Source organism: Salvelinus namaycush, chromosome 11 (assembly GCF_016432855.1).
Source record: "Salvelinus namaycush isolate Seneca chromosome 11, SaNama_1.0, whole genome shotgun sequence".
Taxonomy (NCBI): Eukaryota; Metazoa; Chordata; class Actinopteri; order Salmoniformes; family Salmonidae; genus Salvelinus; species Salvelinus namaycush.
Genome location: NC_052317.1, coordinates 37,423,274 through 37,495,362, shown reverse-complemented (window position 1 = coordinate 37,495,362; position 72,089 = coordinate 37,423,274). Strand labels below are relative to the sequence as shown.

Below are 72,089 nucleotides of genomic sequence, written 5' to 3'. Positions count from 1 at the left end.
GAGAAGAAAGACAGCTACATGTGGTTAGAGTATTTAACTCATCTAACTCCTGTGTCTGTCTGAGTGTTACAGCATATAAAGCTGTCTGCCACCTACTCTCTCAAAAGGTGTGAGGAGAGAAAATACAAATGGACCCTGCAGGTGTCAAATCAAGTTTAGTAGATCTCCCTGTTGGTGGTCTGGCCTGTGGTGAGCTGATTGCTGATGGACTTTCAATTCAATTCCAGGGGCTTTATTGGCATGGGAAACATATGTTAACATTGCCAATGCAAGTGAAGTAGATAATAGATGGCCTTTTCTCTGTGTTGCTAATGTCTCAACAGGAAATAGATCTGGGCAGATGTTCGGGAGGCTGCACCACAGGAAACCGCTGTCTTCTCAGGTAAACTAGAACACAGCTGCTCTCTCCCACCCTCCTTCCTTACAGCACCCCAGCTCTCCTCTCCTCCTCTTCCTCCTTACAGTACCCCAGCTCTCCTTCTCCTCTTCCTCTTTACAGCACCCCAGCTCTCCTCTCCTCCTCTTCCTCCTTACAGTGCCCCAGCTCTCCTCTCCTCCTCTTCCTCCCTGCAGCACCCCAGTTCTCCTCTCCTCCTTTTCCTCCCTGCAGCACCCCAGCTCTCCTCTCCTTCTCTTCCTCCCTACAGCACCCCAGCTCTCCTCTCCTCCTCCTCTTCCTCCCTGCAGTACCCCAGCTCTCCTCTCCTCCTCCTTTTCCTCCATGCAGCACCCCAGCTCTCCTCTCCTCCTCCTCTTCCTCCATCCAGTACCCCAGCTCTCCTCTCCTCCTCTTCCTCCCTACAGCACCCCAGTTCTCCTCTCCTCCTCCTCTTCCTCCCTGCAGCACCCCAGCTCTCCTCTCCTCCTCCTCTTCCTCCCTGCAGTACCCCAGCTCTCCTCTCCTCCTCCTCTTCCTCCTTCCAGCACCCCAGCTCTCCTCTCCTCCTCTTCGGCAGCACCCCAGCTCTCCTCTCCTCCTCCTCTTCCTCCCTGCAGTACCCCAGCTCTCCTCTCCTCCTCCTCTTCCTCCCTGCATGACCCCAGCTCTCCTCTCCTCCTCCTCTTCCTCTTCCTCCCTGCAGTACCCCAGCTCTCCTCTCCTCCTCCTCTGCCTCCCTGCAGCACCCAAGCTCTCCTCACCTCCTCCTCTTCCTCCCTGCAGTACCCCAGCTCTCCTCCTCCTCTTCCTCCATCCAGTACCCCAGCTCTCCTTCTCCTCTTTCTCCCTCCCGCACCACAGCTCTCCTCCTCCTCTTCCTCCCTGCAGCACCCCCGTTCTCCTCTCCTCCTCCTCTTCCTCCCTACAGCACCCCAGCTCTCCTCTCCTTCTCTTCCTCCCTACAGCACCCCAGCTCTCCTCTCCTCCTCCTCTTCCTCCCTGCAGTACCCCAGCTCTCCTCTCCTCCTCCTTTTCCTCCATGCAGCACCCCAGCTCTCCTCTCCTCCTCCTCTTCCTCCATCCAGTACCCCAGCTCTCCTCTCCTCCTCTTCCTCCCTACAGCACCCCAGTTCTCCTCTCCTCCTCCTCTTCCTCCCTGCAGCACCCCAGCTCTCCTCTCCTCCTCCTCTTCCTCCCTGCAGTACCCCAGCTCTCCTCTCCTCCTCCTCTTCCTCCTTCCAGCACCCCAGCTCTCCTCTCCTCCTCTTCGGCAGCACCCCAGCTCTCCTCTCCTCCTCCTCTTCCTCCCTGCAGTACCCCAGCTCTCCTCTCCTCCTCCTCTTCCTCCCTGCATGACCCCAGCTCTCCTCTCCTCCTCCTCTTCCTCTTCCTCCCTGCAGTACCCCAGCTCTCCTCTCCTCCTCCTCTGCCTCCCTGCAGCACCCAAGCTCTTCTCACCTCCTCCTCTTCCTCCCTGCAGTACCCCAGCTCTCCTCCTCCTCTTCCTCACATCCAGTACCCCAGCTCTCCTTCTCCTCTTCCTCCCTCCCGCACCACAGCTCTCCTCCTCCTCTTCCTCCCTGCAGCACCCCAGCTCTCCTTCTCCTCTTCCTCCCTCCAGCACCCCAGCTCTCCTCTCCTCCTCTTCCTCCCTACAGCACCCCAGCTCTCCTCCTCCTCTTCCTCCCTCCTGCACCCCAGCTCTACTTTCCTCCTCTTCCTCCCTACAGCACCCCAGTTCTCCTCTCCTCCTCCTCTTCCTCCCTACAGCACCCCAGTTCTCCTCTCCTCCTCCTCTTCCTCCCTGCAGTACCCCAGCTCTCCTCTCCTCTCCTCTTCCTCTTCCTCCCTGCAGCACCCCAGCTATCCTCTCCTCCTCTTCATCCCTGCAGCACCCCAGCTCTCCTCTCCTCTTCTTCCTCCCTGCAGTACCCCAGCTCTCCTCTCCTCCTCCTCTTCCTCCCTGCAGCACCCCAGCTATCCTCTCCTCCTCTTCCTCCCTTCAGCACCCCAGTTCTCCTCTCCTCCTCCTCTCCCTCCCTGCTGCACCCCAGCTCTCCTCCCCCTCTTCCTCCCTGCAGCACCCCAGTTCTCCTCCTCCTCTTCCTCCCTACCTCCCTGCAGCACCCCAGCTCTCCTCTCCTCTCCTCAGTCCTCTACCAGCTCTCCTCTCCTCCTCCTCTTCCTCCCTGCAGCACCCCAGCTCTCCTCTCCTCCTCCTCCTCCTCTTCCTCCCTGCAGCACCCCAGCTCTCCTCTCCTCTTCCTCCCTTCAGTACCCCAGTTCTCCTCTCCTCGTCCTTCCTGCAGCACCCCAGTTCTCCTCTCCTCTTCCTCCCTTCAGTACCCCAGTTCTCCTCTCCTCGTCCTTCCTGCAGCACCCCAGTTCTCCTCTCCTCCTCCTCCCTGCAGCACCCCAGCTCTCCTCCTCCTGCCTACCATCTCCTCTCTCATAACAACTGCCTGCTAGCTGTTAGCTCTAACACTTTGCTACACCCATAAAGTTAGGCTGTTGTTGTTTAAATACCACTTGTTTGGTTTGGTTTCTTCTTCACACTCCCTCCAAGTGTCCTCAGTTTGTGATTGTTGCATATTTTGTGGTGATAGCCTTATATTGCGTAAAGGCCTTTATTGTTTCTGGTGAACAGGTTTGATGTGAAAGTGTATGGATATCATGCAGCACAACACATACCTAGATGTCTCTGGGATATATTTGGTTATGGATTAAATGCATGGTTTTTCAAAACAGCACTTTGCCTTCTTATAACCTTGTTTCACTCTGTATTGCAGGAGCACATCTGACTCAGAAGTATGCCATCTGTGGGCTGAGAGACCCACTAAATCCTGTGTCCCTCTGGGCTACGGCAGCCACATAATCCTCAACCAGCATGGCCAGATCCGCACAGTCTTCTCCAGCTCCTCCTGTCTCTGACAGTCCTGAACCAGTCCTCTACTGTAGAATACATCTCACCACCATCCCTAGTCCTCTACTGTAGAATACATCTCACCACCATCCCTAGTCCTCTACTGTAGAATACATCTCACCACCATCCCCAGTCCTCTACTGTAGAATACATCTCACCACCATCCCCAGTCCTCTACTGTAGAATACATCTCACCACCATCCCCAGTCCTCTACTGTAGAATACATCTCACCACCATCCCCAGTCCTCTACTGTAGAATACATCTCACCACCATCCCCAGTCCTCTACTGTAGAATACATCTCACCACCATCCCCAGTCCTCTACTGTAGAATACATCTCACCACCATCCCCAGTCCTCTACTGTAGAATACATCTCACCACCATCCCCAGTCCTCTACTGTAGAATACATCTCACCACCATCCCCAGTCCTCTACTGTAGAATACATCTCACCACCATCCCCAGTCCTGATATGATGTCCTCTACTGTAGAATACATCTCACCACCATCCCCAGTCCTCTACTGTAGAATACATCTCACCACCATCCCCAGTCCTCTACTGTAGAATACATCTCACCACCATCCCCAGTCCTCTACTGTAGAATACATCTCACCACCATCCCTAGTCCTCTACTGTAGAATACATCTCACCACCATCCCCAGTCCTCTACTGTAGAATACATCTCACCACCATCCCCAGTCCTCTACTGTAGAATACATCTCACCACCATCCCTAGTCCTCTACTGTAGAATACATCTCACCACCATCCCCAGTCCTCTACTGTAGAATACATCTCACCACCATCCCCAGTCCTCTACTGTAGAATACATCTCACCACCATCCCCAGTCCTCTACTGTAGAATACATCTCACCACCATCCCCAGTCCTCTACTGTAGAATACATCTCACCACCATCCCCAGTCCTCTACTGTAGAATACATCTCACCACCATCCCCAGTCCTCTACTGTAGAATACATCTCACCACCATCCCCAGTCCTCTACTATAGAATACATCTCACCACCATCCCCAGTCCTCTACTGTAGAATACATCTCACCACCATCCCCAGTCCTCTACTGTAGAATACATCTCACCACCATCCCCAGTCCTCTACTGTAGAATACATCTCACCACCATCCCTAGTCCTCTACTGTAGAATACATCTCACCACCATCCCCAGTCCTCTACTGTAGAATACATCTCACCACCATCCCCAGTCCTCTACTGTAGAATACATCTCACCACCATCCCCAGTCCTCTACTGTAGAATACATCTCACCACCATCCCCAGTCCTCTACTGTAGAATACATCTCACCACCATCCCTAGTCCTCTACTGTAGAATACATCTCACCACCATCCCCAGTCCTCTACTGTAGAATACATCTCACCACCATCCCCAGTCCTCTACTGTAGAATACATCTCACCACCATCCCCAGTCCTCTACTGTAGAATACATCTCACCACCATCCCCAGTCCTCTACTGTAGAATACATCTCACCACCATCCCCAGTCCTCTACTGTAGAATACATCTCACCACCATCCCCAGTCCTCTATATGATGTCCTCTACTGTAGAATACATCTCACCACCATCCCCAGTCCTCTACTGTAGAATACATCTCACCACCATCCCCAGTCCTCTACTAGAGAATACATCTCACCACCATCCCCAGTCCTCTACTGTAGAATACATCTCACCACCATCCCCAGTCCTCTACTGTAGAATACATCTCACCACCATCCCCAGTCCTCTACTGTAGAATACATCTCACCACCATCCCCAGTCCTCTACTGTAGAATACATCTCACCACCATCCCCAGTCCTCTACTAGAGAATACATCTCACCACCATCCCCAGTCCTCTACTAGAGAATACATCTCACCACCATCCCCAGTCCTCTACTGTAGAATACATCTCACCACCATCCCCAGTCCTCTACTGTAGAATACATCTCACCACCATCCCCAGTCCTCTACTATAGAATACATCTCACCACCATCCCCAGTCCTCTACTGTAGAATACATCTCACCACCATCCCCAGTCCTCTACTGTAGAATACATCTCACCACCATCCCCAGTCCTCTACTATAGAATACATCTCACCACCATCCCCAGTCCTCTACTGTAGAATACATCTCACCACCATCCCCAGTCCTCTACTGTAGAATACATCTCACCACCATCCCCAGTCCTCTACTGTAGAATACATCTCACCACCATCCCCAGTCCTCTACTGTAGAATACATCTCACCACCATCCCCAGTCCTCTACTATAGAATACATCTCACCACCATCCCCAGTCCTCTATATGATGTCCTCTACTAGAGAATACATCTCACCACCATCCCCAGTCCTCTACTATAGAATACATCTCACCACCATCCCCAGTCCTCTACTGTAGAATACATCTCACCACCATCCCCAGTCCTCTACTATAGAATACATCTCACCACCATCCCCAGTCCTCTACTGTAGAATACATCTCACCACCATCCCCAGTCCTCTACTGTAGAATACATCTCATCACCATCCCCAGTCCTCTATATGATGTCCTCTACTGTAGAATACATCTCACCACCATCCCCAGTCCTCTACTGTAGAATACATCTCACCACCATCCCCAGTCCTCTACTGTAGAATACATCTCACCACCATCCCCAGTCCTCTACTGTAGAATACATCTCACCACCATCCCCAGTCCTCTACTGTAGAATACATCTCACCACCATCCCCAGTCCTCTACTGTAGAATACATCTCACCACCATCCCCAGTCCTCTACTGTAGAATACATCTCACCACCATCCCCAGTCCTCTACTGTAGAATACATCTCACCACCATCCCCAGTCCTCTACTGTAGAATACATCTCACCACCATCCCCAGTCCTCTACTGTAGAATACATCTCACCACCATCCCCAGTCCTCTACTGTAGAATACATCTCACCACCATCCCCAGTCCTCTACTGTAGAATACATCTCACCACCATCCCCAGTCCTCTACTGTAGAATACATCTCACCACCATCCCCAGTCCTCTACTGTAGAATACATCTCACCACCATCCCCAGTCCTCTACTATAGAATACATCTCACCACCATCCCCAGTCCTCTACTGTAGAATACATCTCACCACCATCCCCAGTCCTCTACTGTAGAATACATCTCACCACCATCCCCAGTCCTCTACTGTAGAATACATCTCACCACCATCCCCAGTCCTCTACTAGAGAATACATCTCACCACCATCCCCAGTCCTCTACTAGAGAATACATCTCACCACCATCCCCTAAGACTGTCTTGCAGAAATCTGCCACATCAGGTCCAGAAACAACCCCCATAGAAATTTATTTATATGGCTGCAGTGCCACTTTAATAAGCTAAATTGAGTTTTACCATCTAGGCTTATACATACCAGTCCTGTCTTTATGGGTAAGATCTTCAACTTGTTTTTGGACCTTCAGCTCTACCTGGTTCTAGGCTTCAGTTTAGGCCTATGTTGAGTCAATAGTTATTACTATACTACCACAGCTTACAGATGTCTCTGAATGCAGCACTTTGCTGAAGCTATTATTGTGTTATATGTAAAAAATAAAAAATAAAAATAAAAATTGAAGATAAAATGAATTCCAAAACCATGAATCAACTGGCTATCAGGCATCAGTGTGTCGAACTGCTTTGCTTTATCTTGGCCAAGTCGAAGTTGTAAATGAGAACTTGTTCTCAACTTGCCTACCTGGTTAAATAAAGGTGAAATATATATGTATTTATTTTAATTTTAAAATCAGGTAAATCAATGAAGAATCAATGACACAAACTCCTTATCTCTTCAACAAATGCTTGACTGTACTAACTTACAATTCACATTGCTCATTATCATGCCTATGGAAACCATATTGTGCAGCATGCCAAAATCCTAGACAAAGGATTTTGTCAAAATCCTAGACAAATATATATATATATATATATATATATATTAGCATTTTGTCATGCTGCACAATATGGTTTCCATAGGCATGATAATGAGCAATGTGAATTGTAAGTTAGTACAGCATATATATATACTGTATATATATACGTATATATATACAGTATATATATATATGCTGTACTAACTTACAATTCACATTGCTCATTATCATGTATATATATATATATTTGTAAGATAATCCTAGTATAATTTAGACATTTAAATGACAATAGTTAGGGCTTAAACATAATATAACAAAATTGTAATGATCCATTTAAATAGTGATCCGAGGGAAACATTCGGACAAGATCTGTTTGAAGGGGCACACGTGTGTAAATAGTGGTGAAAAACAACGGTTTCAGTTTGTAACATGGGCTCTCTTTTTTTCCTCAAGAAATGTTATGGCTTTAGGGATTACGTGTCATATGTAGTAAATAAGCGATAGAACATATTTTTTGAAGGGCTTCTCTTTAGAGAGGGCACGGCACGAGTGTCTTGAAAGGTTTTTTATTGTTTACTACCACCCAAGTGGTTACAAATTCTTCATCTTAAAAGGACTGTGAATTTCTCACAATTTACTAAAAAAGCCACGCGTAATCAAATGAAAGACACCTAAGAGGCATAAAGTCGTTGGTGCGTAAATATTCACATTGTAGTTTCTTATATCCTAACTCTCATTCGTGATAAATTATAAATACGTTACGTAGGTAATACATTGATAATACTATATATTAATTGTGTTGTTTGTATGAAGGTGTGTTGCGTAAATAGAGCCTATGCATAAAAAAAGAGAAGGGAGACGGTTTGAAAAGTTGACAACGGCTGAACATGTGAGAATACATTGTTGCAACACAACTCATTCGATTGAAAAAAGTGTATTCAAGATATTTTACGAGAATGCTCCAGCATGTTAGACTGAAAACAGTCCATTGTAATGTATCCCTTAAATCCACGAGAATACACCTAAACCTCATTGTATCCATACCAATGAATGACACATTTGTGTATTTCGAGATGGGTTCAATGATTGTAATTGGAGTATAGGGACCGTAACAGTTGGGGCTGTATTTGACCAGGTGTGATGAAGCCAAGAGATGATTCAAAAGGAAACATCCTCAACTAGGAGGACTTCTCTTTCTGTTCATAGAAGTAGGTGTCGTTACCAAATTATACCCATTTGTCGAAATTAATGGATCCATTATAAGGCGGTTAACCTCCTACGGTGAGCAAACATTCTTGGCTGTGCTGTCCTAAGAGAGGTTTGACAATTTTCTCGATATTTTATATCCGATTGAAAGCTTTAATTTGTCCCTAAATACCATGAAAATATGTTGTAGTGATATTATTTATCTAATCTATAAGTCACGAGTTATTAGTCAAAAGAAAAGTTGTTTAATTGCAATTTTCTCGTCAGACGTTGAGAAGACCGTTTTAATTGAATCTACAATCGGGTCACACCTTGTTAACACCAGCATTAGCCTTGCTTTACATTCGCTAATTGTTGATTTACATTTGCGACTAAATAGCATCTTTTATGGCTGTTGTCCGTGGGTTTAGGGACACTGTAGCCAATGCTGGAGCATTTTATATAAAACCTGGAGCTTCCAAAGCTCTCCCCAGTCACTCCAACTTCGGACTTCGACTGCATGCTAGAGAACAAGACATAGATGCTCCAAGGACCCACAACAAGAACCATGCACCATTACTTTATCTCTGAGATGTTACCTGTCGCGATAATCACTGCCATTGCCACGTTAGTGAGCGTGGCTACTGCAAGACCGTCATTAAATTATTTGGAAAGCCACTTTTCCACGGAGAACGAGTCTGAAGAAGTACGTTCTGCAGCTATCAAGAGGCTGCTGGAGGTGTTTGGGATGGAGGACGCTCCTCTCCTCCGGGGCGACAAGCAGCCGCCTCAGTACATGGTTGACCTGTACAACACTGTCGCAGATGTGGACGGCGTTACCAAGGACCCCTACATTCTGGAGGGGAATACAGTGCGCAGCTTCTTCGACAAACGTAATATTTTGATATTTTAACCTCGACCGATAGATCCGTTATATTAGGTTAGGCCTATACCTGTATCGCTATTGCACCCGCCAGTCCTATTACTCACCTTATGCAATGTTTACAAATAATTAGTATTTTACGCATGATATTACGCACGTTTTATATTACGCATGATATTAGGCTCACATTTTAAGTCTATCAGGGCACTTTTGCGTACTCATTTTGACAATAAGTATTATCCTTCCCGCACACAGTGCACAGTGAACAAATTGAGTTCCTGTTCAACTTGTCCATGGTGGCCAGGAGTGAGAAGGTTCTAACCGCGGAACTCCATCTCTTCAAGCTGCGGCCTCAGGCTTCTGCGACTTTCAACAGATATCACTTCTGTCAGGTATACAACTCAATGTGACTCATTTATATATGTACATAGGCAGACATGCAGAGACTCAACTGTCCTTTACCTCCTCAAAAGTAAGCTATGCAAAGCTAATGATGAATTCATTCATTCCCTACAGGTCAGTGTCTACCAGCTTCTGGATAGCAGCAAAATGAACATTACTCAGGGGAAGAAGCTGCTGTCTTCCAGACTGATCCCTGTCCACTCCACTGGCTGGGAAGTGTTCACCATTACACAAGCTGTAAGTATCCCATTCATCCATCCATCCACCCACCCGTCCACCATCCATCCATCCATCCATCCATCCATCCATCCATCCATCCATCCATCCATCCATCCATCCATCCATCCATCCATCCATCCATCCATCCACCCCTAACCCCAAAATAACTCTCTCCCTATAAAGGTGCGTTCCTGGATGGCTGTTGAGGGCAATAACCTGGGTCTTCTGGTCACAGTGCAGACCCTGGGAGGAAGCCAGATGGATAAGAAGGTGGTGCGTTTTTCTTCGGGCCGTAACCACCATAAAAGCAAGCAGCCCATGCTGGTGCTGTTCACTGACGATGGCCGCCGTGCAGCCGCTCTGGATAATACAGTCAAAGGTAGCCTAACACACTATCGAGTTATTATCAATGTGTTATTACTGTATTACTACCACACTATCGAGTTATTATTAATGGGTTATTACTGTATTACTAACACACTATCGAGTTATTATTAATGTGTTATTACTGTATTACTAACACGCTATTGAGTTATTATCAATGTGTTATTACTGTATTACTACCACACTATCGAGTTATTATTAATGGGTTATTACTGTATTACTAACACACTATCGAGTTATTATTAATGTGTTATTACTGTATTACTAACACGCTATTGAGTTATTATCAATGTGTTATTACTGTATTACTACCACACTATCGAGTTATTATTAATGTGTTATTACTGTATTACTAACACACTATCGAGTTATTATCAATGTGTTATTACTGTATTACTGGTGTATTAACACAACATGATGGTCTCTGTCATAATACATCATCGGTTATTTGTACTTTTATCAGTATTACTACTCAATTTTTTCTGTTGACCCTAATATCAATAGTAAATCATCTTAATTGAGCGTGTATTCAGTTCAAATGGAACCACATTTCCCAAACCGACTCTACATTTTCCCTATCCAGATCCCAATGAGAGCCCAGCTGTCCCCGGCCTGCCCAACCTCCCCAACGCCCCAGGCTTCCACCGCAGCACCCGCTCCCTGGACTATGACGAGGACGAAGAGAAGATGACGTGCCAGCGCATGCCACTCTACGTGGACTTCGAGGAGATCGGCTGGTCCGGGTGGATCGTGTCGCCTCGGGGGTACAATGCCTACCACTGTAAGGGCTCCTGCCCCTTCCCCCTGGGCCAGAACATGAGACCCACTAACCACGCCACCGTCCAGTCTATCATCAACGCTCTGAAGCTGACTAAAGGCATTGAGACGCCGTGCTGCGTGCCAGACAAGCTCTTCTCCATCAACCTGCTGTATTTTGATGATGATGAGAATGTGGTGCTGAAGCAGTATGATGACATGGTGGCAGGAAGCTGCGGCTGCCATTGAGCTGGACGGGGGGGGGGGGGGTGACTGTGTCAAACCAAGATGGCTGACGCAGAGCAGCAGTGGGTCTCATTCAGGAGGGCACAACGTTGCAAACCTCACAGATAGAAATGTCTTGTATAGAGCTCACACCATTCTACATGACGGAGAATGATGTTTGTTCGATGTGTTATATTTCTATCTGATTGTTCTGTAATCTTGCACCCAACTGAATGTGACTGTGCTCTGTGTGGATGGATGACTGCCACAGGACTGGTGCTGTACAACGCTGACCAAGCTGTATTGTGTAAAAGCAAAGGAGGACAAATATTAAAATCAGATTTCAGTCTAGGTGTTGGTATAAAACCGCCTCTTACACTCAGCGATGAAGATGAAGATGAAGCAGTATGCAGGCAGAGTCCTACGTGTAACATATGTACATAGGTAGAAATTATAATATATGACAGGGCATGACTTGATTTCCTGTGACAGATGTAAATGTGTATATTATATGATTGATGATTGTTAACTATTATAACATTTTAATAAATTGTGAGAGAAAAAAATATTTTTTGTTTGTTTGACGGAATGAGTATACTGAGAAACATCAACTATGATGTACTGTAGGTACATTCCACTAATATCAAGAAGGGGGCCTTCTATATTTAGAAAACCTTCCTAGCTATATCCATGGCTTGCCTGATGAATACAGCAGACCGTTGCTGTCCTATCTATCCTACATGCCGGTGTAGTCGTACAGATGATGGCACCTTGCTGGAGAACAGAAAGCAACACACGTCACAGCTGTCTTCATTACAACAGGTTAGATGAAGCCTTGAAAGGAGAAAAAACAGTGACCTAAACTGGGGCAGGTCTGCTCTGTTCTGTGTGTGAATGGGACATTCCTTTATACCAAAGTCACTGTCAGACTGATTCAGTGATTAGTAATTAAGGATGTCCATCAATATACAGGAATATATAATGCTATATGCTATAATTATATAATCTATGATATACACTATATATACAAATGTATGTGGACACCCCTTCAAAATAGTGAATTCGGCTATTTCAGCCACACCCGTTGCTGACAGGTGTATAAAATCGAGCACACCGCCATGCAATCTCCATAGACAAACACTGGAAGTAGAATGGCCTTACTGAAGAGCTCAGTGACTTTCAACGTGGCACCGTCATAGGATGCCACCTTTCCAACAAGTCAGTTTGTCAAATTTCTGCCCTGCTAGAGCTGCCCCGGTCAACTGTAAGTGCTGTTATTGTGAAGTGGAAACATCTAGGAGCAACAACAGCTCAGCCGTGAAGTGGTAGGCCACACAAGCTCACAGAACATGACCGCCAAGTGCTGAAGCGTGTAAAAATCGTCTGTCCTCGGTTGCAACACTCACTACCGAGTTATAAACTGCCTCTGGAAGCAAGGTCAGCACAATAACTGTTCGTCGGGAGCGTCATGTAATGTGTTTCCATGGACGAGCAGCCGCACTCAAGCCTAAGATTACCATGAGCAATGCCAAGCGTCGGCTGGAGTGGTGTAAAGCTAGCCACCTTTGTACTCTGGAGCAGTGGAAATGCATTCTCTGGAGTGACAAATCACGTTTCACCATCTGGCAGTCCGACGTCCGAATCTGGGTTTGGCGAATGCCAGTAGAATGCTACCTGCCCCAATGCATAGTGCCAACTGTAAAGTTTGGTGGAGAAGGAATAATTGTCTGGGGCTGTTTTTTGTCGTTCGATAAGCAGGTGTCTAGATAGTCCATCTGTAGATGCTCTACAAATGGTCACACTATCAACAAACTATCTGTTGATTAGCAACTGATTGCTAAGGGTAGGTTTAGAATAATGGGTAAGGGTTAAGTTTAAGTTTAAGTTTAGGATAAGGGTTAGGGTTAGGGTTAGTTGATAGTTGAAATGTTACTGATAGTCTCCAGACTATCCAAATAAAGTGTTACTGATATACAGTATAATATATATATATATATATATATATATACATATATCACACATTATGCGATAATATAATTCTTATAATTAGCATTATATGCTATAATGCATCTGTATAGGTGACCGTGTGTACTGTAGCAGTGTATACATACGGCTATGCACAGACACTATCTGACCATTAGCAAGTGCACAGGAAGAATTTACTTTTCACAGACTGACTGTCCTGCTTTTCAAACTGTATGTAAAACCAATTAAATAGGCAGGTAAAAGACAATTAAATAGGCAGGTAAAAGACAATTAAATAGTCAGGTAAAATATAATTAAATAGTCAGGTAAAATACAATTAAATAGTCAGGTAAAATACAATTAAATAGTCAGGTAAAATACAATTAAATAGTCAGGTAAACTTACATCGTGTTTTGACATTTCCCATTAACTTACATTGTGTTTTGTCATTTCCCATTAACTTACATTGTGTTTTGTCATTTCCCATTAACTTACATTGTGTTTTGTTATTTCCCATGAACTTACGTTGTGTTTTGTCATTTCCCATGAACTTACATTGTGTTTTGTCATTTCCCATGAACTTACATTGTGTTTTGTCATTTCTCATGAACTTACGTTGTGTTTTGTCATTTCCCATGAACTTACATTGTGTTTTGTCATTTCCCATTAACTTACATTGTGTTTTGTCATTTCCCATTAACTTACATTGTGTTTTGTCATTTCCCATGAACTTACGTTGTGTTTTGTCATTTCCCATGAACTTACATTGTGTTTTGTCATTTCCCATGAACTTACATTGTGTTTTGTCATTTCTCATGAACTTACGTTGTGTTTTGTCATTTCCCATGAACTTACGTTGTGTTTTGTCATTTCCCATGAACTTACATTGTGTTTTGTCATTTCCCATGAACTTACATTGTGTTTTGTCATTTCCCATGAACTTACATTGTGTTTTGTCATTTCCCATGAATTTACATTGTGTTTTGTCATTTCCCATTAACTTACATTGTGTTATTGATTGGGTACTATTGCTTCTCTACATTCACATCATCATGTGATAATGTATGTCAACAATATACATGGATCACCTGGTACTACTTACTTGCCTACTTAATTTAGGAAATATGATAACCATGTCATAAATGACCGTACCATAACCATCAATGACATCAACAAGTAGGCCTAACTCATGTGAGAGCAATATTAGCACCCCGCATCTTGGACCAATGCAGTCTCAGTCCCTGAGTCTAAAATGCATTATTTCTTAACCCAACTTCTCAGGTCCACATTTTAGCAGATGCTTTTATCCAGAGCAACTTACAGGAGCAAATATGGTTAAGTACATTGCTCAAGGGCACATTGGCAGATTTTCCACATAGTCGACTCAAGGATTCAAACCAGCAACCATACAGATACTGGCCCAATGCTCTTAACCGCCAGGTTACCTACTGCCCAGTAGTAAAGAGTTGAATTCACCTGAAGTTATTTCAGTCTTTGAGGCACCAGTGATTGGAAACAATCAATCAACGAGTCAGCCGGCCAGGTCCTAAGCTGTGACATGACTCACAGTTAGATGCTATCAGAAACACCATGACTGGCTCTTTCTGTTACACATCATGGAGGAAGACCAAGAACCCATGAAGATGGAAAAAGATCAAAGTACATCCTAAATGGTACCCTATTCCCTTTATAGTGCACTACTTTTCACCGGGACAGATAGAGTTCTGGTCAAAAGTAGTGCACTATATAAGGAATAGGTTGCCATTTTGGACGAATACCAGACTTTACACATCACCGCTGGTTACAGAATAAGAGATCACAACACAGGATGGGAATGGACATGCATCAGAACTGTGAGAAAACAATCTAGTATCTTTGAGTTAATGCCGCACCATACAGGTGATAAATCTCACTTGACTTGGTTAACTATGACATCGTAAATCACTCTCACTAGGCATCAGTTTTCACCAACATACATTTGATCAATCAGTCTTGCGATTCAAATCAAATCAAATCAAATTGTTTTTGTCACATGCGCCGAATACAACAGATGTAGACCTTACAGTGAAATACTTACTTACAAGACTTTAACCAACAGTGCAGTTTTAAGAAAAATACCTAAAATAATTAAGAAATAAAAGTAACAAATAATTAAAGAGCAGCAGTAAAATAACAATAGCAAGGCTATATACAGGGGGTACCGGTACAGAGTCAATGTGCGGGGGCACCGGTTAGTCGAGGTAATTGAGGTAACGTACATGTAGGTAGAGTTATTAAAGTGACTATGCATAGATAATAACAGAGAGTTGCAGCAGCGTAATGGGCAGTGCAAAAAGTCTGAGTAGCCATTTGATTAGATGTTTAAGAGTCGTATGGCTTGGGGGTAGAAGCTGTTCAGAAGCCTCTTGGACCTGAACTTGGTAATCCGGTACCGCTTGCCGTGTGGTAGCAGAGAGAACAGTCTATGACTAGGGTGGCTGGAATCTTTGACAATTTTTAGGGCCTTCCTCTGACACCGCCTGGTATAGAGGTCCTGGATAGCAGGAAGCTTGGCCCCAGTGATGTACTCGGCCGTTTGCACTACTCTCTGTAGTGCCTTGCTGTTGGAGGCCAGGCAGTGATGCAACCAGTCAGGATGCTCTCGATGGTGCAGCTGTAGAACCTTTTGAGGATCTGAGGACCCATGCCAAATCTTTTCAGTCTTCTGAGGGGGAATACGTTTTGTCGTGCCCTCTTCACGACTGTCTTGGTGTGCTTGGACAATGTTAGTTTGTTGGTGTTGTGGACGCCAAGGAACTTGAAGCTCCCAACCTGCTCCACTGCAGCCCCGTCGATGAGAATGGGGGCATGCTCTGCCCTCTTTTTCCTACAGTCCACAATTATCTCCTTTGTCTTGATCACGTTGAGGGAGAGGTTGTTGTCCTTGCACCACACGGTTAGGTCTCTGACCTCCTCCCTACAGGTTGTCTCATCGTTGTCGGTGATCAGGCCTACCACCGTTGTGGCATCGGCAAACTTAATGATGGTGTTGGAGTCGCGCCTGGCCGTGCAGTCATGAGTGAACAGGGAGTACAGGAGGGGACTGAGCACGCACCCCTGAGGGGCCCCCGTGTTGAGGATCAGCGTGGCGGATGTGGTGTTACCTACCCTCACCACCTGTGGGAGGCCCATCAGGAAGTCCAGGATCCAGTTGCAGAGGAAGGTGTTTAGAGCGTGATCACACAGTCTTCCAGAACAGCTGGTGTTCTCATCCATGTGTTGGTGTTATTTGCCTCGAAGTGAGCATAGACGTAGTTTAGCTCTTCTGGTAGGCTCGTGTCAGGAGGATAGAATTATGGTCAGATTTGCCAAATGGAGGGCAAGGGAGAGCTTTGTATACATCTATGTGTGTGGAGTAAAGGTGGTCCAGAGTTTTTTTCCTCTGGTTGCACATTTAACATGCTGACAGAAATTTGGTAAAACGGATTGAAGTTTCCCTGCATTAAAGTCCCTGACCACTAGGAGTGCCACCTCTGGATGAGCGTTTTCCTGTTTGCTTATGGCGGTATACAGCTCATTGAGTGCGGTCTTAGTGCCAGCATCAGTCTATCGTTGTATATAGACACCTTAAAAAATACAGATGAAAACTCTCTAGGTAGATAGTATGGTCTACAGCTTATCATGAGATACTCTACCTCATGCGAGCAAAACCTTGAGACTTAGGAAGTTGTGCACCAGCTGTTGTTTACAAATATACATAGACCCCCACCCCTTGTCTTACCAGAGGCTGCTGTTCTATCCTGCCGATACAGTGTATAACCCGCCAGCTGTATGTTATTCATGTTGTCATTCAGCCACGACTCGGTGAAACACAAGATATTACAGTTTTTAATGTCCTGTAGGTAGGATATATGTGATTTTAGTTCGTCCAATTTATTATCCAGCGTTGTACGTTGGCCAATAGGACCGATGGCAAAGGCAGATTAGCCACTCGTCGGCGGATCCTCACAAGGCACCTCAATCTCCTTCCGCGATACCTCTTCCGTCTCTTTCTCCTGCAAATGATGGGGATGAGGGCCTGTTCGGGTGTCTGGAGTAAATCCCTCTCATCCGACTCATTAAAGAAAAATTATTCGTCCAATTTAAGGTGAGTAATCGCTGTTCTGATATCCAGAAGCTATTTTCAGTCATAAGAGACGGTAGCAGAACCAACATTATGTACAAAATAGGTTACAAACAATGCGAAAAAACAAACAAAATAGCACGGCTGGTTAAGAGACAATAAAACGGCAGCCATCCTCTCCGGCAGCCTACCCCTCCGGCAGCCATCCTCTCCGGCAGCCTACTCCTCCGGCAGCCATCCTCTCCGGCAGCCATCCCCTCCGGCAGCCATCCTCTCCGGCAGCCATCCCCTCCGGCAGCCATCCTCTCCGGCAGCCATCCCCTCCGGCAGCCTACCCCTCCGGCAGCCATCCTCTCCGGCAGCCTACCTCTCCGGCAGCCTACCCCTCCGGCAGCCATCCTCTCCGGCAGCCATCCCCTCCGGCAGCCATCCTCTCCGGCAGCCATCCTCTCCGGCAGCCATCCCCTCCGGCAGCCTACCCCTCCGGCAGCCATCCTCTCCGGCAGCCATCCCCTCCGGCAGCCATCCTCTCCGACAGCCATCCTCTCCGGCAGCCATCCTCTCCGGCAGCCATCCCCTCCGGCAGCCATCCTCTCCGGCAGCCTACCCCTCCGGCAGCCATCCTCTCCGGCAGCCATCCCCTCCGGCAGCCATCCTCTCCGGCAGCCATCCTCTCCGGCAGCCATCCCCTCCGGCAGCCTACCCCTCCGGCAGCCATCCTCTCCGGCAGCCATCCCCTCCGGCAGCCATCCTCTCCGACAGCCATCCTCTCCGGCAGCCATCCTCTCCGGCAGCCATCCCCTCCGGCAGCCATCCTCTCCGGCAGCCTACCCCTCCGGCAGCCATCCTCTCCGGCAGCCTACCCCTCCGGCAGCCATCCTCTCCGGCAGCCTACCCCTCCGGCAGCCATCCTCTCCGGCAGCCATCCCCTCCGGCAGCCATCCCCTCCGGCAGCCATCCCCTCCGGCAGCCATCCTCTCCGGCAGCCATCCTCTCCGGCAGCCATCCGCTCCGGCAGCCATCCTCTCCGGCAGCCTACCCCTCCGGCAGCCATCCGCTCAGGCAGCCATCCCCTCCGGCAGCCATCCTCTCCGGCAGCCATCCTCTCCGGCAGCCATCCTCTCCGGCAGCCATCCGCTCCGGCAGCCATCCTCTTCTATTTTGTACTGTGAAAAACATTTTGTTGCACTTGTGAAAAACACTGAAAGGTAGATGGGAATATAGCCTTTCCTACTTGGATATTCTGGCTAAAATAACATATTAGCCATCACCTGGAAGCTTTAACAAAAACAACATCTGTGGTAACGCTATACTGATAGGGGTATTTCTGTATCATGTCTATTTCTTCTTTTCATTCAGTCCACATATCTTCCTTATCGTATCAATTGTGTATTTGATACCACTAAGTCGTGTGATAAATGCAACACCTTAGCCAGTATTAGTCACGGCGGCTGGTAGCCTAGTGGTTGGACTAGTAACCGAAAGGTTGCAAGATCAAATCCCCGAGCTGGTAAGGTAAAAATCTGTCGTTCTACCCCTGAACAACACAGTTAACCCACTGATCCTAGGCTGTCATTATAAATAAGAATTTGTTCTTAACTGACTTGCCTAGTAAAATAAAGGTTAAAATAAAAAATTACTGTTTCAAAGGGTTGGTGAAGGAACAAAGTGTCCAATGTATTTTATTGTCCTTGGACCGCGTGACAATAAAGATGTCAAAGGTTATGCAACAAAGAGGCTCTTGGGTTTGACAGTAAAAGTGAAAGTGTAAAGGTCTGTAGTAATATTCCATGGGAATATTAGGGACAATACTGTGCATCGACCCAGAACCATAAAAGGGACAGAGAGAAATATTTAACACCCATAATATTCCATGGGAATATTAGGGACATTACTGTGCATTTTCAGAAAAGCCACAACATGTACAGTATGTAAGTATATTGGTTGTTTTGAATGCCGGTAGATTCTGTTAACCTCTTTCTACTTCATTTATAAAGGAAATGTTCTCTTAGTGGTGTCATAACTCATCAACCATTAACATTTATAAAGGAACGGTTCTCTTAGTGGTGTCATAACTCATCAAGCATTAACCCATTAAAGTCTAAGCCGGTGGAAGGAGGGGGGGGACGGGGGAGTCAGGAAACAAATATATATTTTGACATGTATTTAACCCCTTATTTTTTGTCACGAAACACTCTCCATGTACACTTCCATTCATTTTTTCAACTGGTGCTGGAGACCTACAGCCTAGTCTAGTGAGTGTTCTAGAGCAAAATTACACGTAGGACATATACGTGAGACTGACTCTCACCTTTCCACAGACGGGTCACAAGCATTTCACTACAAACATCTGCTAAACACATGTAGGTGACCAATAAAATTGTATTTTATTTTATTTATTAGTGTGTCGCCCAAAGTGTTCGGGACGCTACAGACAGAAGTTTGGTAGATCGGCTGTACCGACTTCAGACGAGTCCCAAGACGCTTGTGGGGGGGGGGGGGGGGGGGGGGGGTTGTAGAGCAAAACAGAGAGCACCATCCTGTTCATGAGAGTCTCATCTTTCCACAGAAGGGTCACAATAGTTTTGTAGGCCAAACTGTTCAGACGCTACATTTTCAGGATGCCTCATAGTCTGACAAACACCTCTCTAGCTCTGTCACCTTTCGACCGCAGATGCAGAAGTGCGACATCGGCGGACGCGGTGGATTGAGACAAATCCAATATCTCTATCTTAAACTGGCATACTTTGATGGGGATTCGGTATTATGCTAATTAGACATAGACTCTTGGGGGTTAACATTTATAAAGGAACTGTTCTCTTAGTTGTGTCATACCTCATAAACCATAAACAAAACAGAGTGAAACGAAGTAAACAACTTTATTAGTATTTGTTAGTGAAAAGCAATATAACAAACGAGAAAAATATACATTTGACAAAAATCTACAGTATCAAAACATACAAGGAATACACAAATACAAAAGAGATTTAATTCAAAAATTGTAGGCACTTATACTTGGTGGCGCTATGGTTGGTGGCGCTATGTTCAATACAAATCAAATCAAATTGTATTTCTCACATGCGCCGACCTTACAGTGAAATGCAATACCAGATTTTATGCAGTGGTGTAAAGTACTTTTAAGTAAAAATACTTTTTTTGGGGTATCTTTACTTTACTTTACTATTTATATTTTTGACAACTTTTAGTTTAACTTCACTACATTCCTGAAGAAAATAATGTACTTTTTACTCCTTACATTTTCCCTGACACCCAAAAGAACATTTTGAATGCTTAGCAGGACAGGAAAATTGACTAATTCACGCCCTTATCAAGAGAACATCCCTGGTCATCCCTACTGCCTCTGATCTGATGGACTCACTAAACACACATGCTTTGCTTGTAAATGATGTCTGAGTGTTGGAGTGTGCCCCTGGCTATCTGTAAATGATGTCTGAGTGTTGGAGTGTGCCCCTGGCTATCTGTAAATGATGTCTGAGTGTTGGAGTGGGCCCCTGGCTATCTGTAAATGATGTCTGAGTGTTGGAGTGTGCCCCTGGCTATCTGTAAATGATGTCTGAGTGTTGGAGTGTGCCCCTGGCTATCTGTAAATGATGTCTGAGTGTTGGAGTGGGCCCCTGGCTATCTGTAAATGATGTCTGAGTGTTGGAGTGTGCCCCTGGCTATCTGTAAATGATGTCTGAGTGTTGGAGTGGGCCCCTGGCTATCCATAAATAAAAGAAAACAATAAAACGATGCCGTCCGGTTTGCTTAATTAATATAAGGAATTTTTTATTATTTTACTTTTACTTTTGATACTTAAGTATATTTAAAACCAAATAGTTTTAGACTTTTACTCAAGTAGTAATTTACTGGGTGACTTTCACTTTTACTTGAGTCATTTTCTATTAAGGAATCTTTACTTTTACTCAAGTATGACAATTGGGTACTTTTTACATCACTGGTTTTATGCTACACACAAAAAACTGTACAAACACACGCTCACACACTCACATGCTCACACACACACACACACACACACGCGCGCGCACACACACTCACACACACACACACACACACACACACACGCACACACACACACACGCGCGCGCACACACACGCACACACACACGCACACACACACGCACACACACACGCAAACACACACACGCACACACACACACACACGCACACACACACGCACACACACACACTCACACACACACGCACACACACACGCACACACATACGCACAGGTTCCGACAGGATTGCTATACAGTAAAATGCAGCCATACGGAATGGCTGGGCTGGCTTCAACAGGTATGGGTGTCTGTTAAAGGAATAGCAGAACTGCACAGTAGCAGAAAACATGCATCATTGCCAGTTAGATCTCTGTTAAAGCAGCAGATGCCTTCTGCAGTAGAAAAGCAAAAATGTCCCTCAAATGACCAGACATCATCAAAAATCGTACTGATTTACAACAGGACTCGTCACGGCAGGATGGCAGAGTAAAAGGTTATAGACGACACGGTCTCGAAGGCAGAGCTTCTAGCCTCTCGGCTTCTTTAGCCCCTTCGTGTGCTGGAAAACAAATATATTGGTTTCAGGAAGATGAATGAAATCGATGAATAAATAAATCCAGTTGTGATGTTAGAAATTCTCACCTTTTTACTCTTCTTGGTTTCAACCTTCAGCATCAGTTCATTCACCCACTTCTCTCTGGGGTCAGCACAGAACAACCTGCCTCTCTTCATGGTGAACCTGGCGCGGACAGGAACAGAAATAAAAACTCAGGGTGACCTTCAAAACACGAACACCGATGAAGCTTATAGCCTTACAGTTAGTAGTTGAACCTCATGAAGTGAGTGAACCTCCGCCGTGCATCACAGAGCTGGATGTCTCGTCCATTGAAGGTGCATTTCTTTTTTTTTTTTTTTTGCTTTTAACATGTTCTGTATTACTAAAGTCATATAGCAGCCTTTTCATGGTTACGCTCCTCTATTCTCAGTCAGGACTTACACAATAGCGTGGATGTTGCAGCCCCCGTCTGTCTCCTGCCTCCTGTAACTCGTCACCATCCTCAAAGCAGTCTTCCTCACCCTCCGCACGTACTTCAGACAGCAGTCTTCATAGGAACCTGGGGGGCCATGGAGAGGATTGCAGCTCAACAGCTGTACTTTATAATGAATGAAATAAGAGAAGGCCCCCAACTCTGCACAGAAATTAATCAGTGTATTCCAGTTTTTTTTTTTTTTTTTTTTACATTTGGTTTAAAATGGAATAAACATATTTTTTTTCCCGCTCTCAACCTTAATTCTAAGAGTGAAGACCTTCTTTTTGTCATTGACTGTTTCAGGTTGGAAGTGCACAGGTTCGATTCAGCATCAATGAAGAAGAGCATGTAGATATGACTGACAGCCTTTGACCCATATGTTACTATCAGTAAAGTAAAGCTAACAACACCACCGACTGAAACGCTATCTGAAAATCAGTGATCAAATAAAAACAGGGTGAGGCTGGCTTATCTCTCTGAGAACAGAGGTCAGTTGGTAGTATCATAATCCTTGTATCTGTATTTTTCCTGTATTTTTCCTGTGTAACAGTGCATGTTATGAATGTCAAATCCATGAACAACAACTCATCAATTAATAAAAAATATTGTACAAAAGCCCGTTTTACATCAGCACTTGTCACATAGCGCTTAATTAACCGATACCCAACCCATGTTAAATCCTATTTATACTAAACGTACCTTGGGCCAGCGTGACGCATAGACAGGCTAGGATTAGAATGAACATTAGGTTGAACCGCATGGCTGGATGTGTGGTCGTGGCTCTGTGAAGAGATCCTGGCGGTGCAGAGTGGAATCAAACCCTGCAGCAATACAGGAATAGCCATAAACCTTTATCAATGTCTCTCTGCCTCCAGCAACTTCCCACATCTTACTGCCCCAAGCCATCCACTTTCAAGTTGTTTTGTAGTTTTACCCAGGCTATATGGTAACATTTGTATTCCATTGCTAATGGACATCAGCAATCACCTTAAAATAAAGTGAACTAAATATGCACACTTTTCAGTCCAGATGTATAATTATATAGAAAATAGTAATACGTCCAAATGTATACCGCCTATATCAACTCACAATATCTTTTGCAAGCTAAAAAAAGTGAATAATACATATTTCACTGATGATAATACACAAAATCTATAACATTCAAAACTATGCAAAAATCATATGCTTTTCATATGACAGTGACACAAAAGTAGTAATCCTTGCATTCTAGAAGGCTATCCTGTACAAAGACAGCTATCAGTACTACTCACAGAACTCTGAAGGAGATAGGATGTCTTCAGTTAGCTGCTGTTTCCTTGGTTCTGCTGGGTGTGCAAGGGAACGTGCTCTTATGTAGTTAGCGCCAAACAGACAGAGCTTAGATTGTATTACCTGACGTGTCACACCCCTGTGCACCTGAGGTACTCTTCACTTTTACTATTTTTTTATTGAAGTATGATTTTTATTGGGTAAGCAGAAAATTGATTGACACATGGAGCATTGTTTAGAAAACTTGCCAAAACAGATATGGGTTCTTGATATATCTGGGCAATCTCCAACTGAAGGACGGTTATACTTTCGGGTTCACACTGTTTACTTCTCTTTAAATAGGGCAATATCTTAGACATTGAACTGAAAGGACCAATCGAATAGTATAGTTAATTCAGTTTCTCATAGTTGTGAAATCATTTTCATTTACCAATTGAGAGTTAGGAACTATATGGTATACTATATCTGCATTATTGTCTATATGTAGTTATTGACATAGACTTGTTCTGTTCAATGTTCTCTACCTATATAGTACACTAAATAACCCCAATTCATGTTGTTAACATTGCTGTCACCGTTCAAACCGAAGAAGGTTCGGGAACTTTAAAGCCAATTATCTCAGAATCATCTTTTGTTCCAAAGCTCTCGCAATAGCTTTACCGATCAAGTCTAAGATGAAAGGGCTCACCTGTGATAAGTATCTGTTCTTATCTCTTACATAATGTGTTCTTGATTCATGGCCAAATGTGGAAGCATTATTTACAAAACGCAAGTCTATAACTCAAACTATTAAATGGATGAAATATTAGACTCAAACTTGGCTACTTATTATAATTTTTTATTGACGGGTCTACAAAATCTACCCAAAAAGCCTCTGTTGAAACTTGCTATAAAACGAGCCTGGCCCTTCGCTAATTAATTAGCTTTAGGCTAATTGTCATAGAAAAAGATGTGTGACTCAGGGGATGCAGTAGAACATGCATGTAACTCAGGGAGCAGATCAGCAATCATATTGTCTGGTGTAACCGCAGATCATTTTTGTCAGTAACCTGAGAGACTCTTCTCTACTACTCTCTTCTATTAAATGGTAGCAACAGTGTCAAAGGTCATTGTTTTTTGCTTCTCCTTTAATTGGTTTTATTGTCAGCGGTAGTCCACACTTTTTACTCCCAACAGATAAAGTCATGGCTTCCTTTATCAAGCCAGGAAAGCCCATTAAAATTTCTATCTGAGAATTGCCAAGATAGTGAGCCTGACCAAACCTCTCCATTGTAAAACAATGTTTTTTTCTGGGAAGACTGCTAGAGCCAGGCACTGTATGATTAGAATGGTCTGTAGACAGTGCTCAGACCATACAATCTGCAACCTCATACAACATGATCACAAATCATTAATACAGAGTTTTTTTTTCCACCTTTCCTTTCCTTGTAAAATAGACAAAGGTAGACAAAGGTCTATTTTACAAGGGAGCCCTGCATATACACAATTTACAAAAACAACATAATACAAATATACAAAATTACTATCCATAAGAAAGTATAGGTTGCAATAACATGCTACACACATTTTGGTGCATTTCCACTGATGATTTGCCCAGTGTTCGACCCAAAAGGCTCAGACTTTTCTGAGCCAGCACCCGTGTCTCACTGGGGTAGGGCTCTGGCGGACCTGCTCTGACTTGAAGCCAAGGCAAGGCCCTGGGTATTTTTCAGCTGTCATTTTCATAACATTGGCTTTACTGTGAACTTCAACCCCTTCTCACAAAGCAACAGTTTTTAACGCTCGACACAAGTCTTTAGTGTCACACTCCTGATGGAAACACAATAAATTTGCTCTATGCAGAAATCGACTCTGCCATTTCCTGGTTGCTAAAATTCTAATAGTTCACCTAATTTTCAGATTATGTGACAAAACATAACAAGCAAGTATAGTGTAGAAAAACCTTCAGAGGAGGCTGGTGGGAGGACCAATAGGAGGACGGGCTCATTGTACTGGCTGGAATGGAATGAATGGAACGGTATCAAACATATCAAACAATTGGAAATCACGTTTGACTCCAATTACTCCTTTTCCAGCCATTACAATGAGCCCGTCCTCTTATTGTTCATCCCACCAGCCTCCACTGTAATCATCTAAATGTCTGTGAAAAATATTTGTCCATAACCAAAAATTTAGTATTTTTGAAAATAAAAGTCCCAAAAACAAAACTTAAGAATGGGAAGCATAGAAATAGCACACATAGAACAGACATACCGCTTCTTAGACTTGCTTTCAATTAAAAAAAAAAAAAAAAAACTTGATTTAACTAGGCAAGTCAGTTAAGAACAAATTCTTATTTTCAATGACAGCCTAGGAACAGTGGGTTAACCCAAAAGCCATGTTGAGAAATAAAGTGATGAAAGAAATCAGACAGGCCAAGGCAAACTTTTTTATTAACATAATTGGTGAAGCAAAGGGAAATTCTAAAATGATCTGGGAGAATCTAAAAAAGTTAACAGGGAAAGACCATAGTAACACTGCAAAAATACTAGAAATCATGGTGAATAACAATCTAACACAGGATGCAGTCGAAATAGCAATAGCCTTCAATTCCTACTTCCTGACTCTGTCAGGGTACTGACACAGAACCCCTCCACTGGTTTCTTGGGCTCAGTGCTAGTGAATGACACTCAACCTGTCTTCATCATAAGGTGGGTTTCTGAGTCAAAGGTGAACAAGGTGATTAGCTCACTAAAGAACTCTAAAGCCAAAGATGTGTTTGGGCTGGACTCTACCTTTCTTAAAAACTACAAAGAGTCACTCGTTGGCCCCATTACTAAGGTCACCAACACATCTATTGGTCTGGGGGTGTTTCCAAGGGTATGGAGGTCGGCCATAATAACGGCCATCTTTAAATCGAGTGACCCTGCTGACGTGAGTAACTACAGGCCCATTAGTATACTACCTGTGGTGTCGAAGGTTGTTGAAAAGTGTGTAGCAGAACAACTGATTGCCCACCTCAACAACAGCCCCTTCACATTACACTCCATGCAGTTTGGCTTCAGAGCAAAACACTCCACGGAAACGGCCAACTGCTTTCTTCTGGAAAATGTGAAGTCCAAGATGGACAAAGGAGGCGTTGTTGGGGCTGTGTTTCTGGACCTAAGGAATGCTTTTGATACTGTTAACCATGAGATTCTCATCACAAAATTGTCCAAGTTCAACTTTTCCCCCGATGCCTTGAGATGGATGAAATCATACCTTGAAGGCAGAACTCAGTGTGTCAGAGTGAGCAATGAGCTGTCGCCCACTATTAGCTATGATGTGGGCGTGCCCCAAGGGTCAATACTGGGGCCGCTCCTGTTCAGCCTGTACATTAATGATTTGCCTTCTGTCTGCACTGGGTCTGAAGTTCCAATGAATGCAGATGATACAGTGATATATGTGCATGCAAAGACCAAACAACAAGCTGCACAAGAACTCACTACTGTAATGGTCCAGGTTACAAAGTGGCTCAGTGACTCATGTTTACATCTCAATGTGAATAAAACTGTCTGCATGTTCTTCACAAAGAGGGCAACTGATGCTACTGAGCCAGATGTCTATGTGTCAGGGGAGAAGCTCCAGGTGGTATCTGATTTTAAGTACCTTGGCATCATACTTGATTCCAACCTCTCTTTTAAAAAGCAGGTGAAAAAGGTAATTCAAATAACCAAATTCAACCTAGGTAATTTCCGATTTATATGAAATTGTTTGACTACAGAGGTAGCAAAAGTGTACTTCAAATCTATGATACTCCCTCACTTAACATACTGCTTGACTAGTTGGGCCCAAACTTGCTGTACAACATTAAAACCCATTCAGTCTGTCTACAAACAGGCTCTCAAAGTGCTTGATAGGAAGCCCAATAGCCATCATCACATCCTCAGAAAGCATGAGCTCATGAGTTGGGAAAATCTTGTGCAATACACCGACGCATGTCTTGTATTCAAGATCCTAAATGGCCTGGCTCCCCCTCCACTCAGTATTTTTGTTAAACAGAAAACCCAAACCTATGGCAGCAGATCCACAAGGTCCGCCATGAGAGGTGACTGTATAGTTCCCTTAAGGAAAAGCACCTTTAGTAAATTCGCTTTCTCTGTGAGAGCTTCCCATGTATGGAATACACTGCCATCAGACACACATAACTGCACCACCTATCACACTTTCTCAAAAAACATGAAGACATGGCTAAAGGTCAATCAGATTTGTGAACATAATCCCTAGCTGTGTATTGCCGCTGTCCATGTTGTCTGTTGTCTGTAGCTTGTGAGGTATGGAAACACTTTGTTGCTTTTATGGATTTTGTCTTGTTGCTTTTTGTTCTATGTTGCTCTGTCTGCATGCTGTGTCTTGCTTGTCCTATGTTGCTCTGCGTGTGCTCTCTTCTCAATGATTGTCTGTATTGTAATTGTTTTTAATAACCTGCCCGGGGACTGAAAATTAGCCGGCTGGCTAAAACCGTCACTATTACTGAAACGTTGATATATGTGCACTGTCCCTGTAAAAATAAAAATAAACTCACTAACCACCTTGTTCAGGGGCAGAACAACAGATGTTTACCTTGTCAGCTCAGGGATTCAATCTCACTAACCACCTTGTTCAGGGGCAGGACAACAGATGTTTACCTTGTCAGCTCAGGGATTCAATCTCACTAACCACCTTGTTCAGGGGCAGGACAACAGATGTTTACCTTGTCAGCTCAGGGATTCAATCTCACTAACCACCTTGTTCAGGGGCAGGACAACAGATGTTTACCTTGTCAGCTCAGGGATTCAATCTTGCAACCTTTTGGTTATCTAGTCCAACGCTCTAAACACTAGGCTACCTGCGCCCCAATAACAATGACAGATCTATAACTCACATTTCTATGTGAATTTGTTTGTATATAAAACGCTGGCGACACCCTGGTGTGGGGGTAAGTCGAGATGGAAAAGCAGGAATGCACAGATATATGCCAGAATGTAGAAATATTGAATTACAATTTCTCTCTATAAACTCAACCTATTCTACTTTTAGAGTCATGTAGGGATTTAGTGACAGGAATTATATATCGTTGTAAAAGAGGGGTTTTGTGCTCACAAATAATTTCCCCTCTGGACATATTATGTTCTGACAGCTGTGACAATCTCATGCGTTAAGCAGAGCTATAGGTAGTGCACTTTATAGTTTAGGTTGCCATTTGAGACGCACACTATGAGTCTAACTCTGACATTAAAGAGCCTCTGTCAGCATGGCCTTAAATCATATCTTCTTCAGTGTTTGGCCTCTCATCTCCTCTTTCCAGCTGAAATACGATTCTATTGGGATTTAAAACCTTTTAAAAAAACCTGGGATTTTTTGAAATTCTAACATTAGATTATATAAAAATAAAAATAAATGTCTTTATTGTAAAGCGCTATATAATGCTCCAAGATTCATTTTGTTAGTTAAAAAAAAATCTGAACTTTAAACAACATTTATAAAGCAAACATTATCCTTTAGAAATGATCTAGTGCAGCAAATACTTCAACAGTTTAAGCAAACTGTATGTTGCAGATCAGTGATTACATATATTTTTCAGAATATTGCCCCCAAAAAATGTATCTTATGGGGGATTAGCCATCTGTGAAGGAGTTGACAAGCCATCTGTGAAGGAGTTGACAAGCCATCTGTGAAGGAGTTGACAAGCCATCTGTGAAGGAGTTGACAAGCCACTGGTGGAGTTGACAACAAAAAACAAACAAAAAGACATATTTTTTCCTCTATCAATATAAGTTCTATACAAACATTTGTCAAATATAGAAAATTATTAATTTGAAAATCTCCAATAAAAACAACCATTCTTTAAGATCTTTCAGCACACTTTACGTTAGACAAAAATCTGGCGGATTTGAGGATTTACGAAGTTGGCAAAAAATGTCATTTTTCTTCTTCATTCAAGTGGTTTACAAAGTAGCAATTTTTTTTCCCTCAGTTGCTTATGACTCTAAAACATAATTAAAATAAATATATTTGAAACAAAAATTAATATCCTATCAGGGAGATGGAGTTGACAGTTTATGGATGTGACCAGGGTGATTTCAATATTGACTGTTTAAGTCTATCAAAAGTAGAGAACTTTCCAGACCATGAATTGTCTTGTTGCACTATATGTAATGAGGACATTAATATTCATTTAGGATTTCAGACAAATCTGACGGAGTTCACCAAATTTACGGCCAATTTTTTAAAGGAATCACAGTTTTGAGATAAATATTCTTTAAAGTCAGCGAGGGCTATTGCAAGAAACTAAATAAGATCCCTTTTCAGGCAATATTAATTATTGCCAGGTTTTAGAATTATAAAACCTTTTGGGGAGAGTTTGAAATTGGGATCCTTTGCTCCAGACATATCTGGGCATAAAGCCGACATGGAAATGAGTAATATTGAAAATATTTATAAAATTCCAAAAGAGGGGCAACACCCTTGTCTCGCTAAACTTAATTTTTAAGATCAAATAATTCAACCAAAACATTTTTTGCTGTTCAACTATAAAAAATAAAGTTTCCCTGCCAGACAAGAATTGTTCTGATTTTCATGAATCCCTGATTGATGGGAAAGCGTCAGCCCTGAGTGGACATGTCATCTGATAGCGTTGTTCAGTGATGCTCAAGTCACTTTCACAACCAACACTTTCACAACCGTGTCCCAAATAGGGCACCCTATTCCATATGTGCCCTGGCCAAAAGTAGTGAGCTACAAAGGGAATAGGGTGCGTCCCATAACAGCCAAATGAGGCATATCAACAGCCTGCCCTTTCTGTTTTGTTTGTCCTCGGGGTTATTTTTCTTGTCAGTGTTTTTTGGTGTTATGGTCCTGCAAGTGAGGATACTAATGCTACACTGTGGCCTCACTTTGTTGAACAAAACCCTCACACCCTTTTCTGTTGCCACCCAGCATGGCAGGAGAGGAGATAGCTTAAGAGTGAGTTGTTCAAATGCCAAGGAAATGTAATATAAACATTATTTTCTTGCGAAAAGAATAGTTCCCATAAAATAAGATAAATCTGATTTGATGTGATTTACTCACATTGTTTCGGTCATTTTCTAAAAGTTTGACGCAACCCTCACTTTCTTTTCCTTGTGAAACACAACCGTTTGTTTCATAATCACCTGCCATAGTTAAAACAGTCATCTGGGAACAAATACAAAACAGTGAACACAAAGTTGGCTTGAGTTGTCCCATTTCCTGGTAACGGCTTCATAGCTACTGATCCTGACAGATTAATGGCACTGAACTCTGAACAATAGCTGAGAAATACCTTGTCATAAAGTCTTAGAAAAAGATAATGGCCCACTGCCAAGAGATCCTGGTTCGCTTCCCAAATGGCACCCTATACCCTATATAGTGCACTACTACCTATGGGCTCTGGTCAAAAGTAGGGAATAGGGTGCTATTTGGAACACCAAAAAGGGATTCAGGTTGCATGAATGAGACTTATGTCTCTCTCCAACTTTCATAGTTTGTCATGTTGCATGCGTTTTGGGAAAAGCAATATGCAAAGCCATTAATCAGTGTTGCTGAATGAAACCTTTACTTTGGCACAGAGAGAAGCCTCAGTATAGGTTCACATACTGACCTGTATATTAAAGAACTGTCTAACACTCTTCCTGACATCAGTGAAGCATCAAGTATGGCCTTGATTGTCACTCCAAAGACATTGCGCAAAACAGAGTGAAATATGGACACGTCACTAATATGAAGCTATTATTAATTAGAGTTTTAACCAGCCATTTATAAATAAGATGTACCAAACATGGGATAAAACTAATATTTTGACTGTTATTGATGTACTATTTGGATTCTCCTACTGAAAATGTCAAGGCAGGCATGACCGATAACAGGAACACTTCCCCATCCATACAGAATGTTATTTTTATATTCGAGTCGTGCATCACACAATGTCAACAAACATTGTAAACCGCAGAAAAAAACGGAATGTACTACTGTTTCCTGTTAGAATATTTTCACTATTTCACTAGAGTCGACGCTATTTAACAGTATATAACAACCACTGTGTTTACTGTGTGAGTAAGATATATGTTTACTGTTATGTATATGTTTAATGTTTACTGTTAATTTTTATTGTTTATTTCACTTTTGTATATTATCTACCTCACTTGCTTTGGCAATGTTAACACATGTTTCCCATGCCAATAAAGCCCCTTGAATTGAATTGAATTGAATATATGTATATATCAAATCAAATTTTATTGGTCACATACACATGTTTAGCAGATGTTATTGTGGGTTTGGAAAAATGCTTGTTGCAAACTTTCCATAAGAACTAGAAGCGAGGCAGTCCTCTGTCGGAGTCATCTCAATTTTTCTATAGTGTATATGAGTTGGGGGGAGGGGCATGCATATGGCTCTTAGATGTGCGTCTCTAGTCAGGTTTAGACTTACTATTGTTTATGGAGCAGCACACTTGAAAAGCTTCCATCTTTTCCTCCTTCTTCTGTCTGTGATGAATGTGGAGTAGGCCTAGAGCAGTTAAGCATGGGAGTGGGAGGGGACATGTATGGGCTTGGTAGTGCATCGGGAAAAATGTTGAACTCAGATTCTGTCTTGACGTGTGAAAGACATGAGCTCTCATGTGGTTATCTATAGCAGGGTTTCCCAAACTCTGTCCTGGGGCTCCCCCTGGGTGCGTGCTTTGGTTTTTGCCCCCTAGCACTACACAGCTGATTCAAATAAACCAACTCATTATCAAGCTTTGATTACTTGAATCGCAAGATTCAGTTGCAAGATCAAATCACCGAGCTGACAAGGTAAAAATCTGTCGTTCTGCCCCTGAACAAGGCAGTTAACCCACTGTTCCTAGGCTGTCATTGAAAATAAGAATTTGTTCTTAACTAACTTGCCTAATTAAATAAAGGTAAAATAAATCAATAAATCTATATGACTAGAAATACAAGAGCTCTTACATGGTTATCTATAGCCAGATTAGGATGAGGTATTTTTTTCAAATACATTTTCAAATGTGTCATAGCATGTTGAATTCCCTTGTACGCTACCCCACCTAGTGGTGGATCTGCAAGCAAGTTACACCTCTTAACCTTGTGCGCAAATCAAATCAATCCTCTACCTACCTATTGAGTCTTGATACTTCTCTCTTCAAGCCCTCTTGGGACAAGTTACGTTATTTTTAGATGAAGGAGAGGAAGTTAGATCATTGTGATCATGTTGCATCATGAGCACTGGAGTACCACACACACCCCACAGCCCCAGGGGTTTTGAAGTGTCTGTCCTATATCTAGGAGATATAAGAAAGCGCAGAAATATATATATATATATACAGTACCAGTCAAAAGTTTGGAGACACCTACTCATTCAAAGGTTTTTCTTTATTTTTACTATTTTCTACATTGTACAATAATGGTGAAGACATCAAAACTATGAAATAACACATATGGAATCACGTAGTAACCAAAAACAGTGTTAAAGTCAAAATATATTTTATATTTTAGATTCTTCAAAGTAGCCACCCTTTCCCTTGATGACAGCTATGCACACTCTTAGAATTCTCTCAACCAGCTTCAGCTGGAATGCTTTTCCAACAGTCTTTAAGGAATTCCTACATATGCTGAGCACTTTTTGGCTGCTTTTCCTTTATTCTGAGGTCCAACTAATCCCAAACCATCTCAAATTGGGTTGAGGTCGGGTGATTGTGGAGGCCAGGTCATCTGATGCAGCACTCCATCACTCTATTTGGTCAAATAGCCCTTACACAGCCTTGAGGTGTGTTTTGGGTCATTGTCCTGTTAAAAAAACAAATTATAGTCCCACTAAGCAGTGGTGTAAAAAGTTGCCAATTGTCATACTTGATTATAGACACCTTAATAAAAAGTTACTCAAGTAAAAGTGAAAGTCAGCCAGTAAAATACTGCTTGAGTAAAAGTCTAAAAGTATTTGGTTTTAAATATACTTTAGTATCAAAAGTAAAAGTATGAATCCTTTAAAAATCCGTATATTAATCAAATCAAATCAAAATGTATTTGTCACATGCACTGACTAAAACAGGTGCAGACCATGAAATTCTTACTTACAAACCCTTAACCAACAATGCAGAAAAACAGAGTTAAGAAAATATTTACTAAATAAACTAAAGTAACACAATAAAATAACAATAACGAGGCTACAGTATATACAGGTGGTACAGGTACCGAGTCAATGTGCTGGGGAACAGCTTAGTCGAGGTAATTGAGGTAATATGTACATGTAGGTAGGGGTAAAGGGGCAACGCAGATGGCACCATTTTCTTGTTTTTAAAATGTATGGATAGCCAGGGTCCACACTTCAACATTCAGACATTATTTACAAAAGATGCATTTATGTTTAGTGAGTCTGCCAGAGGCAGTAGGGATGACCATGTGTTCTCTTAATAAGTGCATGAATTTTACCATTTTCCTGCCCTGCTAAGCATTCAAAATGTAACGAGTACAATTGATTGTCAGGGAAAAAGTATGGAGTAGAAAGTATTATATTTTCTTCAGGAATGTAGTGAAGTAAAAGTAAAAGTTGTCAAAAATATAAATAGTAAGGTACAGATTCCCCCCCAAATTACTTAAATAGTACTTTAATGTATTTTTACTTAAGTACTTCACACCACTGCCGCTAAGAGCAAACCAGATGGGATGGCGTATCGCTGCAGAATGCTGGGGTAGCCATGCTGGTTAAGTGTGCCTTAAATTCTAAATAAATCACAAACAGTGTCACAACCAAAGCACCCCCACACCATCACACCTCCTCCTCCATGCTTCAGGAGTTCATGGCAGAAGTGAGAAAGGTATTCGAATCTCCAGTTTCCAGGAGAAAGGCGGCCAGTTAACTGCTTGTCTTAGATCAAAACTCCCGTAGTGTGGCAGACTACGCGGTGGACTTTCGCACATTGGCCGCCGAGAGCGCCTGGAATCCGGAGTCTCTTTTCGATACTTTTCTGCACGGATTATCTGAGGAGGTAAAGGATGAGCTAGCTGCTCTGAGGAGGTAAAGGATGAGCTAGCAGCTCTGAGGAGGTAAAGGATGAGCTAGCTGCTCTGAGGAGGGAAAGGATGAGCTAGCTGCTCTGAGGAGGCAAAGGATGAGCTAGCTGCTCTGAGGAGGTAAAGGATGAGCTAGCTGCTCTGAGGAGGTAAAGGATGAGCTAGCTGCTCTGAGGAGGTAAAGGATGAGCTAGCTGCACTGAGGAGGTAAAGGATGAGCTGCCGTTGGACCTCGACTCCCTTATCGTCTTAACCATTAAAATTGATGGACGCCTAACGGAATGCAAAAGTGAGAGGAGGTCTGGTCTCGGGCACACTCATCAAAATCAAATAAAATGTTATTGGTCACATACACATGGTTAGCAGATGTTAATGCGAGTGTAGCGAAATGCTTGTGCTTCTAGTTCCTACCGTGCAGTAATATCTAACAAGTAATCTAACAATTTCACTACTACTACCTTATACACACAAGTGTAAAGGAATGAATATGAATATGTACATATAAATATATGGATGAGCGATGGCCGTGCGGCATAGGCAAGATGCAGTAGATGGTATAGAGTACAGTATATACACATGAGATGAGTAATGTAGGATATGTAAACATCATATAACGTGGCATTGTTTAAAGTGACTTGTAATACATTTATTACATCAAATTTTTTATTATTAAAGTGGTTAGAGATTGAGTCAGTATGTTGGCAGCAGCCTCTCTATGTTAGTGATGGCTGTTTAACAGTCTGATGGCCTTGAGATAGAAGCTGTTTTTCAGTCTCTCGGTCCCAGCTTTGATGCACCTGTACTGACCTCGCCTTCTGGATTATAGCGGGGTGAACAGGCAGTGGCTCGGGTGGTTGTTATCCTTGATGATCTTTTTTGCCTTCCTGTGACATCGGGTGGTGTAGGTGTCCTGGAGGGCGGGCAGGTAGTTTGCCCCTGGTGATGTGTTGGCCAGACCTCACTACCCTCTGGAGAGCCTTATGGTTGTGGGCGGAGCAGTTGCTGTACCAGGCGGGGATACAGCCCGACAGGATGCTCTCGATTGTCCATCTGTAAAAGTTTGTGATTGTTTTCGGTGACAAGCCAAATTTCTTCAGCCTCCTGAGGTTGAAGAGGCGCTGTTGCGCCTTCTTCACCACGTTGTCTGTGTGGGTGGACCATTTCAGTTTGTCCGTGATGTGTACGCCGAGGAACTTAACTTTCCACCTTCTCCACTACTGTCCCGTCGATGTGGATAGGGGGGTGCTCCCTCTGCTATTTCCTGAAGTCCACGATCATCTCCTTTGTTTTGTTGACGTTGAGTGTGAGGTTATTTTCCTAAACACCACACTCCGAGGGCCCTCACCTCCTCCCTTGAGGCCGTCTCGTCGTTGTTGGTAATCAAGCCTACCACTGTAGTGTCGTCTGCAAACTTGATGATTGAGTTGGAGGCGTGCATGGCCACGCAGTCATGGGTGAACAGGGACCTATTGGGGCGGTAAGCAAATTGGAGTGGATCTAGGGTGTCAGGTAGGGTGTAGGTGATATGATCCTTGACTAGTCTCTCAAAGCACTTCATGATGACGAAAGTGAGTGCTACGGGGCGATAGTCGTTTAGCTCAGTTACCTTATATAGCGCGTTCACCTCCTATGGTATCCGGAAGTTTCCGAGAGGAGTCGAAGCCACCCGAGATTTCTCGTCTACGACGGATGAGTGTGATACTCCTGAGCTTTTGCAGTTGGTAAGAACTAGGCTATCAGTTTGGGAGCGCTCACGGAGGATGAATAATAACTGTTGTCTGTACTGTGGAGGGGCAGGACATTTTATAGCTACCTGCCCTATTAGGAAACCTGTCTCTAGTGGGTACCAGTACTGTGGTGAGTCAGACTGGGAGTTCCCTAATTCCCATCACCCGCACACCCCTTTTTGCTCTTGAGCTGTGGGGAGACCAATCTAAGTCTCTCTGAGTGCTCAGTGACTCTGAGGCTGATGAAAATCTTATGGATGCCACGATAGCTTCGGAGCTTGTTATTCCCACTCAGCCGCTCTCTGTAACCATGGATGCTAGGGCACTGGACGGCCGCTCTATAGGGGAAGTCCCCCATAGTACTGTGCCCGTTCAATTACGGGTTTCTGGTAACCACAGTGAGACAATACAGTTCCTCATTACATCTCCCCATGTTACGGTTGTTTTGGGATTTTCCTGGCTTCAAAAGCACAATACGATGATTGATTGAACCACAAGCTCCATCCTGGGTTGGAGCACATTTAGCAATTCCCACTGCCTTCAAGCAGTACAGCCTTCCTCAAGTCATCTTCCTCAGGATGTTAGCAAGACTGTGGATGTCTCTGCTATCCCCACAGAATACCATGACCTCCTGGAGGTGTTCAGTAAGGTACGTGCTATTTCCCTTCCCACGCACCGTCCTTATGATTGTGCCATTGGTCTTCTCCCAGGCACCACACCACCTCGGGGTTGATTGTACTCTCTGTCTGGACCAGAGACCAAAGCGATGGAGGAGTACATAGTCTCTGGCCACTGGGGCCGTCCGTCCGTCTGCATCTCCTGACGGTTTTTCTTTGTGGAGAAGAAGGACAAGACCCTGCGTCTGTGCATTGACTACCAGGGACTTAATGACATTACTGTCAAGAATCGTTACCCCCTTCCTCTCCTCAGTGTTTGAACCTCTCCATGGGGCCACCATATTTTCCAAGTTGGACCTTCAAAATGCCTACCACCTGGTTCGGATACGCGAGGGGGATGAGTGGAAGACAGCCTTCAACACAGCCAGTGGACATCATGAGTACCAGGTCATGCCATTTAGACTCACCAACTCGCAGTTTTCTAGGCATTGGTCAATGATGTGCTTCGGGACATGCTAAACCGGTTTGTGTTCGTGTACCTTGACGACATCCTGTTTTTTCCCCGATCTGCACAAGAACATGTTCTTCATGTCAGACAGGTCCTTCAGCGCCTCCTGGAGAACCAACTGTTTGTGAAAGCCGAGAAGTGTGAGTTCCACCGCTCTACTATCACCTTTCTGGGATTTGTAATTACTGATGGAAATGTTCATATGGATCCTGGAAAGGTGAAAGCAGTGGTGGATTGGCCTCAACCAACGTCCTGGCGGGCTCCTCTCGGTACTCACCTCTCCCAAGGTACCGTTCAAATGGTCTCCAGTTGTCAACAAAGCCTTTGTGGACCTGAAGCATCGGTCCACAACAGCACCCATCCTCATCCACCCGGTCCCCTCTCGTCAATTTGTGGTGGAAGTGGATGTTTCAGATGTTGGAGTGGGGACCATCCTGTCCCAGCGATCTCCCCAGGACCAGAAGCTTCATCCCTGTGCCTTCCTGTCCCATTGTCTCAATCGCGGTGAAGATGGCATTGGAAGAGTGGAGGCACTGGCTGGAAGGAGCAGAACAGCCATTCCTGGTCTGGCCCGACCATAAAAACCTGGAATATCTCCGTACAACCAAGCGCCTCAACTCCAGGCAGGCCCGGGGGGCCCTACTGTTCACCAGATTTTACTTCACCATCTCCTACCGCCCAGGGTCCAAGAACGTGAAGCCTGACGCACTCTCCCGCCTATACAGTTCCTCTGCCACACCCTCGACCTCTGAAACCATTCTCCCTACCTCACGCCTTGCTATCACTGTGGATTGTGGTATTGAGAACCTGGTCCGCGAGGCACAACACTCCCAGCCTGGACCTGAAGGGGGCCCGACTAACCGGCTGTTTGTCCCTAACTCAGTCCGGTCCCGGGTCCTGGAATGGGCTCATTCCTCCAGGCTGACGTGTCATCCAGGGTCCCATCGTACACTAGCCTTTCTTCAACAACGTTTCTGGAGGCCCACAATGGTCCCTGACGTCTCTGCCTTTGTCACCGCATGCACTGTGTGTGCTCAACAAGACTCCACGGCAAGCTCCTTCTGGCCTCCTGCAACCACTACCGGTCCCTCATCATCCCTGGTCTCATATATATCTGGACTTTGTCACTGGGCTCCCTCCAACTGATGGCAACACTGTCATTCTGACGGTAGTCAACCGGTTCTCCAAGGCCGCCCATTTCATCCCTCTCCCCAAACTACCTTCTGCCAAGGAGACGGCCCAGCTTGTGGTGCAGCATGTCTTCCGCTAGCGCATTGGGCAGAGGGTATGGCTGTCCACACGGGACCTGCCCCTTCGGGTAGAGTCCCGCAAACTGTCCCCTCGTTTCATTGGTCCTTTTCCCATCTCCAAAGTCCTGAATTCCACTGTTGTCCATCTTGTGTTACCCCGTACCCTCCGTATTCACCCTACCTTCCATGTGTCTAAGATTAAGCCCGTGTCTCCCTGTTCTTTGTCTTCTGTTCCCAGACCCACTCCCCCTCCCCGTGTCATTGATGGTCATCCGGCCTACATGGTAAAACCTCTCCTGGGTGTTCGACCACGGGGCAGGGGTTTCCAGTACCTGGTTGACTAGGAGGGTTATGGCCCGGAGGAGAGGTGCTGGGATCCCGCTAGAGACATCCTGGATCCAGCCCTCATCACGACTTCCACTGCCGACACCCCGGTCAACCAGGTATGCACCCAGGTAGGACGCCAGGTGGCATCCCTAGAGGGGGGGGGGGGTACTGTCACACCCTGATCTGTTTCACCTGTCCTTTATGTTGTCTCCACCCCCTCCAGGTGTCGCTTGTTTTCCCCAGTGTATTTATCCCTGTGTTTCCTGTCTCTCTGTTCCAGTTCGTCTTGTATGTTTCCAAGTCAACCAGCATTTTCCCTGTTCTCCTGCTTTTTGCATTCTCCTTTTTCTAGTCTTCCCGGTTTTGACCCTTGCCTGTTTCTGGACTTTGTACCCGCCTGCCTGACCATTCTGCCTGCCTTGACCACGAGCCTGTCTGCCACTTTGTACCTCCTGGACTCTGATCTGGTTTTGACCTTTTTGCCTGTCCACGACCATTCTCTTGCCTACTCCTTTTGGATTGATAAACATTTTAAGACTCCAACCATCTGCCTCCTGTGTCTGCATCTGGGTCTCGCCTTGATAATTACGGCAAGAACAGCTCAAATAAGCAAAGAGAAATGACAGTCCATCATTACTTTAAGACATGAAGGTCAGTCAATCTGTAAAATTTCAAGAACTTTGAAAGTTTCATCAAGTGAAGTCGCAAAAACCATCAAGCGCTATGATGAAACTGGCTCTCATGAGGAAAGGAAAACCCAGAGTTACCTCGGCTGCAGAGGACAAATTCATTAGAATAACTGCACTTCAAATTGCAGCACAAATAAAGTAAGATCTCAACATCTATTGTTCAGAGGAGACTGCGTGAATCAAGCCTTCATGGTCAAATTGCTGCAAATAAACCACTACTAAAGGACACCAATAAGAAGAATAGACATGCTTGGACCAAGAAACACGAGCAATGGACATTAGACTGGTGGAAGTCTGTCCTTTGGTCTGATGAGTCCAAATTTGAGATTTTTGGTTCCAAATGCTGTGTCTTTGTGAGACGCACAGTAGGTGAATGGATGATCTCTGCATGTGTAGTTCCCAACGTGAAGCATAGAGGAGGAGGTGTGCTTTGCTGATGACACTGTCTGGGATTTATTTAGAATTCAAGGCACACTTAACCAGCATGGCTACCACAGCATTCTGCAGCAATACACCATCCCATTTGGTTTGCACTTAGTCCCACTATCATTTGTTTTTCAAAAGGGCAATTACCTAATACACCTCCAGGCTGTGTAAGGGCTATTTGACCAAGGAGAGTGATGGAGTGCTAGATCAGATGTCCTGGCCTCCACAATCACCTGACCTCAACCCAGTTGAGATGGTTTGGAGGAGTTGGACCGCAGAGTGAAGAAAAAGCAGCCAACAAGTGTTCAGCATATGTGGGAACTCCCTCAAGACTGTTGGAAAAGCATTCCAGGTGAAGCTGGTTGAGAGAATGCCAAGCATGTTCAAAGCTGTCATCAACACAAATGGTGGCTACTTTTGAAGAATCTAAAATAAAAAATATATTTTGATTTGTTTAACAATTTTTTTAGTTACTACGTGATTCCTTGTGTTATTTCGTAGTTTTGATGTCGTTACTATTATTCTACAATAAAGAAAATAGTTAAAATAAAGAAAAACCCCTGAATGAGTAGGTGTGTCCAAACTTTTGACTGGTACTGCATGCATGTGTGTATATATACAGTTGAAGTCGGAAGTTTACATACACTTCGGTTGGAGTTATTAAAACTTGTTTTTCAACAACTCCACAAATTTCTTATGAACAAACTATAGTTTTGGCAAGTCGGTTAGGACATCTACTTCATGCATGACACAAGTAATTTTTCCAACAATTGTTTACAGACAGATTATTTCACTTATAATTCACTGTATCACAATTCCATTGGGAGAAAAGTTTACATACACTAAGTTGACTGTGCCTTTAAACAGCTTGGAAAATTCTAGAAAATGCTTTAGAAGCTTCTGATAGGCTAATTGACATAATTTGAGTCAATTGGAGGTGTACCTGTGGATGTATTTCAAGACCTACCTTCAACCTCAGTGCCTCTTTGCTTGACATCATGCGGAAATTAAAAGAAATCAGCCAAGACCTCAGAATTTTTTTTTAGACCTCCACAAGTCTGGTTCATCCTTGGGAGCAATTTCCAAATGCCTGAAGGTACCACGTTCATCTGTCCAAACAATAGTACGCAAGTATAAACACCATGGGACCACGCAGCCGCCATACCGCTCAGAAAGGAGACAAGTTCTGTCTCCTAGAGAGGAGTTCTGTCTCCTAGAGAGGAGTTCTGTCTCCTAGAGATGAACGTACTTTGGTGTGAAAAGTGCAAATCAATCCCAGAACAACAGCAAAGGACCTTGTGAAGATGCTGGAGGAAACAGGTACAAAAGTATCTATATCCACAGTAAAACGAGTCCTATATCAACATAACCTGAATGTACGCTCAGCAAGGAAGAAGCCACTGCTCCAAAAACGGCAATTAAAAAAGCCAGACTACGGTTTGCAACTGCACATGGGGACAAAGTTCGTACTTTTTGGAGAAATGTCCTCTGGTCTGATGAAACAAAAATATAACTTTTTGGCCATAATGACCATCGTTATGTTTGGAGGAAAAAGGGGGAGGCTTGCAAGCGGAAGAACACCATCCCAACCGTGAAGCACGGGGGTGGCAGCATCATGTTGTGGGGGTGCTTTGCTGCAGGAGGGGCTGGTACACTTCACAAAATAGATGGCATCATGAGGAAGGGAAAATTGTGGATATATTGAAGCAACATCTAAAGACATCAGTCAGGAAGTTAAAGCTTGGTCGCAAACGGGTCTTCCAAATGGACAATGACCCCAAGCATACTTCCAAAGTTGTGGCAAATGGCTTAAGGACAACAAAGTCAAGGTATTGGAGTGGCCATCACAAAGCCCTGACCTCAATCCTATGGAAAATGTGTGGGCAGAACTGAAAAAGCATGTGTGAGCAAGGACGCCTACAAACCTGACTCAGTTACACCAGCTCTGTCAGGAGGAATGGGCCAAAATTCACCCAACTTATTGTGAGAAGCTTGTGGAAGGCTACCTGAAACATTTGACCCACGTTAAAGGCAATGCTACCAAATACTAATTGAGTGTATGTAAACTTCTGACCCACTGGGAATGTGATGAAAGAAATACAAGCTGAAATAAATCTCTCTACTATTATTCTGACATTTCACATTCTTAAAATAAAGTGGTGATCCTAACTTACCTAAGACAGGGAACTTTTACTATGATTAAATGTCGGGAATTGTGAAAAAGATTTTAAATGTATTTGACTAAGGTGTACGTAAACTTCCGACTTCAACTGTGTATATATATATATATATATATATATATATATGTATATGTATGTATGTTACTGCTTGACTAAAACAATCTGGGTTTACCAACAATCAACCACTCTACTAATTGAGGTCAGCCCTAGTAGAACGCCAGAAAATTAGCTTTAAAAATTCAAAATTCTCTCAGCCTCATTTTAAAATGTGTACAATAGCATAAGTTTAGTTAAAAAACTGCAAATGTTTCTCTCTGCCCCATGGCAATATGCGTAGAATAGCTGGAAATTTGCTGAAAAACAGCAACATTTTCTCTCAACCTACAATTCTACACATTTTGCCGTTAGGCTATCTTTTACCCCCCTAAAAGGTCCTTTGTCAGATCTTGCGGGGGCCCCGCGAAACCATGAGATTTCTGAATTGAAACCCAAAGTTTGTTTCACTCTGTTTCACTCCTAGAGTTGATGGCCTTAGCCTAGGGGTAGATATCCTATTAGCTTGGTCACAAATTGATTAAGCTACTTTGGATGGTGCTCTCTCTGAAATAACACTTTGAATTGCTGCTAATGATAGACAAATCATACGTTAATATTGAAGATATTGATTATGTTCTACTGGTGATCGATATTGAGCGATTTTGTCTACTTCTGCGAGTTTTGTTTCTTTCTGCCTACACGTATTTTGCGTGGTGGATTGTGGGTGTGAGCAAAGAAGGAAAATGGCGGACTTGGCAAATGAAGGTGAGCAGTGGTCTTGTGAGGAAACGAAACCGTTGGATTATCTACATTACGTTTTAAGTATAGTTAAATTACTGTGTGCTAAAAGTAGTGCTTCGCAGCCTTTCAATAGAACAGTTGAATGAAAAAAATGTCAACTCCGGTTGCATACAAAAGAAAACGTTAGCTTTCAGAGCAAGCGTCTCTTTTTAGGCGGGGATGGGACGCTGGCTAACGTTAGCTAGGTAATTAGAAATTATACTATGAACTACGTGTTAGTAAGGTGTGTGTATATATAATCAATTAGTAATGTACGTTTAATGCATGTTTGCTTCCTACCTAGCTATGTGGGTTGCTTATTTGTGGTTGTCACATCTAACGTTACTGTAATTAGCTAACAATTATCAGCTAGCTAACGTTAGCCGGCGAAATGACTCGCTACTCCTTGGCGGGGGCTATGGCTAACTTTAGCAGGAGTGTTATTTGTCAAGGACCGTCAGCTAGCCAGTAAAACCCTGAATTCTTGAAAGGTTAGCCAACTATCTGTCAAAACCCCACTTGCCAGCGAGATAGTTAGCAATTTTAATGAATGTTGCACATTCGGAACTGGAGAGGACTAGGTAGCTAGTACAATAACTAACAAGTCTGCTGGGGGAGCCTATTCTTACGCCAAATCCAGTTCGCGACGCGTTGTGGCTTGTACATTCACTGACTTGACTGTGACTGTATTTATATTAGTTAGCCTATATGATGTAACTAGCTTACTAAATTGTTTTGATGTATCTGATTGGGAGCTAGGCTAGTGGCTATGTCGCGGTAGGAACGTTAAGGCTGCTGCACAGACGCTATGGAGACTCTAGTTAAAGATGCACTATGCAGAAATCGCTCCGCCATTTCCCGGTTGCAAAAATTCTAATAGTTTGCCTAATTTAAGTTTGTGACAAAACAAGCAGGTGTAGACAATCATTGTACCATCTAATCTGCTTTTAAGTATTTTACATAGCCAAAAAATATAGTATTTTCAAATGTTTGAAGCTGGTGTAAACCGAAAAGTAAAATATGCAGAAATATACTTAACTGGAAGCATAGAAATAATGCACATAGAAGCTTTCAATTAGAATTGTGGATCTATAGCACGCATTGCTATGTGAATTTGGCAGTCGCCCAAGCATAGAAATAATGCACATAGAAGCTTTCAATTAGAATTGTGGATCTATAGCACGCATTGCTATGTGAATTTGGCAGTCGCCCAAAAAGTTACATATTGTAGCTTAACTGCAGTGTTTTGTTCACTTTTCCGTGATGGCAGCCTCCCGAAATCAACATTGATAGTGCCTTCGGAAAGTATTCAGACCCCTTGACTTTTTCCACATTGTTAGGTTACAGCCTTATTCTAAAATGTATTAAATTGTATTTTTTACTTATCAATCTACACACAATACCCCATAATTACAAAGCAAAAAGATGTTTAGAAATGTTTGCAAATGTATAAAATAAAAAAACATTTACATAAGTATTCAGATCCTTTACTCAGTACTTTGTTGAAGCACCTTTGGCAGCAATTACAGCCTCGAGTCTTCTGGAGTATGCCTCTACAAGTTTGGCAGACCTGTATTTGGTGAGTTTCTCCCATTCTATGCAGATCCTTTCAAGTTCTGTCAGGTTGAATGGGGAGCGTTGCTTCACAGCTATTTTCAGGTCTCTCCAGAGATGTTCGATCAGGTTCAAGTCTGGCCTCTGGCTGGGCCACTCAAGGACATTCAGAGACTTGTCCCGAAGCCACTCCTGCGTTGTCTTGGCTGTGGGTATATGGGTTGTTGTCCTGTTGGAAGGTGAACCTTTGCTCCAGTCTGAGGTCCTGGGCACTCTGGAGCAGGTTTTCATCAGTACTTTGCTCTGTTCATCTTTGCCTTGATCCAGACTAGTCTCCCAGTCCCTGCTGCTGAAAAACACAGACACAGCATTATGCTGCCACCACCATGCTTCACCGTAGGGATGGTGCCATGCTTCCTCCAGAATGTGGCAATTTGGCATTCAGGCCAAAGAGTTCAATCTTGGTTTCATCAGACCAGAGCATCTTGTTTCATGGTCAGTCTTTAGGGGCCTTTTGGCAAACTCCAAGCGGGCTGTCATGTGCCTTTTTACTGAAGAGTGACTTCTGTTTGCCCATAAAGACCTGATTGGTGGAGTGCTGCAGAGATGGTTGACCTTCTGGAAGGTACTCCCATCTCCACAGATGGACTCTAGAGCTCTGTCCGGGTGACCATCGGGTTTTTGGTCACCTCCATGACCAAGGCCCTTCTCCCCCGATTGCTCAGTTTGGCCAGGCTGCCAGCTCTAGGAAGACTCTTGGTGGTTCCAAACTTCTTCCATTTAAGAATGATGGAGGCCACTGTATTCTTGGGGACCTTCAATGCTGCAGAAATGTTTTGGTACCCTTCCCTAGATCTGTGCCTTGACACAATCCTGTCTCGGAGCTCTACGGACAATTCCTTCGACCTCAGGGCTTGGTTTTTGCTCTGACATGCACTATCAACTGTGGGACCTTTTTATATAGACAGGTGTGTGCCTTTCCAAATCATGTCCAATCAATTGAATTTACCACAGGTAGACTCCAATCAAGTTGTAGAAACATCTCAAGGATGATCAATGGAAACAGGATGCACCTGAGCTCGATTTCGAGTCTCATAGCAAAGGATCTGAATACTAATGTATTTCTGTTTTTTTTCTTAATACATTTGCAAACATTTCTAAAAACCTGTTTTCACTTTGTCATCATAAACATTGTGTTTATTTGCTGAGGACTTATTTTTTTAATCCATTTAAGAATAGGGCTGTAACGTAACAACATTTGGGGAAAAGGGGGGTCTGAATACTTTCCAAAGGCACTGTGTATGACTTCCACAAGTTCTCATCTAACCAACAATGTGTGAGTTATTCCAAGTTTCCGTGTGGCCTTTGAATAGTGTTAGGTTTGAACCGCTCTACACCAGAAATATTTCCCCCCTGTTCTATTGATTTCAGTGTAATATCTATGGAAGTGATTAACAAAAAAAGTGTTGCGGTACACTTAGTGTGTAACTCTTCAAGATGTATCTTGCTGTCTTCTACAACGTGTCCTCTAACCAGGGATGTAAGCCTACCTGTTATTCCTATATTCCGGTTGGTTTTTGTGCTGTGTTAGTTTTAACAGGATGTCCAACCTCATCTCCCCCTCTTGCGCAATTGATTTCAACGTGATATCGATATGCGTGATTGACGAAAGTGTTGCATTTTCTTTCTGTTTGGCGACCCCCATATCAAAATCAACATTCCAAAATGTAGCTGCAGGTTGTCCTCTAACCAGTGAGGTAGCTGCAGGTTGTCTTCTAACCAGTGAGGTAGCTGCAGGTTGTCTTCTAACCAGTGAGGTAGCTGCAGGTTGTCCTCTAACCAGTGAGGTAGCTGCAGGTTGTCCTCTAACCAGTGAGGTAGCTGCAGGTTGTCCTCTAACCAGTGAGGTAGCTGCAGGTTGTCCTCTAACCAGTGAGGTAGCTGCAGGTTGTCCTCTAACCAGTGAGGTAGCTGCAGGTTGTCCTCTAACCAGTGAGGTAGCTGCAGGTTGTCCTCTAACCAGTGAGGTAGCTGCAGGTTGTCTTCTAACCAGTGAGGTAGCTGCAGGTTGTCTTCTAACCAGTGAGGTAGCTGCAGGTTGTCCTCTAACCAGTGAGGTAGCTGCAGGTTGTCCTCTAACCAGTGAGGTAGCTGCAGGTTGTCCTCTAACCAGTGAGGTAGCTGCAGGTTGTCCTCTAACCAGTGAGGTAGCTGCAGGTTGTCCTCTAACCAGTGAGGTAGCTGCAGGTTGTCTTCTAACCAGTGAGGTAGCTGCAGGTTGTCTTCTAACCAGTGAGGTAGCTGCAGGTTGTCTTCTAACCAGTGAGGTAGCTGCAGGTTGTCTTCTAACCAGTGAGGTAGCTGCAGGTTGTCTTCTAACCAGTGAGGTAGCTGCAGGTTGTCTTCTAACCAGTGAGGTAGCTGCAGGTTGTCTTCTAACCAGTGAGGTAGCAAAACATCTCCAGTTTCTAAGTGGTTTTTGAGTTGTGGTAGTTTCAGCAGCGCATATCTCCTTGTTAATTGATGAGTGATTTATTGCTATATGTCAAAACAACAGGGTTTTTGGTGCTGGTGCAGTTTGAGATGCTTGTTTAAAGAAAGTAGAATGATTATTATTGTTGCACATGTACAGTGTCTTCAAAGTGTTCATACCCTTTGACTTATTCCACATTTTGTTGTTACAGCCTGAATTAAAAATGGATAGATTTTTCCCCCCAGCCCATCACTAATGACAAAGTGAAAAAATGTTTGCAAATGTATTGAAAAACAGAAATCTAATTTACATAAGTATTCACTTCACACCCTGAGTCAATATTTTATAGTAGCACTTTTGTCGCCGATTACAGCTTTGAGTCTTCTTGGGTATGTCTATCAGCTTTACACATCTGGATTTGGGGATTTTCTCCCATTCTTCCTTGCAGATTTTCTCAAGCTCTGTTAAGTTAGATGGGGTAGCAGCAGTGAACAGAAATCTTAGTCTTTTGACAGATTTTCAATTGTATTCAAGTTTGGGCTTTGTTTGGGCCACTCAAGGACTTTGACATTCTTGTTCTGAAGCCATTCCAGTATTACTTTGGCTGTATGCTTGGGGTCTTTGTCCCGTTGGAACGTAAATCTTCGCCCCCAGTCTAAAGTCGATTGCACTCTGAAGCAGGTTCTCAAGGATTTTCCTGTATTTGGCTCCATTCATTGTTCCTTCTATCCTTACCAGTCTCCCAGTCCCTGCAGCTGAAAAGCATCCCTATAGCATGATGCTGCCGCCACCACCATGCTTCACTGTAGGGATGGTGTTAGGTGGGTGATGAGCTGTGCCTGTGTTCTCTCAAGACATAGGGCTTTGCATTCAGGCCAAAGAGTAAAATTTTTCTCATCAGACCAAATAATATTTTGCCTTATGCTCATAGTCTTTCACGGGCCTTTTTGCAAACTCAAGACGTGCTGTCATGTGCCATTTTCTCAGGAGTGTCTTCCATTGGGCCACTCTATGATAAAGCCCACATTGAAGTGCTGTAAAGACTGTTGTCCTTCTGGCAGGTTCTCCCATCTCGTCTAAAGAACTCTGTAGATCTGTCAGTGGTTATTAGGTTCTTGGTCACCTCCCTGACAAGGTCCTTCTTGCCAGGTTGATCAGTCGGACGGCCAGCTCTAGGCAGAGTCTGAGTAGTTCCATATCCTAATGATGGAGACCTCTGTGCTCTTGGAAACTTTCAACACTCTAGAAGTTGTTTTATACCCTTCCCCCAGATATATGCCTCATCACAACTCTTATCTCTGAGATCTACAGACGGTTCCTTGGACTTCATGGTATAGTTTCTTCTCTGACACGCACTGTCAACTGTGGGACCTTATATAGACAGGTGTGTTTCTTTCTAAATCATGTCCAAACAATTGAATTGGCCACAGGTGGACTCCAATCAAGTTGTAGTGCTGTCTCAAGGATGATCAAAGGACATTGGATGTACCTGAGCTCAATTTAGTGTCATAGCAAAGGGGTGTGAATACTTATGCAAATGACATATTTCTGTATTTTATTTGAAAATACATTTGCAAAAATGTCTAAAAACATGTTTTCACTTTGCCATTATAGGGTGTTGTGTGTAGCTGGATGAGAAATAAATGTAATACATGTTGAGGTCAGGCTGTAATGCAACTATGTGGAATAAGTCAAGGGGTTTGAATACTTTCTGAATGCACTGTATGTGTAGATAGTACATTTTTATGTTTTCAATATCACACACTGTTTCTGCCTATTGGTATTGATTTGGACACTTTAAAACTGTGTTTTGACATTGGGGCTATTTATCAAAATGTCTGGCCAACAAGAAGCTTGTGTCTCATTTAAAGGTTTAAGAATATACATTTAATCAGGTAAAAACTGCTTAATGAGTCCAAAAATGTGATTTATTTTTATGATACCCCAGAAATCACCAAATCTGGTTTGCCCTGCCTGGTCATGTGTGTGTGTCACTGTCGTACACCACAACTGTTTGTCACTTATGACAACAGTTGTTTCGGTCAAGCTAAAAATATTGTGAGAGTTGAGCTGGATCACATGCTTGTGTTTATTTACAAAGCAGGACAGTCCTCTCTCCGACCCTGGCCTGTAGAGGAGCTAGTTGTCCTGTCGGCTTCAGTTAGGTCATGAGTTTTGATGGTCCAAATCCAATGCTCTTGTCCATACATGTACACTACTTGAGCCACTCATAGGATCGATAGACTATAAATAGCTAGCTAAAGGATATACAGTGCCTTCGGAAAGTATTCAGACCCCTTGACTTTTTCGTTACAGCCTTATTCTAAAATGGATAAATAAAAATCCTCATCAATCTACACACTGTACCCCATAATGACAAAGTGAAAACAGGTTTTTAGAAAATTATGCGAAAGTAATAAACATAAAAACACATACTATATTTACTGTAGTATTCAGACCCTTTGCTTTGAGACTCACAATTGACCTCAGGTGCATCCTGTTTCCATTGATTATCCTTGATGTTTCTACAACTTGATTGGAGTCCACCTGTGGTAAATTAATATGATTGGACATGATTTGGAAAGGCACACACCTGTCTATATAAGGTCCCACAGTTGACATTGCATGTCAGAGCCATGAGGTCGAAGGAATTGTCCGTAGAGTTCCGAGACAGGATTGTGTCGAGGCACAGATCTGGGGTAGGGTACCAAAACATTTCTGCAGCGTTGAAGGTCCCCAAGAATACAGTGGCCTCCATCATTCTTAAATGGATCAAGTTTGGAACCACCAAGACTCTTCCTAGAGCTGGCCGCCTGGCCAAACTGAGCAATCGGGGGAGAAGGGCCTTAGTCAGGGAGGTGACCAAGAACCCGATGGTCATCCTGACAGAGCTCTAAAGTTCCTCTGTGGAGATGGGAGAACCTTCCAGAAGGACAACCATCTCTGCAGCACTCCACCAATCAGGCCTTTATGTTAGAGTGGCCAGACGGAAGCCACTCCTCAGTAAACGGCACATGACAGCCCGCTTGGAGTTTACCAAATGGCACCTAACGACTCTGACCATGAGAAACAAGGTTCTCTGGTCTGATGACGTTCTCTTGTCTGATCACTTCTGGAGGAAACCAGGCACCATCCCTACGGTGATGCATGGTGGTGGCAGCGTCATGCTGTGGGGATGTTTTTCAGCGGCAGGGACTGGGAGACTAGTTAGGATCGATGCAAAGCTGAACGGAGCAAAGTACAGAGAGATCCTCGATGGAAACCTGCTCCAGAGCGCTCAGGACCTCAGACTGGGGTTACGATTCACCTTCCAACAGGACAACGACCCTAAGCACACAGCCAAGACAACGCAGGAGTGGCTTCGGGACAAGTCTCTGAATGTCCTTGAGTGGCCCAGCCAGAGCCCGGACTTAAACCCGATCGAACATCTCTGGAGAGACCTGAAAATAGCTGTGCAGCAATGCTCCCCATTGAACCTGACAGAACTTGAGAGGATCTGCAGAGAAGAATGGGAGAAACTCCCCAAATACAGGTGTGCCAAGCGTGTAGCGTCATACCCAAGAAGACTTGAGGCTGTAATCGCTGAATCCTTACATAAATGTGGTTATTTTATTTTTTATAAATTATCAAAAAATCCTGTTTTTGCTTTGTCATTATGGGTTATTGTGTTCAGATTGATGAGGGGAAAACATTTAAATGTTTAGAATAATGCTGTAACAAAATGTGGAAAAAGTCCAAGGGTGTATGAATACTTTCCGAAGGCAATGTAAATAGCTTCTGTTTGATGCACCTTTTTGTCCTTTTTTATAAAATCTTGATTTGCTTTAGATGCAGGTTTTAATATTTAATTAATGTCTTATCTCTTCAAGGCTCTGGTTGTTTTCTGGTGACTGAACTAATCAGTGTTGTGTGCCACTCGTTTTAAACGGGACTAAAGGATTATAATGCAAGTTGTTTATTCTCAGGCTTTGCATCATGAATGTTTGGCATCTATTCAGAAGTATCTGAACGCAGTGGTGAGCGTTGCTATGCTTTCTGGGTAGAACTAATTTAGCGGAAAGTTGGAAGAAGGAGAAAATAAAGTCTGAATCCATGTGTCGGGTTTTTCTTTTTTTTTTTTGGCAGAAATACTCACCAGGTTTATGGTTTAGCCTAGGCTTAGCTAAATGCAATATTCCTGAATTTCCATAAGTGTCACTGAGCATCTTTGTAGAATTAGAAACACATTCCTGTGTTTAAACAGAGAGAGTCAAGTGTGCCAGACACTAGGCCTTCTAGCTGTTTGCAACAAAAAAACACATTATGGCAGAACTTGTCAACTCAAGACTGCTGCAGGGTGTTCGTTCACGACGCTTGTTTAAAAAAAGAAGATTTTTTTACGATCACCGTGACAAGTGTTGAAACAAACAACTGATTGACAGGTGGTGCGATGTCTTTAAAAAAAAATTATTAGGCCTACACTTCACACAAGTCACTGAAGCATACTCTTCTTCTGTATGATGAAAGATGCTTTCCTTCTTCTTTTGAAACAGAGAAACCTGCCATAGTGCCACCAATGTTTGTGTTCCAAAAAGATAAAGCACCGAAGGTAAGTCACACCGTGTTGTTTCTTCCCGCCTGACTTTCATTGACATGAGTGGGCCTCTTCTTTATGGAAATTCACTGTAAAGATTCCATCATTTGATTCAGTAGTTGTTGTTATTTTTAGACTGAGAAACACAGTAGATTCAGTACTGCTTTCTATTACAGCGGGCAGCTGATGGATCCAGTGGAGAAGATGGAGAAGGTAAGACTACATCTGCATATCAGATTTGGCAGTTAAAAAATATATATATATACTTTTCCTAATATTTTCCATCTAATCTTAAAATTGATGTCTGTTTTTATAAATCTTGTAATTCGTTTACCAGCAGGGGTATTGTATTTCCTAAGCTGGAGCCCAGCTGGGGCTTTTTAAACTGGCATGTTCTTTATCAACCCTGAATGCTGATTGGCTGAAATCCGTTTTATATCAGAACGTATACCACGCGTATGACACAAATATTTTTACTGTTCTAATTACGTTGGTAACCAGTTTATAACAGCGATAAGGCACCTCAGAGGTTTGTGTTATATGGCCAATATACCACGGCTAAGGACTGCATCCAGGCACTCCTTGTTGTGCGTAAGAAGAGCACTTAGCTGTGGTATATTGGCCATATAGCACACCTCCTCGGGCCTTATTGCTTAATTAAAGTGCAACTGAATGCAATAAACAACTTCGCTGATAGAGAAAATTTTCTATTTGGCATCGATATTAATCAAATGTATTTATATAGCCCTTTTTACATCAGCTGATATATCAAAGTGCTGTACAGAAACCCAGCCTAAAACCCCAAACAGCAAGCAATGCAGGTGTAGAAGCACGGTGGCTAGGAAAAACTCCCTAGACAGGCCAAAACCTAGGAAGAAACCTAGAGAGGAACCAGGCTATGAGGGGTGGCCAGTCCTCTTCTGGCTGTGCCGGGTGGAGATTATAACAGAACATGGCCAAGATGTTCATAAATGACCAGCATGGTCAAATAATAGTAATCACAGTGAACAGGTCAGGGTTCCATAGCCGCAGGCAGAACAGTTGAAACTGGAGCAGCAGCACGGCCAGGTGGACTGGGAACAACAAGGAGTCATCATGCCAGGTAGTCCTGAGGCATGGTCCTAGGGCTCAGGTCCTCCGATAGAGAGAGAGAATTAGAGAGAGCATACTTAAATTCACACAGGACACCGGATAAGACAGGAGAAATACTCCAGATATAACAGACTGACCCTAGCCCCCCGACACAAACTACTGCAGCATAAATACTGGAGGCTGAGACAGGTCAAATATTTATTCTAATGTCAAAATTGAGTACAAAGTGTAAATGTGAATATTTCGGTCATAAAGTCAGTCTCGTCCTAAACTGAGTTTTGTAAGTGAGTTCGTCATGACTTACTTAAGGGTTTGGTTTTGATTTCGACAATGCTCACTTGTCCACTAACACAGGATACACAGCTGCGGTGATTTGTGCTCTATCCAATCCTACCGCAGAACACAGACTGTGAGACAGACTGACCAGCAGAGCAGACTTTGTTTACATAAGACAACTTCACACATTTTTTTTCTTGATAAATACTTCACCAAACACTTAACTAGATTGCATGACTAAAACCTCAGCAAAAACGTCCAAATGTATTGCAAATTTCTTGAGATCAGTCTGACTTTTGAGGAGTGATACTGGCTTTGTTCCTATGGCGTCTCATTTGGGACAAACATCAGTAACTGGTCACATCCAACCACACCCAAAAGACTGAAATCTCTTTTTTTCTTTCTTAATGAGTGACAGAGAAACAAATGCGGAATCGGTGCGTTCAGTCCGCTCTTTAATCATGTGAATTGAAGGCTGTCTTTTTTTGGGGGGGCTTCAGATTCAGACAGAGACGATGGTGGCTATTGTCCTCCGGTGAAAAGAGAGAGGACTTCATCTTCAACACAGTTCCCGTCTTCACATTCTGGTAGTAGAAAACATCAGAGAAGCTGACTGTTTCAGTTGATTCATGAAGAGTAATACAGGAAACTTGCCTTGTGTGTAATGTTTCTTCTTGCTCTCTGCAGTGGCTAATAAGAACAATGTCTTCATGCCATCAAGTTTCTGGCAGTCTCCCACTGGGAATTCCGAGGACTCGGAGCCAGGTGAGGCATAGTGTTTACTTCCTATGGTTCCTCCTCATTATAAACGCATCCTCATTTAAGTCTCCAGTATGTGACATGCATTTGTATGCTTGTGAACTGTAGTCCAGGCCAAAGCACCTTTTTAATGCACAAATAAGTTACAGTACAACTCAATGGCAAGGAAAGCTAACAAAAAGGTATGACCATTATTTTTTTTTAAACTTTGGTTTATGTGCAGTCTCTCACAAATACCTTAATTCAAGACGGGTTCACATAGACAAGAAGCATACATTATAGGGGAAAAAACACCGTACCATGGGTTAAACTTGACAGGGAAGAATAGCAGGACAGAGAAAAATAAACATTGTTTTAATGTAGACATTGAATGTGTCTTACACTCCTCCTCCAAACATCCCAATGAGGTGCTGAAGTTGACGCTTATTTTCCTCACAGCAGAAAAACAATTCTGTGCCATTTAAAACATTTTAAGATTGAAAGAAATGACAAAAATACAGAATCTCAGCTCAAAAGGCTACCAAACATATGTAGAATTTGTTTGGCGATCAAGAAAATACGACTTCCATTTTGTCCATTCTGGGGGAAAAGGGTTAACTAAACACCAATGTGTATGATCTCTGAGACCTTAGTGACACCAGCTTTGAAAATGACCTTCATTCAAGCACTTAGTCAAATGTGTCTTTCTATAAATGTGTAGTGCTTAGTTTTAAAGGGATACTAAGGGGATTTTGTCAATGAAACCATGTATCTACTTCCCCAGATGAACCCGAGGATACCATTTGTCCCTGCATGCAGTTTGAATGAAGTTGCTAACTAGAGTTAGCGCAATGACAAAGTCTATGATAACTGCTAGTAGATACCATTCACTGCGCTAACGCTAGTTAGGATTGGCTTGTGAAACTACCTCTAACTTCCATCATACTGGATGCAGAGACAAATGGTATCTCCATGGGTTCTTCTGTGTTTATTTTATGATGGTATTAATGTACCCTCCCCACACACTGAAAGATGCCATTTTTGTTTATGGTCTTTTTTAACAATTCTACCTCCTGTTTTTTTTTTGCCAGAAGAGAAGCCAGTTGGGTTTCGTTTAAAACCACCAACTCTTATCCACGGGAAGGCACCTAGTTCAGGTGGGTATTGGTGCCTGGGTATTGGTGCCTGGGTATTGGTGTGTGTGTGTTGATTACAGAAAGCAACTCTAGTCAGGTTAAATGGTCAGGAAAACTCCTAAAACGTAGATGGTGTTACAGCATGTTAATATGATTGGAAGTGCATGGTAGTAGTTTTGATATAGTCTGTGGTCGTGCATGTTGTAATATCGTACTGATATAGTACATGGTAGGTGTGATATAGTTGTGAATGGACTAGTTCTGTAAGGCATTCAGATCCAATCCATTAGCAGGTTATGTTCCAGGCGTCCCCAGTCAGAAACCCAAGGAGCAACTTCGCAGTGTCCTCCGGCCAGCCTTACTCCAGGCCCCGCCAGCCAAGACCAACTCCGAGTCCACTAACGGGGTGAAGAAGTCGACAGACGGGACGTCAGAAGTGTCGACCATCTTCCATAACAACACTGATCAGTCAGACGGCCTCGCCAGGTCACCGGTGAGGACTGGCGTCATGGTCCTGTGTTAATATGCAGAAGCTTGTGTAATGTGACAACGGTGCAGCAACGAAATAATTTAAAAGTGGAACGATAATTGAATGCGTCTCTATGGCAACGACTTATTTTGCCTGTAGTTGTATGATGTTGTGACTACCAAGACCACCTTCTTGGATATGATTTAGTCCATGTTATTACTGTCAAAATCATTCAGAAATTTTATTTTTTGGTTTTCAAAAAATTCCTTTTTTTTAGCAACAACAAATTTTAAAGTTGAATTCAATATATGTTTAATCTAGAAACGTGACAAAGAGGAGGACGGAATGAGGGACGACTGTCCTGCAGAGTCCTCTTTCGTGTTTGGACAAAATATCAAAGACAGAGCGAAGGTTCATATTTTTGTAGGATGCTGATAGGCTGTTTTCAATATTTTATTCATTTTTTGTACATTTTCTCAAATGAAGTGAATTATGATCTCAGTTTCTTTGGTAACGTCTCTCTATTCCCCTCTGTCTGTCTCTCTCTGTCTCTAGTTGGAAGAGAGCACTAACGATGGCAAGTCGTTGCCCCTGGCCTCTCAGAAGGAGGGAACTAACTATTTCTTAGAGTACATTGCCACCCCCAGGTAATGTAGTGTCCTCAGAGTTGAAAAAAAATCTTATTACTGGCTTTTCAGACCACTTTACTCTTTTCACTATTTTGAAGGTTGAACTTATAATGCTCGTAATATTATGGTTTCAGCTACCTTAGTTTTTAAAAGCTGTAATTGTAAGTTGCTCTGGATCAAGTGTCTGCTAAATGACTGACCTTCTAATAATAACTTCTTGTTCTTCTTTTCAACCTCTCCAGTTTAAAGAACGCCACAAACAATACGGACAAGGGGGCCAAATTTGTCTTTGGGCAGAACATGTCAGAGAGGGTTCTGGTGAGTCGAGACTGTTTTAGTGGGTGGTGTTGTCCTTCAGGCCATGACAAACAGTAGAGCTGGTGGGAGATCGAAAACCCTAATCGATACAGCTCTATGAGAAATGGATCAACCTTGGAACTATTATGAAAGCTTGTAGCAAATCCAATCATGCAAGACAATGTGTTTTGAGTTGGGACTAGAAAACCACACACATATTATGAGTGGACTTTATTATTGTACTGTCGAGACACTGTGGTTTGACTGGCTGCGTCCTGTGTGGTTGACTTGCTGCGTCCTGTGTGGTCGACTGGCAGCGTCCTGTGTGGTCGACTGGCTGCCTCCTGTGTGGTCGACTGGCTGCGTCCTGTGTGGTCGACTGGCTGCGTCCTGTGTGGTCGACTGGCAGCGTCCTGTGTGGTCGACTGGCAGCCTCCTGTGTGGTTGACTGGCAGCCTCCTGTGTGGTTGACTGGCAGCCTCCTGTGTGGTTGACTGGCTGCCTCCTGTGTGGTTGACTGGCTGCCTCCTGTGTGGTTGACTGGCTGCCTCCTGTGTGGTTGACTGGCTGCCTCCTGTGTGGTTGACTGGCTGCCTCCTGTGTTATTTCAGAGTCCTCCTAGAGGAGGTGAGGCATCAGAAGAGGACTGTAAAGACTTACCGGCTCCCCCTGTGTCTGAACCCTCCTCAAAGGAAAACACACCAGAGAAGGGTAAGAGACACACACACACACACACACACGTCTCGCAGTATAAATCTTAAGAGACTGGCTTTCTCTATCTTCACTACAGACTAGTGCTGGCCCCAGTGTGTTAATTAGTTAGATGTGCGTCATTGTGTGTGTGTGTGTTCCCAGGTAACAACGTGACAGAGTCACTGGAGGAGTCTGCAGCAGCGTACACCAAAGCCACAGCCAAGAAGTGTATCTTAGAGAAAGTAGACGTCAAAACTGGAGAGGAATCAGAAAGTAACGTTTTACAGGTCGGTGGCTAGTCTCTATTGCTGACTATGTTGGAATACATCAAGGTGCGTAGTCTTAGTTTTACTCTGTTTATTTACAACCTAATGGACAACTAGGGAAAGCTCAAACCAAGTTTATTCACTCGATGCTACAGACGGCTTAACAGACAGACCATATTTACATAAGCACTTGGTATTTAAATCTTCCTCCTATGCTGTCTCTCCTCCTTACACATCTGGACAGCCAATACATCTCTGCTGCTAGGCAGGACTTTAGTGATGCCTGTTCTCTCTCTCTTCATCTGACCTGACCTCGGCCCAAATTCCTCTCTCCTCTCTAACTCACGGCTGTCCTGTTGACTTGTACCAGACTGTGGCCCTTCTCCTCTCCATAGGATCCCTGATGTCTGACAATAACATGTTCTGACTGAATGTAAACGTCCTACATTCCCCTCTCTCCCTCAGTGACATGAAATAAGGATATTTCATATTTTCAAGTTTAGTAGTCAGAACCCATCAATAGTCACTAAGGATCAGTTTTCAGATCATAATGTATTAGATTACATGGACAGGGAGGAGCTGATCTAGGATAATGTATTAGATGGACAGGGAGGAGCTGGTCTAAGATAATGTATTAGATGGACAGGGAGGAGCTGGTCTCGGATAATGTATTAGATGGACAGGGAGGAGCTGGTCTAGGATAATGTATTAGATGGACAGGGAGGAGCTGGTCTAGGATAATGTATTAGATGGACAGGGAGGAGCTGGTCTAGGATAATGTATTAGATGGACAGGGAGGAGCTGGTCTCGGATAATGTATTAGATGGACAGGGAGGAGCTGGTCTAGGATAATGTATTAGATGGACAGGGAGGAGCTGGTCTAGGATAATGTATTAGATGGACAGGGAGGAGCTGGTCTAGGATAATGTATTAGATGGACAGGGAGGAGCTGGTCTAGGATAATGTATTAGATGGACAGGGAGGAGCTGATCTAGGATAATGTATTAGATGGACAGGGAGGAGCTGGTCTAGGATAATGTATTAGATGGACAGGGAGGAGCTGGTCTAGGATAATGTATTAGATGGACAGGGAGGAGCTGGTCTAGGATAATGTATTAGATGGACAGGGAGGAGCTGGTCTAGGATAATGTATTAGATGGACAGGGAGGAGCTGGTCTAGGATAATGTATTAGATGGACAGGGAGGAGCTGATCTAGGATAATGTATTCGATGGACAGGGAGGAGCTGATCTAGTATAATGTATTAGATGGACAGGGAGGAGCTGGTCTAGGATAGTGTATTACATGGACAGGGAGGAGCTGATCTAGGATAATGTATTAGATGAACAGGGAGGAGCTGGTCTAGGATAATGTATTACATGGACAGGGAGGAGCTGGTCTAGGATAATGTATTAGATTACATGGACAGGGAGGAGCTGATCCTAGAGCGGTACTCACAATCTAAGACACTTGATACATACACCCCGCCGATCAGTAATGTGTGTGGAGACAAAATCGGCAAGCCCTCTTTTGAGGACAAATATCTTAGTATTTCTTTTACAGCTTTTCTGCTAAATATACATTTTACATACATGGTACTTTTTATATAAAGCAATCACATAACAATAGTGCATTACCAAACATAAGCTCTTTAATCCCACCCCCTCAGCCACTCAGCCCATCCCACCTATCACCATAGACCAACCTCGTTTGGTTTCCATGTGCCATATATTTTTTTTGTTCTGTGATGTTTTACAAACATTTTGAACCTTTCTAATCGTATCCACAGATAGTATCCACAGATTGTGAGCTAAAGATGAACCTTTTGTACAAGTATTATTTATTGACTATGGCTTTCCAAATCCCCCAAAACGACTATATGGAAGGTTCATTTGAAGTGAATTTTGTTAATTTTTTTTGACCATTTCTGAACCTGTGACCAGAAACAAGCTATATAGGGGCAATACCAGAATAAATTATCTAATGATTCTGTCTCTTCGCAGCAAAATCTACAGAGCTGAGATTGTTGTATGCTATATTATATATCTCTCTCAGCAAAAAAAGAAACTTCACTTTTTTTTTCAAAGATAATTCATAAAAATGCAAATAACTTCACAGATCTTCACTGTAAAGGGTTTAAACACTATTTCCCATGCTTGTTCAATAAACCATAAACAATTAATGAACATGCACCTGTGGAATGGTCGTTAAGACAATAAAAGCTTACAGACGGTAGGAATTTAAGGTCACAGTTATGAACACTTAGGACACTAAAGAGGCCTTTCTACTGACTCTGGAAAAACACCAAAAGAAAGATGCCCAGGGTCCCTGCTCATCTGCGTGAACGTGCCTTAGGCATGCTGCAAGGAGGCAGATGTGGCCCGGGCAATAAATTGCAACGTCCGTACTGTGAGACGCCTAAAACAGCTCTACAGGGAGACAGGATGGACAGCTGATCGTCCTCGCAGTGGCAGACCACGTGTAACAACACCTGCACAGGATCGGTACATCCGAACATCACACCTGCGGGACAGGTACAGGATGGCAACAACAACTGCCGAGTTACACCAGGAACTCACAATCCCCCCATCAGTGCTCAGACTGTCCGCAATAGGCTGAGAGAGGCTGGACTGAGGGCTTGTAGGCCTGTTGTAAGGCAGGTCCTCACCAGACATCACCGGCAACAACGTCGCCTATGGGCACAAACCCACAGTCGCTGCGTCAGACAGGACTGGCAAAAAGTGCTCTTCACTGACGAGTCGCGGTTTTGTCTCACCAGGGGGGATGGTCGGATTCGCGTTTATTGTCGAAGGAATGAGCGTTACACCGAGGCCTGTACTCTGGAGCGGGATTGATTTGGAGGTGGAGGGTTCGTCATGGTTTGGGGCGGTGTGTCACAGCATCATCGGACTGAGCTTGTTGTCATTGCAGGCAATCTCAACGCTGTGCGTTACAGGGAAAGAAATGTCCGGGAACTTGCAGGTGCCTTGGTGGAAGAGTAGGGTAATATCTCACAGCAAGAACTGGCAAATCTGGTGCAGTCCACGAGGAGGAGATGCACTGCAGTACTTAATGCAGCTGGTAGCCACACCAGATACTGACTGTTACTTTTGATTTTGACCCCCTCTTTGTTCAGGAACACATTATTCCATTTCTGTTCGTCACATGTTTGTGGATCTTGTTCAGTTTATGTCTCAGTTGTTGAATCTTGTTGTTCAAATATTTGTATGTTTGCTGAAAATACGTCCTCTCGCAGTTGAGATATATATATATATCATTCTGTTGGTGGCAAGAATTGTGTATAATAATTTAAATTGAAAAACTTTTGTACCAGTTCGTAAGCCATGTGCCATGGAATCGGTACATCAAAAAATCTCTTCCCATTTTATTTTGCAATCTGTATTGCGCCGCTGTCAACATTTTTGTCCTCAAATGAAACTGGTATATTCTATTTATGCCAATTAGTATATTTTAATATATGGCAGGCAAACAAGTTCCCTACCTTCTCCCTTTTCCACTTGCCTCCATGTTTGTGGTAATGCTGCAATCAGTTGGTTGTTCGTTTTGGATTGAATAGATATTTTCGATAGCTGCATATGTGACTGTTTCCACTGTTTCTATTGTTAGGTAAAAAATTGAGAGTAAATAACTCCGACATTAGAGAAGCTTAACCAAGTTTAATTCTGCCCAAAGGGTCTTTTACAGCTGTAATTCAGACCGCCAAAACATTTCTCACCATCATAGGTATATATATCCCACTTAAGACACTCCTCCTTCTCTCCAATCCTTACATCTTATGGTTCCACAGGAAGAGGATAGTAAACCCTTATTACTCCCTTCAGGGGATCTGACCTGACCACCTGACCTCAACCCCTCCTTCGCCTAATCCAGATGTCCATCTGCCTCCCCTATAGCAATCCTTTGATCTCCTCCCGTCCACCCAGCACATTCCACAGCCACTCTGTCTTTCTACAGATCTCACTCGTTTATGTACTATGCGTCTGATCTATCATGTCTTTTAATATCTCAATGTTCAACATTTTGAATCCAACACTATTCATAATATCATTATTAAATATAATAAAACATGTTTTTTTTATTTTAATAAATCAGTATATTTGAGTTTAACCATAACATTTGTTCTATCATTTTTCTGGAGGATAAAACTGAAATTGTAACCAGCTTTGTACGGCTTGTTTAAGAAAGGGTGATACTTTAAACAACATATCATTTTCAATTAGTCGGTAATGAGAAGTTGTAATCTGTATGAAGGAGAAAGGGCCACTTTGGAACAAAGGATGAGCCTTCATAATCTACTGGAGAACCATTTGGGGTTTAAGTATTACTTATGTATGAGTGAAGCTTTTAGTGAGAGGTTTAAAGCTTTAAATATTTAATAATTTTAGCCCCCTAAACTCATATTTTATATAATATATATATTTTTAACTAGGCAAGTCAGTTAAGAACAAATTCTTATTTACAATGACAGCCTACCCCAGCAAAACTCGAGCGACACTGGGCCAATTGTACGCCACACTATGGGACTCCCAATCACAGCCAGATGTGATACAGGCTGGATAAATAAGCACATTTTTAATTTTGTCTGGCTTAGCATTCCAAAAAAATAAAAATAATAATTCTCATATGATTTAAAAAACGAGTCGTCTGGGGTAGGCAGCGCTATTTGTAATGAATTAAACAGTGATAGGACCAAAGAGTTAATCAATGTCTATTTATGGGAAAATCACAAGTATTTACCTCTCCATGGTTGCAGAATCTTTATCTATTTTTGCAAACTTTCTATTGAAATTGAAATTGATTTGTTGTTTTGTTGTCCCTCTCTCAGGTCCAGTGCAAGTTGTTTGTGTTTGACATGACGGCCCAGTCGTGGATAGAGCGAGGTCGAGGGCTGCTCAGGCTTAATGACATGGCATCCACAGATGACGGATCATTACAGTCACGCCTAGGTAGGTGCACAAACCTGTACACATTCATGAATGTTTGTTTGTCTCAGTAACTTACAGGATAACTCACAGTCTTCCTAAGAACCTACCAGTCATCATGGTTATTGGGATTGAACATTCCAAAAAGGATTGAAGGAATACAATGCCTTCCGAAAGTAACCCCTTGATTTATTCCACATTTTGTTGTTACAGCCTGAATTTAAAATGGATATATGTGTTCCCCAGTGATCTGTCTAATTACCCTGTAAATGTGTTCCCCAGTGATCTGTCTAATTGCCCTGTAAATATGTGTTCTCCAGTAACTACCCTGTGTGTGTGTGTGTGTGTATATATATATATATATATATATATATATATACAGTTGAAGTCGGAGGTTTACATACACCTTAGCCAAATACATTTAAACTCCGTTTTTCACAATTCCTGACATTTAATCCTAGTAAAAATTCCCTGTCTTAAATCTGTTAGGATCACCGCTTTATTTTAAGAATGTGAAATGTCAGAATAATAGGAGAGAGAGTGATTTATTTCAGATTTGATTTCTTTCATCACATTCCCAGTGGGTCAGAAGTTTACATACACTCAATTAGTATTTGGTAGCATTGCCTTTAAATTGTTTAACTTGGATCAAACATTTTGTGTGGCCTTCCATAAGCTTCCCACAATAAATTGGGTGAATTATGGCCCATTCCTCCTGACAGAGCTGGTGTAACTGAGTCAGGTTTGTAGGCCTCCTTGCTCACACACGCTTTTTCAGTTCTGCCCACAAATTGTCTATAGGATTGAGGTCAGGGCTTTGTGATGGCCACTCCAATACCTTGACTTTGTTGTCCTTAAGCCATTTTGCCACAACTTTGGAAGTATGCTTGGGGTCATTGTCTATTTGGAAGACCCATTTGCGACCAAGCTTCAACTTCCTGACTGATGTCTTGAGATGTTGCTTCAATATATCCACATAATTTCTTCTTGATGATGCCATCTATTTTGTGAAGTGCACCAGTCCCTCCTGCAGCAAAGCACCCCCACAATATGATGCTGCAACCCCCGTGCTTCACGGTTGGGATGGTGTTCTTCGGCTTGCAAGCCTCCCCCTTTTTCCTCCAAACATAACGATGGTCATTATGGCCAAACAGTTCTATTTTTGTTTCATCAGACCAGAGGACATTTCTCCAAAAAGTACGATCTTTGTCCCCATGTGCAGTTGCAAACCGTAGTCTGGCTTTTTTATGGCCGTTTTGGAGCAGTGGCTTCTTCCTTACTGAGCGGCCTTTCAGGTTATGTCGATATGGGACTCTTTTTTACTGTGGATATAGATACTTTTGTACCTCTTTCCTCCAGCATCTTCAGAAGGTCCTTTGCTGTTGTTCTGGGGTTGCTTTGCACTTTTCACACCAAAGTACGTTCATCTCTAGGAGACAGAACGCGTCTCCTTCCTGAGCGGTATGACGGCTGTGTGGTCCCATGGTGTTTATACTTGCGTACTATTGTTTGGACAGATAAACGTGGTAACTTCAGGCGTTTGGAAATTTCTCCCAATGATGAACCAGACATGGGGTCTACAATTTATTTTCTGAGGTCTTGGCTGATTTCTTTTAATTTCCCCATGTGGTCAAGCAAAGAGGCACTGAGTTTGAAGGTAGAGCTTGAAATACATCCACAGGTACACCTCCAATTGACTCAAATTATGTCAATTAGCCTATCAGAAGCTTCTAAAGCAATGACATCATTTTCTGGAATTGTCCAAGCTGTTTAAAGGCACAGTCAACTTAGTGTATGTAAACTTCTGACCAACTGGAATTGTGATACAGTGAATTATAAGTGAAATAATCTGTCTGTTATCAATTGTTGGAAAAATTACTTGTGTCATATGCACAAAGTAGATGTCCTAACCGACTTACCAAAACTATAGAACTATAGAAATTTGTGGAGTGGTTGAAAAACGAGTTTTAATGACTCCTACCTAAGTGTATGTAAACTTCCGACTTCAACTGTATATATATATATATATCTATCCTTGTTCCCCAGCGATCTGTCTGTAACTACCCTGTATATATCTGTGTTCCCCAGTGATCTGGTTGTAACTACCCTGTGTGTATGTATATATCTGTGTTCCCCAGTGATCTGTCTAACTACCCTGTGTGTATGTATATATCTGTGTTCCCCAGTGATGCGGACCCAGGGCAGCTTAAGGTTGATCCTGAACACCAAGCTGTGGCCCCAGATGCAGGTGGACAAGGCCAGCGAGAAGAGTGTCCGCGTCACCGCCATGGACACAGAGGACCAGGGGGTCAAAGTGTTCCTAATATCGGTACGACACCACCCCTAGTTTGCATCACACATACGACACCATCCCCTAGTTTGCATCACACATACGACACCATCCCCTAGTCTGCATCACACATACGACACCATCCCCTAGTTTGCATCACACATACGACACCATCCCCTAGCCTGCATTACACATACAGCACCATCCCCTAGTTTGCATCACACATACGACACCATCCCCTAGTCTGCATCACACATACGACACCATCCCCTAGTTTGCATCACACATACAGCACCATCCCCTAGCCTGCATCACACATACGACACCATCCCCTAGCCTGCATCACACATACAGCACCATCCCCTAGTCTGCATCACACATACAGCACCATCCCCTAGTCTGCATCACACATACAGCACCATCCCCTAACCTGCATCATGTTATGTCATCACACATGCAGCACCATCCCCTGTAGTGGGCGTGGCCAATGGTGCAGTTTTAGAGGCCCTATTGGCTGCCGAGACGATATTGCTGTTTTTACAGCAAATTTCCTGCAATTCTACACATTTTGCCATGGCTTATGCCGTGTTCTTACGCTGCAGTGTCTGAGTGACTCAAACATTATAACAAAATCAATGGGAGCTCCCCCCCATGCCATGACATTCTCCCTGACTATCTAGTTTTTATTTCAGTGCTTGTTAGATCTCAAAGATGATCTTGCTACATTATCTTTTCTACATACTTTTATATCTTGTTTTAGTAATTTAAGTTTACACTGAAAACGTTTTACCCTTTGGGAAAATGTAATAAAACAATTGAAAAATATAACTGCGTCACTGCTAAATGCATATAGGGGAAACGATGGTGTCTGTCGGAAGTTGTTTATCTCTTGTCTTTGTGGTCCCTCATGGATCAGGCCATAAATCTCCACCCAGCACAGCCGGAAGAGGACTGACTACCCCTCAGAGCCTGGTTCCTCTCTAGGTTTCTTCCTAGGAAGTTCCTAGCCACTGTTCTTCTGCGTTGCTCACTCTTTGGTGTTTTAGGCTGAGTAATCTGTAAAAAGGGCTTTACAAAATAAATGAGATTTTTAATTTGTTGGTTTCCAGGCCAGTTCTAAGGACACAGGTCAGCTTGCTGCAGCGCTGCACCATCGTATCCTGGCCTTGAAGAGCCGTGTGGACCAGGAGCCCCATGAGGCCCCGGCTACAGACTGCGTCCCTGAGGCTGACCTGCCCCACTCTGAGGGGGACAGCGATGAGGAAGACCAGGTCAACAACGCAGCAGCAGGTCTGTACCTAGCTACCTCTCTAGTGGTATTAGTGGGTGGGTGTGTCATTCAATCACTTTTTGTGAGACTTCAACTGCCTTTGTGGTACTTGTTTGTGTACTTTTAGTCAGTATGTCTACCCATATCTCTCCAGTCACTATTAATAGTGTGACCAGTCATCAGACCTGCCAACGACAGGTAGCCTAGTGGTTAGAGCGTTGGAATTGTAACCGAAATGTTGCGAGATCAACTCCCCGAGCTGACAAGGTAAAAATCTGTCGTTCTGCCCCTGAACAAGGCATTAAACCCACTAGGTCGTCATTGAAAATAAGAATTAGTTCTTAACTGACTTGCCTGGTTAAAGAATGAAAAAAAATAAAATACACGCGTTCTGCGTACCATGCACGCAATTTGAGATCAAAGCACGCTGGTAGAAAAAAAACGACCATTAAAATAGGCTTCTAGTTGGCACATTCTAGTGTTTGACTCAACCATCTGAAGTTGGAGCTGAGCCAATCAGAGGACTGGTTTCTTCCCTCCAGCTGAATGGCAGCTCCCCGCCCTGCCCCCTGTAGTCATGGTTTCCTCCCTCCAGCTGGATGGCAGCTCTGTTTGTTTACATCAATGATGTGTGAGGGGAAAAAGGGTAGGGAAAAATGGCGAACGAACTGTTTGCCAAATACATTTTCCAAAATTGTATCTAAGTCAGGTGCACAACCACTTTCTTAATTGTCTACTTAGCTAAGGCGTCATTACGACAAAGGTAATTAGCTACAGCGTTTAGTCAACTAAAATAACACTTTCTTAACCGTGCATGCTTTGATGTCCGCAACGGTAGTAGGCAGGAGCGCATTGACGAGCAAGGAAACGTGTGTGTGGTGCTGAGGTAGTTCAGGTCGCTTGCTGCGTGGATGGAAATGGACAAGGCAGAGAGCTTTTCCGCTAATACCGTCGTTAACGCTATGTCGGACTGTTAACGATTAGTAGGCCTATGTTAATTAAACAGTTCTTGATCTGTAGGCTGCTAAGTATTGATAATAGTCCGTTCACCAATGACAACAAGGCATGTTGGATACTAGGTAGCCTAGTAGTCAGACCTAACTTGATGGATTATGTCAGGGATGGAGATCAGCAACAAACTCCTATAGGTCTAGTTCACTTGTTTCATATTACCAAATAGCCTACAGTAAACTAGACTACTACATTGCATCCAGTAATTGAATTATTCCGAATTTTCTCCCCAAACAAAATGGAAAAAAGTCCGTTTACATTTTCACTAGACTATCCACATAGACACCTATTCATTACAAAAATCATTACTCCTAAATTGAACCTAGAAACAATTGAAAGTGTTATTGAGACCACCTCCATTTCATTTAGGATAAAACAAGACTTATGTGTTAGCTACATTTGTTTGATATAAAGTAAGACTCTAGGTTTCAGGAAATGGCATTTACTGGTAAAAAAAAAAATCTGAATGCTCGAACTTCCTGAGGGGGAAGTTAACTGTCCCGTTCTGGACCTGCCCAACCCAAGGCCAACATCAGCACCACCTTGTCAGAGAATACTAGGGAGAGCCCTGGGGTGTATTCAATCGCCCATCTGTTGCAAAAAATAATAATCTTAAACGTAGAAAACGGAATGAAACTGGAAGGGACTTACCTGAATTTGTCCAATAAATCCCCCGTCATTTTTTCATTATGAAGTTTACCGGTAGTCCCTAGTCACGTGATGTTTGTTTACCTGCACACGGCGACGAGATACCGGAGCCTTGAGTCACTGAGTGTTTTGCAGGACAGCACACGCCAGGTGATGTAGTTACAGTAGGGATTTCACAACTAAATGTTTGCCAGCTAGATGTCTTTGTACCTATTAACTATGAAATGTGCTAAATGCTCAGCAGTTGCTTTGCTAATTTAGTAGCTAACAGTTAGTTAGCTATCTAGCTAGCTACATTCACAATTTGCTTGGTAACAGTAGAGAATCCCCTCCTGGATCAAGAGCCTTGCTGTCTAATATATATTTTGTGCGCAGCATTTTTTGAGTTACTTGTATAACTTTATTAGCTGGGATGACTGTTCTGCAAATACTTGAGGTTCAGAGACTGTATAAAATGTTCGCAATGCGCTCGTTAGCATTTTAGCATTCTCTATGGGATTTTACATGTACTTGTTAGCATTGCTAACCTTCGGGATGACAGAGGATCAGTGGGGTTTGAAAATAGAGCTCATTGTGTTCAGTGCCGGTATAAAATTATGACAATCTGGATACCGCCCACGCCTACAATTCTAGTTTGTCCAGTCACTGTTCGGCTGCTCTGCAATTTTTCTGTTTTTAAGCTAATTTCCTGCAATTCTACACATTTTGCCATGGCTTATGCCTTGTTCTTATGCTAGCTAAATGACTCAAACATAACAAAATTAATGGGGACTCCATTACATTTTTGGAATTTCAGATTCTCTCTCTGACTGTCTAGTTTTTATTTTGGTGATTTGTTAAATCTCAAAGATATTATAAAAAAAAAATATATATATATATATATATAAAATAATATTGCTCCATTCTATTTTCTACATTCTTAATATCATCTGGTTTTAGTCCTTTTTAAGTTTAACACTGAAAACAATTTACCATCCAGAAAATGATTCCTGTGTGCCACTGCTAAATGCATATAGGGCAAACCCTTTGATTGTATAATATTAACAGTGTTCTGTCCTGCAGGTAACTCCGAGGGAGGGGAGACCCAGGCTGCTGGGAACACATAGCGTTAGTCACCCTAAAGGACTGCCTGTCAGGATACTGCTGCTGTTTAAGGGGCATTTTACTGCAGGCATCCCCACGGACACCCCACCTTGACCAACATGGGTCCTTCAGACCAGTACTTTTCGATATTTAGAATTCTAGCTCCAGGATTAAAAATTTAAAAAAAACCTGTGCTCGAGTGTCTCTCACCCTAACTCGTGCAGTTCATTTTTTCCTTTGCATTCAAAAAAAGTAAACATCTGGAGTTATTTTTATAATTTTTTTCTCGGCTGCAATAAGAAACCACAGCTTTTTGGGGTAGGTTTGTGACTTGGCTTCTCATCATATTGATGAGTGTGAGGGTGTTTTCCTCTCTGACATTTTAAGGTATGACACATGTTTTATGAATGCAGTTTCTACTATGGGACCTTTATTCACCCACACGTCTTGGACCCACCCAACCAGCACCTGCTCCAGAGGAACTCATGGCTGTCACCGTGTACTGATCAGTCTTATGGTCAGTCATTTGACTGGTCCTTCATCGGCTCACCATCCCCATCCATCCAGCTCTAACGTCGAATAGTTTCTGGATGTGTCATTTATTTGTGGTCATCAATTTGTGAGTTATCTAACAACACATAATATGCACTGTTTCTAATGTCTACGGCTAGTTCGCATCACTCAGTCTTCAAATGATAGCATTTTCTATTTAGTATATTAATGACTAAAACAAATAAAACTCTTGTGGGTTAATGCTCCAAGGATAACCAACGGAGCAGGCAACAAGGGGCATGTCCCAATAATATCTCCTTTCTCCTGAAAGTGTGTACTTATTCAGTCCGAGCAGGTCCGACCCTAACTCGTGAGATACGATACTTCCCACACATCTAAAAGCATTGGATTGGTGGCATCCATCGTTTTAACCACATTTCCATTCAAATCAGTGAAGGAAAGTGAACAAGTACACACTTTTTGGAGGAAAGAGTTGGGACAAAACCAAGGATTCACCTGGAAAATGTCTTTAAAATTGATGACTTTGTATCATCTAGTCATTGATCCTGTTATGCATCTCAAGAAAGTAACGCAACAAAATCTACCTACATTTTGTATGTCATGGTTTTCATTTCTGACATTTGAGAGTTTGTGTTGATACAGTATTATTTGTTGTTTGATAATATAAACATTTAATCCATTTGGAGAGAAAAAAAATGAGCTGGAATTAAGATTTATTTTGTCTGTGGGGGGAAAAAATGGGAGTTCATTCAAACAACCGTACTACCCTTGAAATGTCATGTACATTTGAATATAGGCCGTGGCTGCGGAGTAGACTTTTCTGGGATCTAAAGATCCCGAAGCGTCTGTATGTGCGGATGACTTTCTACTATGCTACTATGTTCTGTTATTTAAAATATCATTAAATGATCTTGCAGACATTGATTCATCTTTTAATCTAACTTTATTAAACAAGCACCATTCGTCTGAATAGGTCTGTTCTCTACGACTAGAGCAGAGAATATACACATGTACAGAACGTGATCCGCACATGCACAGAAGCAGATCCTGAGATAGGATCCGCAGCTACTCCGTTGAATATATTAATTATCCTTTAGTTAGCGATCCGCAGCTACTCCGTTGAATATATTATTCTTTAGTAATCGTTCTCAACTCCTCTCCCTCTTTACAAAATAAAACATTTTGGACTGACTTATGTATTTTTCATTATGAAACCATCAAACACTAATTTCTCCCATATCGCAAAGAGCTGAAATAGGGACTGCAGATGAATGTACCTACAAAAGCAATGACATTCATTCACAATGGGCAGTGGGAAGGAAGCTTGAGAAGTTTCCAATTAATTTGACAAGTTTCTGTTAAATGTTTACTTCAAACTGAATTCTTTTTTAGTGACAATGGGGTTCACAGTATGTTATGTGATAGGCAGTGTTGCCAGGTTAAGCTAAAATTTCTAGCACAATGACCACTCAAAACCCACCCACAAGACCTGAAAACTAGCCCACATTTTTGTTCCAGCAGCAAGAGAGGAGTTTGTACATTTATCCAGTAGTTGTCTCCACAATGACAATCTAAATATTTATGGTCACATTGTTTCTCTGCATTTATTACTGGTTCATCACACCGTTTGATTTAATCTGAATTTTAAACTGGGTGGTTAGAGCCCTGAATGCTGATTGGCTGACAGCCGTGGTGTATCAGACCGTATACCACGTATGACAAAACATTTTTTTACTGCTCTAATAAGTTGATAATAGCAATAAGGCACCTCGAGGGTTTGTGGTATATTTGTTAATATACAACGGCTAAGGGCTGTATCCAGGCACTCCGTGATGCATTGTGTCTAAGAACAGCCATTAGCCGTGATATATTAGCCATATACCACACCCCCTCGTGCCTTACTGCTTAACTATAGAAGTGATTGATAGTGAATGGTTAAGCCATATATTTTTTTTCAAGAAAATATTGTGAAATAGTGTTAAGTCACATTGCTCTAAAATAATCGTATTCCTTTAAACTGTAGGCCGTCATTGTAAATAAGAATTTGTTCTTAACCGACTTGCCTAGTTAAAGGTTAAATAAATTCTTATAAAAAAAATGGAGTATAAAAATCTAAAAGCCCCAACAGTTTGTTTTTCGGCTTTTATTTTATAATAAATGTAAGTGTGTAGATGTAACCGATGTGAAATGGCTAGCTAGGTAGCCGTGGTGCGCGCTAGCGTAACAGTATAACTTTAGACCATCCCCTCGCCCCGACCCGGGCGTGAACCAGGGACCTTCTGCACACATCAACAACGGTCGCCCACGAAGCATCGCGCCACAAAGGCCACGGCCCTTGCAGAGCAAGGGGCAACACTACATCTAGGTTTCAGAGCAAGTGACGTAACTGATTGAAACGCTACTAGCGCGTACCCGCTAACTAGCTAGCCATTTCACATCCGTTACACTCACCCCCCTTTCAACCTCCTCCTTTTCCGCAGCAACCAGTGATCCGGGTCAACAGCATCAATGTAACAGTATAACAGCAGCCCGTCTGGTGTTCAACCTTCCCAAGTTCTCTCACGTCACCCCGCTCCTCCGCTCTCTCCACTGGCTTCCAGTTGAAGCTCGCATCCGCTACAAGACCATGGTGCTTGCCTACGGAGCTGTGAGGGGAACGGCACCTCCGTACCTTCAGGCTCTGATCAGGCCCTACACCCAAACAAGGGCACTGCGTTCATCCACCTCTGGCCTGCTCGCCTCCCTACCTCTGAGGAAGTACAGTTCCCGCTCAGCCCAGTCAAAACTGTTCGCTGCTCTGGCACCCCAATGGTGGAACAAACTCCCTCACGACGCCAGGTCAGCGGAGTCAATCACCACCTTCCGGAGACACCTGAAACCCCACCACTTTAAGGAATACCTAGGATAGGATAAAG

The 72,089-nt window shown here is 43.2% G+C and overlaps 3 protein-coding genes across 5 annotated transcripts; 2 read left to right on the top strand and 1 right to left on the bottom strand.

The window, feature by feature from the left end:
• Positions 1 to 8,994: 8,994 nt before the first annotated feature.
• Positions 8,995 to 11,295, top strand: LOC120055399 (bone morphogenetic protein 2-like). Its single transcript, XM_039003262.1, has 5 exons — positions 8,995 to 9,295; positions 9,541 to 9,677; positions 9,802 to 9,924; positions 10,090 to 10,285; positions 10,874 to 11,295. The coding sequence occupies exons 1-5, from the start codon at positions 8,995 to 8,997 to the stop codon at positions 11,293 to 11,295; spliced, it is 1,179 nt and encodes a 392-aa protein (XP_038859190.1).
• Positions 11,296 to 21,535: 10,240 nt separating this feature from the next.
• ccl25a (chemokine (C-C motif) ligand 25a) lies at positions 21,536 to 23,727 on the bottom strand. Its single transcript, XM_039003546.1, has 5 exons — positions 23,660 to 23,727; positions 23,088 to 23,209; positions 22,355 to 22,472; positions 22,000 to 22,096; positions 21,536 to 21,916 (listed from the first exon to the last, which is right to left on the bottom strand). The coding sequence occupies exons 2-5, from the start codon at positions 23,146 to 23,148 to the stop codon at positions 21,884 to 21,886; spliced, it is 309 nt and encodes a 102-aa protein (XP_038859474.1). The 5' UTR covers positions 23,149 to 23,209; positions 23,660 to 23,727; the 3' UTR covers positions 21,536 to 21,883.
• A 19,218-nt stretch (positions 23,728 to 42,945) lies between these two features.
• LOC120056131 (ran-binding protein 3-like) lies at positions 42,946 to 70,365 on the top strand. Of its 3 annotated transcripts, none has more exons than XM_039004330.1 (15): positions 42,946 to 43,206; positions 51,781 to 51,836; positions 51,998 to 52,034; positions 53,690 to 53,776; positions 53,877 to 53,954; positions 55,019 to 55,084; positions 55,369 to 55,556; positions 56,088 to 56,179; positions 56,404 to 56,479; positions 57,070 to 57,169; positions 57,314 to 57,438; positions 62,263 to 62,383; positions 64,546 to 64,688; positions 65,759 to 65,939; positions 68,641 to 70,365. In XM_039004330.1, exons 1-15 carry the CDS (start codon positions 43,185 to 43,187, stop codon positions 68,682 to 68,684), a joined length of 1,416 nt encoding a protein of 471 aa, XP_038860258.1. In that variant the 5' UTR covers positions 42,946 to 43,184; the 3' UTR covers positions 68,685 to 70,365. The 3 variants fall into 3 exon arrangements, with proteins under 3 accessions (XP_038860258.1, XP_038860256.1, XP_038860257.1); XM_039004328.1 differs by having other exon boundaries at positions 55,354 to 55,556; XM_039004329.1 differs by having other exon boundaries at positions 42,947 to 43,206; positions 55,357 to 55,556.
• The last annotated feature ends 1,724 nt before the right edge of the window (positions 70,366 to 72,089 follow it).

Bases quoted from the DNA above. Each gene is read 5' to 3' on its own strand.
- ccl25a (XM_039003546.1), bottom strand. From the start codon at position 23,148: ATGCGGTTCAACCTAATGTTCATTCTAATCCTAGCCTGTCTATGCGTC. The intron at 22,473-23,087 runs GTACGTTTAGTA...ATGGCCCCCCAG, and splicing joins ATGCGTCACGCTGGCCCAAG to GTTCCTATGAAGACTGCTGT. The intron at 22,097-22,354 runs GTAAGTCCTGAC...TGTCCGCGCCAG, and splicing joins TGCAACATCCACGCTATTGT to GTTCACCATGAAGAGAGGCA.
- LOC120056131 (XM_039004328.1), top strand. From the start codon at position 43,185: ATGGCGGACTTGGCAAATGAAG. The intron at 53,955-55,018 runs GTGAGGCATAGT...TTTTTTTGCCAG, and splicing joins TTCCGAGGACTCGGAGCCAG to AAGAGAAGCCAGTTGGGTTT. The intron at 55,557-56,087 runs GTGAGGACTGGC...CTCTGTCTCTAG, and splicing joins ACGGCCTCGCCAGGTCACCG to TTGGAAGAGAGCACTAACGA.
- LOC120055399 (XM_039003262.1), top strand. From the start codon at position 8,995: ATGTTACCTGTCGCGATAATCACTGCCATTGCCACGTTAGTGAGCGTG. The intron at 9,678-9,801 runs GTATACAACTCA...CATTCCCTACAG, and splicing joins ACAGATATCACTTCTGTCAG to GTCAGTGTCTACCAGCTTCT. The intron at 10,286-10,873 runs GTAGCCTAACAC...TTCCCTATCCAG, and splicing joins TCTGGATAATACAGTCAAAG to ATCCCAATGAGAGCCCAGCT.